Source organism: Capra hircus, chromosome 2, assembly GCF_001704415.2.
Source record: "Capra hircus breed San Clemente chromosome 2, ASM170441v1, whole genome shotgun sequence".
In the NCBI taxonomy this organism is placed as follows: Eukaryota; Metazoa; Chordata; class Mammalia; order Artiodactyla; family Bovidae; genus Capra; species Capra hircus.
Window position 1 is genome coordinate 111,677,149 of NC_030809.1, and position 54,132 is coordinate 111,731,280.

At 36.4% G+C, this 54,132-nt stretch overlaps 1 protein-coding gene across 1 annotated transcript; it reads left to right on the plus strand.

Annotated features, from left to right (window-relative positions):
- HAT1 (histone acetyltransferase 1) lies at nt 12,282-51,900 on the plus strand. Its single transcript, XM_005675964.2, has 11 exons — nt 12,282-12,357; nt 14,586-14,690; nt 21,705-21,780; nt 25,354-25,474; nt 34,029-34,208; nt 34,474-34,595; nt 35,096-35,200; nt 35,521-35,627; nt 42,414-42,565; nt 45,171-45,287; nt 51,454-51,900. The coding sequence occupies exons 1-11, from the start codon at nt 12,351-12,353 to the stop codon at nt 51,619-51,621; spliced, it is 1,260 nt and encodes a 419-aa protein (XP_005676021.1). The 5' UTR covers nt 12,282-12,350; the 3' UTR covers nt 51,622-51,900.

Consider the following 54,132-nt stretch of genomic DNA (forward strand, 5'->3'; position numbering starts at 1 on the left):
TTTTGAATATGCTATCTAGGTTGGTCATAACTTTTCTTCCAAGGAGTAAGCGCCTTTTAATTTCATGGCTGCAGTCACCATCTGCAATGATTTTGGAGCCCCCCAAAATAAAGTCTGACACTGTTTCCACTGTTGCCATTTGGCACTCCTGATTGCCAAATTCAGGCTTAAATTGAAGAAAGTAGGGAAAACCACTAGGCTACTCAGGTATGACCTAAATCAAATCCCTTATGATTATACAGTAGAAGTGAGAAATAGATTTAAGGGACTAGATCTGATAAATAGAGTGCCTAATGAACTATGGACGGAGGTTCCTGACATTGTACAGGAGACAGAGATCAAGACCAACCCCAGGGGAAAGAAATGCAAAAAAGCAAAATGGCTGTCTGAGGAGACCTTACAAATAGCTGTGAAAAGAAGAAAAGCAAAAAGCAAAGGAGAAAAGGAAAGATATAAACATCTGAATGCAGAGTTCCAAAGAATACCAAGAAGAAATAAGAAAGCCTTCCTCAGCGATCAGTGCAAAGAAATAGAGGAAAACAACAGAATGGGAAAGACTAGAGATCTCTTCAAGAAAATTAGAGATACCAAGGGAACATTTCATGCAAAGATGGTTTCGATAAAGGACAGAAATGGTCTGGACCTAACAGAAGCAGAAGATATTAAGAAGAGGTGGCAGGAATACACAGAAGAACTGTACAAAAAAGATCTTCACGACCAAGATAATCACGATGGTGTGATCACTCACCTAGAGCCAGACATCCTGGAATGTGAAGTCAAGGGGGCCTTAGGAAGCATCACTACAAACAAAGCTAGTGGAGGTGATGGAATTCCAGTTGAGCTATTTCAAATCCTGAAAGATGATGCTGTGAAAGTGCTGCACTAAATATGCCAGCAAATTTGGAAAACTCAGCAGTGGCCACAGGACTGGAAAAGATCAGTTTTCATTCCAATCCCAAAGAAAGGCAATGCAAAAGAATGCTCAAACTACCATACAATTGCACTCATCTCACACGCTAGTAAAGTAATGCTCGAAATTCTCCAAGCCAGGCTTCAGCAATACATGAACTGTGAACTTCCAGATGTTCAAGCTGGTTTTAGAAAAGGCAGAGGAACCAGAGGTCAAATTGCCAACATCTGCTGGATCATGGAAAAAGCAAGAGAGTTCCAGAAAAACATATATTTCTGCTTTATTGACTATGCCAAAGCCTTTGACTGTGTGGATCACAATAAATTGTGGAAAATTCTGAAAGAGATGGGAATACCAGACCACCTGACCTGCCTCTTGAGAAATCTGTATGCAGGTCAGGAAGCAACAGTTAGAACTGGATATGGAACAACAGCCTGGTTCCAAATAGGAAAAGGAGTATGTCAGGCTGTATATTGTCACCCTGCTTATTTAACTTCTATGCAGAGTACATCATGAGAAACGCTGGGCTGGAAGAAGCACAAGCTGGAATCAAGATTGCCAGGAGAAATATCCATCACCTCAGATATGCAGATGACACCACCCTTATGGCAGAAAGTGAAGGGGAGCTAAAAAGCCTCTTGATGAAAGTGACAGTGGAGAGTGAAAAATTTGGCTTAAAGCTCAACATTCAGAAAACGAAGATCATGGCATCTGGTCCCATCACTTCATGGGAAATAGATGGGGAAACAGTGGATACCATGCATAGTAAAGCCTTTTAACCCCTTCTTAACCCAAGCCTGCTATTGCTGCTAAGTCACTTCAGTTGTGGCCGACTCTGTGCGACCCCATAGGCAGCCTACCAGGCTCCCTCATCCCTGGGATTCTCCAGGCAAGACACTGGAGTAGGTTGCCATTTCTTTCTCCAATGCATGAAAGTGAAAAGTGAAAGTGAAGTTGCTCAGTTGTGCCTGACTATTTGTGACCACATGGACTGTAGCCCACCAGGCTCCTACGTCCATGGGATTTTCCAGGCAAGAGTTCTGGAGTGGGTTGCCATTGCCTTCTCCAAACCAAGCCTAGTAAGAGATAAAAAGTTTATGGCTATCTTTTTTTAAATTTCAACCCTTATGACCCCAAGGAGAAATATATATGAACAAGATAGCATAAAAATAAAATAAAGCTCACTGAAGAATGACCTTTCAAATTACAGCTATTATTCTGTTACAGTGACAATTTAGGTAAGTATTTATCTACCTTTAATAAATGGATAACATGTTATCCATGTTTTGAGTTTTTAATATTTATTTTTATTTATTTCGCTATTCCGGGTCTTAGTTGTGGCATGCAGGTTCTAGTCCCCTGAGCAGGATCAAACCCGGGGCCTCTGCATTAGGAGCATGGATTCTTAGCCACTGAACTACCAGAGACGTTCCTAACTGTGCAGCTCTCATCTGTGCTTAGATAAGGGCTCATATACAATTAAGTCTCCTAATAATAAATAAAATTGTCATTTAGCATTTAAACATATTATCTAATTTATTTTATTTAACAGAAAGCAAAGCAAAACCTAAGGTAATTAAATCATACTAATATTATTTAAATGAATTGGATGTTTGTCATCTCCCTGATGCAGTTCTTCTGTGCATTTTACTCAAAAGAACAACATGTAGTTCAAGGTCTGAAAATAAAATAACTTGAAAGGCTGCTTGACAAGGGAAGAAAAGCAAGAATTACCAAATGAAAGAAACAGACAATTTAGCTTAACAGGGCTTCTATACATCCAAGGGCAATGTAGATGTGCAGTCACACTTTTTTGAAAAAGAAAATTTTTGTCCTGCTTTTTCCTGTGATCTTGGTCTAACAAAACTTGTATAACATAAGATGTTATAATTATTTGTTAATATTTTTAAATATTTCAGGAATCCCTTGACCTTATTCCTATGACTTTTTTAAAAGGGAAGTTTTCACTTCTCCAAGTATTCATTCTTAATTGAGAATATTACATATTTTTAGTTAATATTCAGACTTTTAGATAAGATTTCATAAATGGAGAATATAAGGTAGTATTGCAGTAAATAGATAATTTTGCTTATATATGAATAGACCTTAAGGACCAGACAGAGAAGGGGAAGGAGACAAACATGAGAGCGGGCCTAAGAAGAAAGAATATAGGCAAATTTAAATGTTAATGTATTCAATACAACAGTTAATTTGAATAAAAATCTTTAGTAAATGTTACTTAAAAAAAATTGTTCTCACTTCAGGAAGAACTTGAAGATGAAGGCAAAACAGTTTCAGGTCTGGAGGAGATATCAAAAAGAAGTAAATAGGTTAAAGAGTGGAGTAGGTGATCATTCACAATTATTCCCTAGGAGGACAGATCAGAAAGTGAGGCAATCCTTCTGTGATAAGCAGGCTCACTTTGCTGAGTGAACACAGCAGACCCCAGAGAGGACAGCCCTCAGCGGGGAAAAGTGCAGAGAAGTGAGGGAAGGGAATAAAAGCCTCAGTTGGGGTGAAGTGTGGGGCTGCTGCCAGTTATAGCATGACCACATCCCTGTCTGTTGTGGGAAATCCAGGGAGAAAAGAAAGAACAGACTGTTATATCCACCATACCACTTATTCAACATACACTTCTCTTGGACTGTGTAAGTAGATTCCAAATAGGGCCTGGGTTTGGGGAGATGGCAGTTTACATTTAGTGCCTAAACATTTGGGTGCTGAACTGATTGAGAGAAAGAAAGAGGTATAGAAAAGGAGGGTAAGCTCCCAATTAGGAAGCTGGCTAGATAGGCTTAGAGCTGTGTAAGAAAGCCAGAACTTAATCTGAGTTAAAATTTTCTGGGGAAAGCCAAAGATACTGACGATTTGGGTTTGTCTATAAGAATACCTATGTCCCATGGAATCTTGTCTTTTCAGCCATTGTACTGGGGATTAATTTACTCTGGCAAAAGACCATCTCCTGAGGATTGTATTGATCACTCCCTACTCCCTGATGACATCCAGAGAACAATTTAATAGAAGAAAAACACCTGTGTTTTATACATGTTGGTAGTAATGGGTTAACATGGATAAAGTAGGGACTTCCCCGGTGGTCCAGTGGCTAAGACTCTGCACTCCCAGTGTAAAGGTTCTGGGTTCCATCTCTGGTCAGGGAATTAGATCCCAACCACCGCAGCTAAAGAGTTCTCATGACCCACCAAAAGATCATGCATGCTGAATCGAAGATCGAAAATCCAACACGCTGCAGCTAAGACCCAGCACTGTCAAATAAATAAATAAAAATACATATTAAAAGAAAAACCCAAACATGGATAAGTTAATTTTTAGTCTCTTTGATTCTAATCATATGCTCATGGATGTTTTAAAACAAGGAAGGAGCAGTTTCCAATACCAGAAACCATGGAATGCTTGAACAAAAGTGGAAGTTTAGATGTTTGGGGGATTAATTGTGTTCTTGATGGTGTTACTGCAAAGTCACTTAACAAATATTTATTAGATATCAATCACATGCTAGACCCAGTAACTTTCTTTGCAAATTAAAGCATTTCATGAAGGAAATAGCCCTTTGTATAGAAAGAAAGGAAAGAAAAAAATGGGAAAACATAGGACCAAACTGAGACAGGTCACAGTATCAGCTTTGCTAGTTATTTGCTAAAGAACCTCAAGCAAAGGGTGTTTTAAGTCAGGGATCTTCAGGGATGCACAGGTGAACAACTGAGATAGAAAATATTAAAAAATGAGCATTCATATTCTCTTTTGTCTAAAAAATTAAAAATAATAGCAATATTTAACACAGGAATTAAAAGGAGATATGAGCAAAAGTTTTTATGCACATGCATACCAAATTAAAAAAAAACCATGACAATGACTAGATTATCTGATTTCTAAAATCATTTTGTTCTAAAAATCCTGATTCTATATTATTTAAAGCACCTTAATTGCTCTTAAACTATATTTAAAAATAATACCATATCTATAATATAAACTGCCTCATATACAACAAAACTTTATAAAGATATGTGAGAGAAAGCCATTTATTGTTTAAATGTATCCTAACCCTACCAACATTGGAGAAGGAAATGGCAGCCCACTCCAGTGTTCTTGCCTGGAGAATCCCAGGGACGGGGGAGCCTGGTGGGCTGCCGTCTATGGGGTCGCACAGAGTCAGACACGACTGAAGCGACTTAGCAGCAGCAGCAACCCTACCAACACACCCTTTTTATCTGATGACACAGGTTCTCTTTGTATTATATGGTGCCAGTTAGCATGACAGTTTCTTCCTCTTTGCTCATTAAATTCTGGATTCCCTGTAGCAACATTTTCAGAAAGAATTAATGTGACTAATTTGCACCGTGATTGGTAGCTCTAGCTTGTTAACAACTATATGTTGATATATTCCCTCAAAATTCTGATTGAAGAAACATTACTATAAAGCTGTCTTATTTTATCATCCTTTTAAAGAACAGTTTTAGGAACTAAACACTTAACAGTATTATATAGCTGGTATGAAAACTCTTCACTTTGTATATCCAGATCATAGGAAGTTAACAGTCTTGTTTTGCATAGTGATATGAGTAAACAGGTTACAAAAGAGGTGGCTGAAAACCAGTCCACTAGAATGACATGTTCACAACAATGTGAATATACTTAGTGCCAATGAACTGTATGCTTACCAATGATGAAGATTGTCAATTTTATGTTGTGTATTTTTTACCACAATAAAAAAAGACAGAATGATTGAAACAATGTATCAGTTTAGAATGAATATTACTAGTCATAATTTTCACCACTTTTTATTCTTAATTATATAATATTCCCTGGTGGCTCACATGGTGAATCCGCCTGCAGTGTGGGAGACCTGGGTTCAATCCCTGGGTTGGGAAGATCCCCTGGAGAGGGCATGGCAACCACTCCAGTATTCTTGCCTGAAGAATCCCCATGGATAGAGGAGCCTGGCAGGCTACAGTCCATGGGGATGCAAAGAGTCAGACACGACTGAGCAACTAAGCACAGCACGTTTAATAACAAAGTGGCTTTGGTAGTTTTCTTCACCCTCCTCCTATACTGAAACTCTTCCACCTTAAGGTACAACACAAACAACAGCAAAAAAGTTTAAAGCAGAGAAGTAATGGTCATTTTTGCATTGGCTAAACCTGAAAAAAAATTAATATTTGAAGCAATAATTATGAAATGTGAACTATCATAAGCATTATTATATTACTCACCCTAAGTAGATGTATATAATTAAAGCATTTTTTGTTTCAAAAAGTAAACGGGGCATCCCTGACTGGTCACTTTGTAAACAAGAATAAGCAATTATAGTCCTCTTTTCTTTGTGACTATTCTTTGCTTATAAATAATGACAGAATGCAAAACCAGAAATATTAATTTTCAACTAATGTTCTTTGTGCCAATTAAGCTGCTTCTCTTTATTCTGTGTATCATAATTTACCAGACATAAAGAAGAGTGTAGAGTTAGCCACCATGTCTAAAAACTTCCAAAAGATTGATGTTTTTAATTATAAAAGAAACCAACAACAAAAAAAAGAAAAAAAAAAGAAACCAACATATCCTCATTAAAAGAAGAAAACTTTTTTTTAAAATCCCTGATTAATCCTCATCTCCAAATTCCGTCTCTTACAAGTAGCCACAGTTAAACTAGTTGTTTATGCTTCCAGATGTTTTCTTTGTTTATATCAGAATACACTTCTTTATACAAGTAAAATTGGGCTTCCCTGGTGGCTCAGATGGTAAAGAATCTGCTTGCAATGCAGGAGACCTGGGTTTGATCTCTGGGTTGGGAAGTGCCCCTAGAGAAGGAAATGACAACCCACTCCAGTATTCTTGCCTGGAGAATTCCATAGACAGAGGAGCCTGGCCTATATTTCCTGGGGTCGCAAAGAGTCGGACATGACTGAGCAACTAACATTATGCACTATACAAGTAAAATAGCATTATAATGTTATATAACTTACTTTTAACTGTGGAATATTCTGAAAGAGATGGGAATACCAGACCACCTAACCTGCCTCTTGAGAAATCTGTATGCAGGTCAGGAAGCAACAGTTAGAACTGGACATGGAACAACAGACTGGTTCCAAATAGGAAAAGGAGTACATCAAGGCTGTATATTGTCACCCTGCTTATTTAACTTCTGTGCAGAGCACATCATGAGAAACGCTGGACTGGAAGAAACACAAGCTGGAATCAAGATTGCCGGGAGAAATATCAATAACCTCAGATATGCAGATGATACCACCCTTATGGCAGAAAGTAAAGAGGAACTAAAAAGCGTCTTGTTGAAAGTAAAAGAGGAGAGTGAAAAAGTTGGCTTAAATCTCAACATTCAGAAAACGAAGATCATGGCATCCGGTCCCATCACTCCATGGGAAATAGATGGGGAAACAGTGGAAACAGTGTCAGACTTTATTTTTTTTTGGCTCCAAAATCACTGCAGATGGTGAATGCAGCCATGAAATGAAAAGACACTTACTCCTTGGAAGAAAAGTTATGACCAACCTGGATAGCATATTCAAAAGCAGAGACATTACTTTGTCAACAAAGGTCTGTCTAGTCAAGGCTATGGTTTTTCCTGTGGTCATGTATGGATGCGAGAGTTGGACTGTGAAGAAGGCTGAGCGTCAAAGAATTGATGCTTTTGAACTGTGGTGTTGGAGAAGACTCTTGAGAGTCGCTTGGACTGCAAGGAGATCCAACCAGTCCATTGTGAAGGAGATTAACCCTGGGATTTCTTTGGAAGGAATGATGCTAAAGCTGAAACTCCAGTACTTTGGCCACTTCATGCGAAGAGTTGACTCATTGGAAAAGACTTTGATGCTGGGAGGGATAGGAGGCAGGAGGAGAAGGGGACGACTGAGGATGAGATGGCTGGATGGCATCACTGACTCGATGGACGCGAGTCTGGGTGAACTCTGGGAGTTGGTGATGGACAGGGAGGCCTGGTGTGCTGCAGTTCATGAGGTCGCAAAGAGTCGGATATGACTGAGCAGCTGAACTGAACTGAACTGATAGTAGGCATTTCCTCAAGTCAGTACATATTAGCTAGCTCCTTTTGATGAATGTTTCAGCCATAAAGAAGGCTGAACCAGAAGAATTGATGCTTTTGAACTGTGGTGTTGGAGAAGACTCTTGAGAGTTCCTTGGACAGCAAGGAGATCAAATCATTCGATCCTAAAGAAAATCAATCCTGAATATTCATTGGAAGGACTGATGCTAAAGCTGAAGTTCCAATACTTTGGCCACCTGATGCAAAGAGCCGACTCATTAGAAAAGACCCTGATGCTGGGAAAGATTGAAAGCAGGAGGAGAAGGGGATGACAGAAGACGAGATGGTTGGATGGCATCACTGACTCAATGGACATGAGTTTCAGCAAGCTCCGGGAGATGGTAAAGGACAGGGAGGCCTGGCATGCTGCAGTCCATGGGGCTGCAAAGAGTTGGACACGACTGAGTGAATGAACAACAGTAGTGTATTTCCCCAAGTCAGTACATTTTAGCTAGCTCCTTTTGATGAATGTTAGACTATTTCCAATGTGCCAGTAAAATTAATGCTGCCTTGAACATCTTTGATTATTTATCTTTGCATTCTTGTGCAAATAGCTTTGTAGGAGAAATACTTTTAAGTGGAACTGCTACTTCAAAGATAGACAAATTGAAATATGTTATATTTGTTAAAATTGCTAAATTGCCTCTCAAAAAGTACTAGTTGACACACCTATAGGTAGTATATGAGAACTGAAAAATGGAATATGTAAACTGTTGGTACTGTCCCTTTTAAGCTATTCCTCCAACATTACTTATCACTTTTTATTTTCTTTCATCTCATATGAAAGTAATCTATCTGGGTAGGGGATTCTGGATAATTGTTCTGGGAACTGACACTCACACCCCACATCCCCACCATTTCCACTATGTGTTAAACAAATGAATTAACTGGTTATTGTTATTTGTTTGTAGACAGGCATATATTTTGAAATAAAGACACGTCAAGTACCTGCATTTTTCTTTTGGATCCCAAATTTCCTCCATCCACTTTCTGATAACCATCTTTTCAATATCATGTTTTGTTTTATTTTATTTTATTTTTTTTTAAATCCCTTGTGGAGGTTTAAGGATAGGATGACAAAATTTACTAGCCCATATGCACTTGAACATGTACAAAACATATGGTTGCTAGTTCATTCCTAGCAATGTAATATGACTATTTGCTATGAAGAAAAATGCCTTTTCCAAATTTCCTATTCTAGAATGAATGGTATACTAATACCACCTCATATTAATATCAAATTTTTATAATTTATAAACCTCTTTCCTAAATATCGTTCCATTTGCTTTTCACAACAACCCAATGCGATGAATGGGAAGGTATTATTATCTCCACTTAATAGAGGAAACAAGGTCTACCAAGGAGTAGAACTGAACTTTTCATACCACAATGCAGCCTCCTCCATATACCTCAGAACAGCACATTCCTTTTGCAGAAATTTTACTCTGTGGCAGTAAAATCCCCTAAATCCCCTTTAGAATAAAGTAAAATATAAATTTAAAAAGAAGGGTAACACCCTAAAAATATTTTTTCCTTTTTGGTAATTTTACTATTACTTTTCTGAAAGAAGTCATTCATTTGGCTTTTAGCTAAACTAGTGAAACACGTATTCTGTGACTTTTTTTCCATTTTATTTTTATTTATTTATTTTTGGCTGCCCTGTCCAGGCATGCAGGATCCTAGTTCCCAGACCAGGGATCCAACCCATGCCCCTTGCACTGGGAGCACAGATTCTTAACCATTAGACCACCAGAGAAGCCCCATGACATTTTAATAAATATGCATGAACAGTTCTAAAACAAGGGCAATTTAAAACTGTAACCTCAATTCTGCAAGCAAATCATAATACTAAATGTTTGTCACAAAATACATAGGTGTCATTTTTTTTCATATTCAGCTTATTTCTTACTCATCATATGTATGCTGTGCCGTGTTTAGTCACTCAGTCATATCTGATTCTTTGCGACCCCATGGACTGTAGCCTGCCAGGCTCCTCTGTCCATGACTTTCTCCAGGCAAGATACCAGAGTGGGCTGCCATGCCCTCTAGAGGATGTTCCTGACCCAGGGATCAAACTTGCATCTTGTGTGTTTCTGGCATTGGCAGGTGGGTTCTTTACCACTAGTGCCACTTGGGAAGCCCACAACTAACTATGAAGTCAGATGAAGTCATAAACTCTGTTTCAGCTTTGCTGCATTAAGACAACTCCCTTTTAATTTCTTGTTTTAAGAATCATAATTGCCAGTCAGCTATTGACCAATCTACAGGTAAGGTAGTTTTGGAAAGAAATGATGAATCTTGCCATTTTGAAAAAATGATTATATAAAAAAGATTGTTTTCTATTTTTGATCAATAATGTCATTAGTGACAATGATTTCAGTTTCCTTAATATTATGATCATAATTTCTTGTGTTTCATTAAGGCTTAAAGGAAAGCGATCTGAGCATTCTCAGTATGTTTTCTGATCTTTATCTTCACGAGGGCCATATCCATGTAGTGAAATACCTAGCTGAGAATCTGGAAACCTGGGCTTTTGTATAAGCTGTATACTGAGTGTGAATTTGGGTAATTCTCTTTTCTGGGTTTAGTTTCCTCGTCTTTAAAAGAAGGAACTGTGTTAGTTCTAGATTGTCATCCCAATGGTCCATTTTAGCTCTAGTATCATCATCATAAAACCTATTAACCAACATTTGTTGAGACAAGGCATTCTAGTATATAGACATGTGGGAATAATTGTGGATACCTAAACAGGGGCTTCCCAGGTGGCTCAGTGGTAAAGAATCCGCCTGCCAACGCAGAAGACTCTGGTTGGATTCCTGGGTCGGGAAGATCCCTGGAGAAGGAAATAGCAACCTACTGTGGCATTTTTGCCTGGGAAATCCCATGGACAGAGGAGCCTGGTGGACTGCAGTCCATGGGGTAGCAAAGTCTGACAGGACTGAAGAACTGAGGACGCAGACACGCAAACAGTGGTTTATACTCTGGGACCGTTTCAGCAGCTACTAAACACTAACAAGCCCTATGGCCCAAATCGGGGAGCATCCTGTGCTTGTGGTTTCGGCCACTAGGACTTGAGACATGTAGGAGCAGAACAAGTCACCTGAGGTATTATTGAGTAGCAATTTCGGTATACTAAACTCTGTGAAGAAGGCTGAGCGCTGAAGAATTGATGCTTTTGAACTGTGGAGAAGACTTGGAGAAGACTCTTGAGAGTCCCTTGGACTGCAAGGAGATCCAACCAGTCCATTCTGAAGGAGATCAGCCCTAGGACTTTTTTGAAAGGAACGATGCTAAAGCTGAAACTCCAGTACTTTGGCCACCTCATGCGAAGAGTTGACTCACTGGAAAAGACTGATGCTGGGAGGGATTGTGGGCAGGAGAAGGGGACGACAGAGGACGAGATGGCTGGATGGCATCACTGATTCGATGGAGGTGAGTCTGAGTGAACTCCGGGAGATGGTGATGGACAGGGAGGCCTGGCGTGCTGCAATTCATGGGGTCGCAAAGAGTCAGACACGACTGAGCGACTGAACTGAACTGACTGAACCTTCTTGTGTGGGCTTCCCTTGTAGCTCACTCAGTAAAGAGTCTGACTGCAACGCGGGAGGCTTGGGTTCCATCCCTGCGTTGGGAAGATCCCCTAGAGAAGGAAATGGCAACCCACTCCGGTATTCTTGCCTGAAGAATCCCATGGACAGAAGAACCTGGCACGCTGAAGTCTATGGGGTCGCAAGAGTCGGACATGACTGAGCGACTAAGTGCAGTGCAGACTCTTGCGCAATAAACTTAAAGTGAAAACAGAGTACCGAAGTCTCACACCGTATACATATTGTTAAAAAACATGAAAGAAAAACGATGTTAAACAAGTATTTACCGCAAAAATATAAACAAGTGAAAATTTCTCCGGAAATCACAACTCAGTCCCTTTATTTTACCGACAGGGCTCGGGTGTTTGAATCTACAGTCCAGGTCAAGTGGAAAGTTTCTCTTCCACTCCCAAACATCGCTAAGGGGGTACAGAAAACTGTCATAAGGTATGTATACATTCAAATCAAGCCGATAGAAACTCCTCAAGCCAGCGAGCGTCTTAACAGAGAATATCCCTTCGCGGCCTCCTCCAGCAATTCAAGCCTGCAAAGGGACTGACTGCGCTCGCTGTGCCTAGGCAACCGTCCGAGCCCGCCCCCCCAGTCTTGGCCCCGCCTCTCAAGACGCTTCCACCACGCCGCGCCTCGAACCTCCTTCTCTCATTGGCCAGCTACAGGCTAGGGGTGGGCGGGGGAAATGCGTCAGAAAGTGGGCTCACTTCCGGCCTGGGAGCGCGCGCGGTTGATTCGTCCTCCCTCAGCCGCGGGTGCTCGCAGCTCGGAAATGGCGGGTAAGTTCCCGGGAAAAGTTTACCAAGGGGAGAGGGTGGGCAGGTTTGGGAATGAACACCGAGACGGAGGTGACAGTACCCGCCTGGAACTTTCGAGCTCTTGCCTGGGGTTTAGAAGGCCTGTTTCAACCTCGGAGCGCGGAACTGTCAGCCCAGCTCTTTTTCCGCCGAGATTCGTGCCCCCGCCCCCAACTGCTCGGGGTTCTGCACCTTCAGCGGGCAACTCGGCCCCTGAGAGGGACCAAGACACCAGGAAAAAGCGTGGTGGTTTGGTCTTGTAAGGTGCCAGGTGCCTGGACGCTTGTTTCTCTTCTCGTTCCTTTTGCCCACTGCTGCCCCAGCCTCTAGTCTGAGCCTGTTCCCGCCAGCTGATTTTAATGCTCAGACCCTCCTCTTCCAGGTCTTCCTCCACCCTATACTTCAACTTCTGAGCCAGCGCAGTGCTGCCTTACCCTGCGCCAAGGCTCTCATTTGAGTCTTGTTTGACTTCATAGTAGTCTCCTTAATCTCTCACACTTAAGTAGTCCTAGGATTTATATAGATTTCCTTTGAGAAAGAGGATTAAGCATTCTTCCTTCATCTAAACTTCTCTTTTAGGGGATGTCTATATAATTCTGTATTTATTCCATTCTGCTTTCTTTATTGAATCTCTTAAATTTAGCGTTTAATAACTAATTATTGCCATTATTTTGTACGTGTATTACGATTGTTTTGGTGTGGTATATGCTTTTTTTCTTTGTTTTTCCCTGTTACATATCTTTTGAAGTGACGGACAGTTTCTTTTTATCTTTTCCCAGTGCCTTCCTAGTAGTCTCAGTAGACGTTTATGGATGTGCTGGATAGACAGGGTATAGCATGAGCTCTACAGATGTTTAACGAAGACCTCTTCTACCAGATAGAGACTGTAGGATTTTAGGGTCCATTGGTACTGTCTTAAGAGGGGGCACCCGTGTATTGCACAGGGTGAACTGTTTTAAGAATTACATCTAAATTCGAATCTCAGTCCCACCATTTAGTAATCAAGTGACCTTTAAGCAACCAAACGTCTTGCTAAGCCTGAGCTTTTGAATATGAAAGGGGGCTGATAAAGTATCTACTTGTCTTGCAGAATTGTGAGGATTAAACTAATGTATGATTTGTTGCTTAGATTATACATAAATGCCTTGAGGTGGGTTCTGTTCCCTCATTTTCATAGATGAAGTCTGAGGTAGGTTCTATTATACTCTTATCGATTTGTTCAGAGAAGCCAAGTAATGTGCTCTAGGTCATAGATGCGGTAAGCAAATGATGAAGCCTGGATTTGAATCCAACAGTTCTGACTCCAAACCTTTAATCTGTACTGCCTCAAGTGTTGCCCATTTTCTGTGTACTTGTGTCGTAACCACTTACTGAAGTTTATGGCATGTCATTGTACCCTGTTTTTCATTTCTACTCATGACTTTTTTACCTGAGTTTTCCCTAATTTTTATGATTAGTCAGGAGATTTATTGCCATCTTTGCTTGAAAGTTTCTCTTGATAATGGTTTCTTCCATTGTTAATTATCATATACATTGATGGATAGCCACCTTGTAGTAAAACCACTTGATTATTCCAATAGCCTATGTCTCTGCACATGGTTAAAAAATTTCTTTCCTAATCATGTCCTTGTTCCTTCTCTTTTATACTAAAAATAGCAATGTTTACTGGTTTCTTGTGTATCCTTCCTGAGATAATCTTTCTATGCATTATTAGTTGTTGGTTTTGAAATAGTTGATCTGAAAGTACTTTGGGTAGAATTTTTCCAGTATTATGAATAAAATGCTATCTTGTAATTATTGAAGGACATTCTTAGCTTGATTCTTAATCCTTTTTATATTTCTTTTTAAAAGGCTGCTGCTGCTGCTACTTAGGTATAAATCCTAGCAGATAATTTATATTAATATTAAATATTTAGAAATGTCAGTAGTCTGTTATGTTAATTATCAAGTTTACTCATTTCTGTAAAGCCAGTCTGGTTCACAAGCCTCTATCTCAAAAGTGATATTTATTCTGTTTAATAATGAGACAGTCATATACTCAGTACATTTATGTAGGAGTATTTGGAACTCTGGTCTGTTAGCATAGTTAAAGACTTACCTTTAGCATAGTTAAAGACTTACCTTTATTCCACTTCTAGTAAGAACCCCTCTTTTTTTTTAAGGTTTGATTAATCACTTCCAACTAGTCTTTTTAAAATGCTGTTTCTTAGGATTTGGTGCTATGGAGAAGTTTTTGGTTGAATACAAGAGTGCAGTTGAGAAGAAACTGGCCGAGTACAAATGTAACACCAACACAGCAATTGAACTGAAATTAGGTATGTATGCCTTTTCTAAGTAGTGTTAGGTATATGAAGGGGAATTTTGTGTAAGAGCAGTTGTTCATGGCGCTTGTATGGCTTATTTTATTGTTTATTGCAGTTTATGTTTAGTTTTCTATACTAATTGAGCACGTCCAGATTTTATGAAGTCTTGATTTGTATCATGGAGTGGGTAGATGTTTGAGAGATGGCAGAGTTTACAGGTCAAAAGTTCAGTGTGGCAAAATAATGACGAGTAGAAATGGTCTTAACCTCCTAAAAACATTTACCTTTACCTTTTTGCTTATAAAAATAATAGAAAATAAGTGTTGGTGAGAATGTGGAAAGAGACTCATATTCCTGGTGGGTGCATAAAATGATGCAATTACTTTGGGAAACAGTTTTGCAGTTACTTTGGAAAACAGTTTGGCAGGATCTTAAAGAGTAAACATATATTTGCTATATGACTGAACAGTTCAACTCCTAGATGTCTGCCCAAGAGAATTTAAAATGTTTGTCCATCCAAAAACTTGTATGTGAATGTTCACAGGAGTATTATTCGCAATAGCCAAAGGATATGATGTGGATACCAATCAGCTGGTAAATGGTTAAACCAAGTGTGGTATATCCATGTAATGGGATACTATTTGACAGTAAAAAGGAGTGAAGGGCCGATACATGCTACAGCATAGGGGAACCTCAAAAACATTCTAAAGTGACGGAAACCAGATATACTGCATGATTCCATTTGTGTGAGTGTTCAGAAAAAGCAGATGCACAGAAACAGAAAGGTTAGTGGTTACCTGGGTCTCAGGGTGGCAACAGAGAATGACTGCAGATTAGATTTCTTTTGTGTAATGGCAGGATTTTAAAATTAGATTGTGGTAGTGGTACACAAGTCTAAATTTACTAAAAATCTTAAAATTATACTCTTAAAACAGTTGAGTTTATGGAATGTAAATTTATAACTCAATAAGGCCGTTTAAAAAACATGTGCTAATGAGTTCTGGTTCCATCACTTTCCATTCCTTAGATTTTTCATCTTTAAAAGGGAATTAATATTATTTGTAGTGAATTAAATATGAGATTAAATACAAGTAAAGTGCTTGAAAAACTTGATGTAGACAGTCACAGTAAATGTTAGCTATAATTATTTAAAACAGTATAAATGTGACGAATACAGAGAAGGTGATAAAGAAGATACTTGTGTCCTGACACCTCACTAAAAAGATAATACTGATCAAAGTTTTTTTTCCTGTACATATATTTTTTTTTAAAACCAGGATCCTGTTGTAAGGCTGTTTTGTTATTTAGCTTAACCATAACTTGAATATCATTGTTGGTAACTATATATAGGTCTACCTCATTCTTTTAAATTATGTAATTCAGGATGACTGTATCATAATTTAGCTTATTTATGATATTTTTTTAAACTTACTCTATTGTGAGGTTTGTGTCTCCTTTTTTGCTATTAAAAGTGATTCTCCAGTAAATACTCTTGTGTATATATGTACCCACTTGTGTTGAGTGATCTGTAGAATGTGTGGCTAGAAGTTGAAATGCTGGATCAGAGTTTTTCAGTTTCAACACTGTTAACATTTTGGGTTAGGTAATTGTTAGGAAATGGCAGCCCATCCCAGGTGGCGCTAGTGGTAAAGAACCCAATTGCCAGTGCGGGAGACATTAGAGACACGGGTTCTATCCCTGGGTCTGGGAAGATCCCCTGGAGGAGGAAGTGGCAGCCCACTCCAGTATTCTTGCCTGGAGAATCCCATGGACAGAGGAGCCTTGTGGGCTGTAGTCCAAAGAGTTGGACATGACTGAAGCGACTTAACAGCAGCCAGTATTTTTGCCTGGGAAATCCCATGGATGAGGTTACAGTCCATGAGATCACAAAAGAGTCCGAACAACTTAGCAACTAAAGAACAAAAGGATTCTTTGTTATTTTGTACTTTGTAGTATGTTTAGCAGCGCTCTTGGTCTGATAACTAGATGCCAGTAACATTCTCCTCCAGTTGTGACAACCAAAAATGTCTTCTGACATTGCCATACCTCCTAAGGATGGTGTGTAAAATTGTCTCTGTTTAAGAACTGTGCTAGATCAAAGGGTTACGAACATATTCTACTTTAGTAGCTGTTTTTAAATTGCCTTCCAGAAAAACTATGTGTGGTTATACTGCTGCAGTCTCACATTTGAGATAGTCCTTTTACCTCTACCCTGATCAGTGTTGCATATTACCATTTTTTAAAAAAAGCAAAAACACCTTGCCTCTGTGATGTGTGAAAGGTAGCTTCTTATTTCTGTTTGCAATTGTTGTGAGAAACACATAACTTAAAATTTACTATTTTAAAAGTGTACAGTTCTGTAGTATTTAGTATACTCTTGTTGTGCAACTAGTCTCCAGAACTTTCTCATTTTGTAAAATTGAAACTATTTATTAAAGAAAGAACTCCTAATTTTCCCCCCCTCACTGGCCCCTTGCTAATACCTTTCTACTGTTTTAAAATTTGACCGCTTTAGATACCTCATATAAATGCAGGCATACAGTATTTGTTGTCTTGTGACTGGCTCATCTCTTTAGAATAATATCCTCAAGATTCATCCATGTTGTAGCACTTGGCAGAAATTCCTTCCTTTTAAGACAGGATACTATTACATTATATATATTTTAAACATTATAATATTGTTATATGTAATATTATATGTATTACATGTAATTATAAAATTATTATAGTATTTATAATGTTTACATTATATATATTACATTATCTATCTATCTATAAACATATATATACATACCATATTTTATTTATCCATTCGTCCATTGATAGATACTTAAGTTGCTTCCTTCTCTTGGCTATTTGAATAATGCTGTTATGAATAGGGATGTGCAACTATCTCTTTGAGATCAGTTTCAGGTTCTTTTGGATATGTATCCAGAAGTGGAATTGCTGGACCATATAGTAATTATGTTTTTAATTCTTTGGGGAACCTCCATAATTTCCATAGTGGTTATTACAACTCCATTTTACATACCCACCAACAGTGCCCAAAAGTTGCAGTTTCTTCACATCCTTGCCAACACTTACTGTTTAGTGAGGTTTTTCTTTTTCACTGTGTTTTTTACTATTTTTTTAATTTGAGAATTAAAATTGATTTTTAATTCTAAGGGAAGTATATCCTTTAAACGAACCAGCCCTCCTTTTGTTATATTTTGCGAATACTTTGACACCTGTTTTGACTTTTGTTATGTAGAAGTTAAAACTTTTTATCTAGGGAAATTTCTTTTTCTTTTGTGAGTTTTCATTGTGTCTTATAAAAAGGGCCTTCCTTCTCTAAGATGATGAAAATATTCATTGTTTATTTTAATAATTTTTAAATTTTTTCTTTTTTAATTGAACCTTAGAATCTTTGTCTTGATAAAGCATAGAGTAGGAATCCAGCTTTATACTTTGCCAGATGGTTTAGACAGTTATCTGCCTGCCAGTTTGTTGTCTCTTAAACAATTAAAATTTCTTTTTTTAATCACTCTAAAGTATCATCTGTATTCTTGGGTGTACTTTGAGGCCTTTTGTTCCCCTTGAGCCATTAGTGTACTATTACAATAAATATGATTAGTGTATGGTGTGACTAGATCCCACTCATTACTCTTCAAGTTTCTGTAATGTTTTTTCTTCTAATGAACATTTTACTAAGTTCCAAAGAGATGTTTTGTTAATTTTTAAAAATTGAAATCCTATTAAAATTTAAGTTTTATATGGGGAAAAGTAACATCCTTACATTATTGAGTCTTCCTTACTAATAGCAAGCATATCTTTCTATTTATTAAGGCCTTTTTTTGTCTAACTGTAGAGTTTTAAATTTTATATATAGATGATAAACATTTCTTATTGTTTATTCCTAGGGATTTCATCTATTTTACTGCTATTATGAAGTGGCATCTTCTCTTCCATTGTATTTTCTGTCTTTATTGTGTGTAGGAGAATGATGGAAAGTAATTTATATATATATATATATTATCACATCAAGATCCCGTTACATGTACTCTACACATATTTGACATAACTAAAGTTGACTGGGTTATTTGGGCAATCTAATTCCTACTATCAGTAGCAATAATTTGCTTCCCTCAAACCAGCCTTTCTTTCTATCTCCCTCTTTTCCCTTTCCCTTTCTTTGGAGAAACGTTTATCAGAACATTTATAGACATTGTTCTAGACACATGGGATAACTTTAACTCTTGACTGCATACCAATAATTCCACTAAGGTTTATCCCAAGATTCTTCTCCATTAATAAGCTATTTTCACTTCGTGTGTGAGAGATTGACAGGCCTACTTTCCCCACAGAGATCAGTGTTCTGGGGGTAGATTACTATAGAAAAAAGTCCATCTTTTTTTATTACACCAAACTCTATGCCTGTTAAGCGGAAATTCCACATTCGCCTTCCCCTCCAGCTCCTGGTAACCTCTAATCTACTTTCTGTCTGTATGAATTACCCATTTTAGATACTTTGCTAAAGTGGAATATTTATCTTTTTCTGTCTGGCTTATTTCACTTAGCATATTTTCAGCTTATTTACTCAGCAAATGTTTCATGTTGTACCATGTATCAGAACTCCACTCCTGTTAATGGCTGAATAATATTCCACTGTATGCCACACTTTGTTTTATTTAGTCATCTGTTGATGAACACTTAGGTTGTTTCCACCTTTTGGCAATTGTGAATAATGCTGCTGTGAGCATCAAGATAGAATTATGTGTTGTCCTTGTTTTCAGTTCTTTTGACTATATAGCTGCTGCTGCTGCTGCTGCTGCTGCTGCTAAGTCGCTTCAGTCGTGTCCGACTCTGTGCGACCCCAGAGACGGCAGCCCACCAGGCTCCCCCGTCCCTGGGATTCTCCAGGCAAGAACACTGGTGTGGGTTGCCGTTTCCTTCTCCAATGCATGAAAGTGAAAAGTGAAAGAGAAGTCGCTCAGTCCTGTCCGACTCTTGGCGACCCCATGAACTGCAGCCTACCAGGCTCTTCCATCCATGGGATTTTCCAGGCAGGAGTACTGGAGTGGGGTGCCATTGCCTTCTCCGACTATATAGCTAGGAACAGAATTGCTGGGTCACATAATAAATCTTTGTTTAGCTTTTTAAGTAACTGCCAAATTATTTTCCACAGTGGATATACCATTTTACATTCCCACCAGCAATGTATAAAAGTTCCACTTTTACTATATTCTTGTCAGCACTTAATTATTTCTATATACAGCCAATCCTAGTAGGTGTGAAATGATATTGTAGTTTTTATTTGCATTTCCCTAGTGACTGATATTGAGCATCTTTTCATGTGCTTATTGTCACTGTGTATCTTTTTTATAGAACTGTCTGTTCAAATCTTTTGCCTAATTTTTAATTGAAGTGTTTGTCTTTAATATATTTGTTGTTTTCTTTTTTTAATGAATTTTAAAACATAATCTTACTGGATTCTTCTACTGTTTTTGGAGAGTGGTTTCAGCTGATTTTCTTAGTTTTTCACTGGCATGCAGTCATATCTGAACATCTTAGTAAATTCACTTCCTTTTTTATAAATATGCCTCTTATTGTGTTCTCTTTCCAATTTGCATTTTCCAGCACTTTCAGAACACTGTTAAAAAATGATAGTGGTCATTCCTTTCACTTAAATTAATGAAGATGGTTATAGTAATTCTCCAATAAACCTGGCTTGTTACACTGAAAAGTGTTTTTCAATTTTCAAAATTTTTTTATTCAGATATACATATTAGAGTATATTGAGGGCCATTTCAGTTTACATGGAAATAATTTTGATAATGTTGTCTTACATACAATGTAATGCATAAGTATTAAATTATTTTTTGATTTTTAGATGTTGAATCATCCTTTTATTTCAGTACCGCAGTATATTTTGTTTCTGTGAAGACTATATTATCTTTAAATATTCTTGCATTATTGTTTGTAGGTGAGCTTGGTCTGTTTTTCTCCTCTTTGCTTTCTTTTTAGGGGAGGTGAAAGTCAATTTTTGTAGTCTTGTGTGCCTTCCCACTTTACCATTCCCACTCTGAATAGTTTTTAAAGCATTATATAGATACAGTTCGTTGAAAGAATTCACCTTAATGACTATGCAGAGATTGTTCTTTTATGCCATTTAATGCTTTCTGTGCCTGAATACAATTTAGATTGCATTTTCGGGTTTTGTGCTTTATGATACGTTTTAAAATTTTATTTATTTAGGTTGCTCTGGCTCTTCATTGCTGCATGTGGGCTTTCTCTAGTTGGCGCAGGTGAGGGCTACTCCCTAGCTGCAGTGCGGGGGCTTCTCTTTGAGGTGGCTTCTTTTGTTGCAGAGCACAGACAGACTCTAGGGCAGGTGTCAGTATTTGCAGCACGAGGGTTCAGTAGTTGTGGCACACCTGCTTAGTTGCCCCTTGGCATGTGGAATCTTCATGGACCAGGGATTGCACCCATGTCCCCTGCATTGGCAGGCAGATTCTTAACCACTGGGCCACCAGGGAAGTTCTGCAGTGTCACTTTTAGTAGTGAAAAGCAAAAGGGGAAAACTGGTGACAACATAAACATCATCATCATCTTGCAGTCATGAAGAGTGATGTGATGATATGAGGTCATCAAACTCAGATTATTCTTGTTCTCAGAATGTTTCCTATAGCACCTTGTTTCCTTTGTACTAGCTTTTCTCATCTCAGTGTGCCTCTTTTTGGTTTTGTTGTCTTTTACTCTTTGTGTTGTGTACGAACATAACAGAAAAATAAAAACTGAATTAGATGCCTCTGTCATACCTAGGTTTCTAATTAGACTCAGTAGGGTTTTGATGCTGAAGCACTTTAAGTAACATTCTGATTTTTATTGTTGCATGAGAATCCAGTGTAAATCATATAATGGAAAAGTGACATTTTTAAGTAAAAAAAAATATGTTGGCTATATCCTGGTTATAATGAGATTCTCAAAGTGGAAATATCTGTCACCTTTAATGTCTTTAATATCTATATTTTTTATTCTTTTAAACAGTTCGTTTTCCTGAAGATCTTGAGAATGACATTAGAACTTTCTTTCCTGAGTATACCCATCAACTCTTTGGGGATGAGTAAGTAACTTAGTAAGATATATGTCAAATTAGTAGGGAAAAGACATTTTTTTGAAAATTTAAAAATCAATTTATTTTCTTTCCTATTATTTTTCATGTTTCTTTTAAAATATATTAGAATGGCATGTTTTATATTGAGACACCAATCTACTGTATAATACCTATCATTTAGTGTTATACTGTCAGTACAGTATGATATTTAATTTGCATAATCTTAGCAATGGTATCATCATATGTAACATTAACTGGTGGGGTTGGATAGTTGCCTAGGGACATATGAATGACTGAAGTTCAGATTCAGTCAGTCAGACTGTAGAGCCCATATTCATAACTACTTATTTTGCATGATTTTGCTATACTGCTTCTACAAAACACTCCCCCAACACTGGAAAGGTCAAGTTTTTTTCTATGAGAAATAAATAAGCAGTTAGGAGAAATTTATTTTCAGAAGCAAGTTTGAAGATGTTCTGGATGTTCAGCACAGTTTCTTAAATTTCTAATGCCTTCATTACGTTACTAAAACAGTCCTTTTGATTTTGAAGAAAATAATCAACTTTGCATTAAGTTTCAAGAATAATATTCTGTATATCCTTTACATACATCAGTTATTAACATTTAGCTATATTAGCTTTAATCATTCTCATACACATATATTGATAGATTATTGTTGAACCATTTGAGAGTTGGTTGCAGATATATCTTCTCTTACTCCTAAACTCCTTAGTATGTATATTCTAAAAACAGGGACAGTATTGTGGTAAAATTATCCAAACTCAGGAAATCTAACAGTGATATATTTTCTAAAATATCCACATTTCAAACTTTGCCAATTGATTCCCAGTAATTCTTTTGTGTATATTCAATAAATTCAGTAATTCCTCATCCTTGATCCAGTCTAGAATCATGTATTGCTTTTAGTTGTTATCTTTCTTTAGTCCCTTTCAACTGGAACAGTTCTACAGACTTTTATTTTCCATGTCATTATTTTTGTAGAGAATAGGGCTGGTTTTGTAAACCTTCATTTTGGACTAGTTTGATCGTTTCTTTATGATTAAATTCAGATAATGCATATATTTGTAGTACCGCAGCAGAAGTTGTATCTGTCCTCAATGTGTCGTATCAGAACATCCTTGATGTCAGTTTGTCCCATTGTTGGTTAACTTGGGTCGTTAAGTTTGGAGGTATCTGCAAGGTTTCTCCACTGTAGGGTTTTTTCTTTGTTATTTATATGTAACCTGTGAGGAGATACTTTTGAGAGTGAAAATACCCTGTTTCCCATCAGACTTTCATTCAGTAGTTTTATTTATTTATTTATTTATTTTTAAATTTTTTTTTTTAAGTCTTTATTGAATTTGTTAGTTTTGCCTTTGTTTCACATTTTGGTTTCTTGGCTTCCAGGCATATGGGATCTTAGCTCCCTGACCAGGGATCGAACCCATACTCTCTGTATTCGAGGGCAGAGTCTTTAACCACTGGACCGTCAGGGAAGTCCCATTCAGTAGTTTTAAATCTGTTAATGATTGTTAGTATTTTACTATGATTCTAAAACGGGGGATTTTCTAACGCTGCCACATTTTCAACGGTTATTAGTTTGCATTCTGCTGTAAAAGAGAGTGTCTCTTCTTCCCCTTACATATTTTTGTTTATATCAGAATAGACTCAGGATTTAACTTAATGAGTTATTGTCTGTTACTGTTTTTAATGTAGATGCTCAGATAATCCCAGATTCAACAAGTGGCTCTTCTTTGAAACTGGCTTTTGAGTCCTTTTGATATATCATCATCGTTTTGAGGACACTTTACTTTGTGATACAGTCAAGTGTTGCACATTCACCCTGTACTTTACTAGTTCTGCAGAATGAATTGGCCATATCCTCTAGGAACCATGGATTTTTTTCTTAGTAGGAAATGGTTTTTAGATATAGTTGACATTTAAAATATTCTTCTATATTGCTGTTTTCCCTGTGCATTATTTCAGCACTTTTGACATATTTATTTAATGTATTTTTAAATTGAGAAATGTCTCTTCATGGAACAAGTTTTTAAGAATTTCTTGTGAATATATCAGATCAGGTATTTTATATGCTTTTAAGTATTAATAACTGAATTTTATAATTGATTCATGCCAAAATTTGAGCCTCTCATATTTTAAACAGGTTTTATTACAGCATAAAAATAGGAATGCTTTCTTTTGGATCTCTATCTCTAAGGAGTGCTTTGTCTTGCTCTCTTCCTCTTACTGCTACTTGAAGTCTCTTCCTAAGGTAATATCTTAGTGAGTAGGGTCTAATTTCACAAGTATGGCTTCTTTGTGGCATTTTGCACACTCATTTTGCACATCATTAAAAGTGGTGTGCTTGCACACCCCTCTAAGGTAGACAGAAGAGAGTCACATAATCATGATAACTCTATTTTGGGAACCATTACATTGATCTTAATCCTAGGATGATTGCCACTCTTTTCTAGTACACATAATTTTCAGAGTCCTGGAATGGACACTTCTTACATTTTGTTTCGGTAACCTAGACAGAAATCTGAAAATGACACTGCTTCTTTCTAGCATTCTTTCAGAATTCATCTTTAAAAACAACAAAACCCTTTATCATACAATAATCTTTTTAAAGTGTACAATTCTGTGGGTTTTAGCATATTGAAAGTTGCATAATCATCACCACAACCAATTTTGGAACCTTTTCATCATTTCCACCAAAATTCCCATTGTGACCAGTTAGCAGTGGCTCCCTCTTTCCCATACCTTCCCTAGCCCTGGATAGTCACTAATCTACTTTCTGTCTTCATAGATTTACCTATTCTGGACTCTTTTGGGGGGCTACACCATGTTCTTGGTGGAATATTTGTTTCCGACACAGGGATTGAACCTGGGGCAAGGCAGTAAAGGTACCGAGTCTTAACCACTGGACCACCAGGGAACTCGCTTGGCTACTTTAGAATTCTCTTTTTAGAAGATTTTTTTTTTTCTTTAAAGGAAATAGGCATAGATGGATATCAGGGAGCAAGGTTGGGAAAATAGCAGCAGCTCCCCATGTGCTTTCTGAGTTCGTAAGTGGGGTGTGGTCAGGTGCTACCACTTAGCACTTTCAGCAGCTCTGCATGTTTGTGTTGGGCATGCAAATGATAAGTTGGGAGAACTATAAGTTGGGCTCTATAGCTCCATCTTAACTGCTTGCCTAACCAGGAATCAGTTTAACATTACTTGTCTCTGATATGAAATACCTCATAATAGTAGCAAGAGTAAAAGCAGCAACAGTAGCTGTAGTACACTTGTATATTGTACCAGTGAATGTTATGAGCAATTTATATGTATTGACTTGTTTATATAACCCATATAACATCCCTAAGGTAGGTGTTATTATTCTGTTACTTTATAAACTAGGACAGACAGCTGAGGCACAGTTTCATTACAGTATGGTTTTTTTGTTGTTGTTTTTAGTAAGTATAGTTTAAAATGTTGAAACTGCCCAGTAAGTTAAACCTGTTTCTGTGTAGAGTTAATACTTTGTAATGACTTTTTTCATTTTTGGGTCTTAGATTACTGCTTTTTTTCCCCTTTCAGTGAAACTGCTTTTGGTTACAAGGGTCTGAAGATCTTGTTATATTATATTGCTGGGAGCCTGTCAACAATGTTCCGTGTTGAATATGCATCTAAAGTTGATGAGAACTTTGACTGTGTAGAGGTAAGAACAGAAATAAATTTATTTTAAACTGTTTCCTAATTGAGTATAAAACAGATTATAAAATGTTAAAGATTTGAGGGAGGAGAGAATCTGTTATATTACAGCTTTAAAACCACATATTTAACATTTAATTATGGGGATGATTATCTGCCTGTCATTCCAGTTAAACCTGTGATCGTGATCCTTAGCCTTTTCTGTAAAAATCTTCACTTTTTTGATCAGAGTTTTATTTCATTTACCGACTTTAGGTCTGTTTTAAGCATATATTCATGCGAAAAGGAAAACTTACTTGTAAGAAATGAACTTGATTATTGAGTTGAGTTTTATGAACAAAGTATTGAAGTTGTGGCCTGCTTTCTTGCCACTTAAAGTGTAAGAAGAAAGAGAGAAATTGAGAGAAGAGCTGTCAAGTAAAAAGGATTAGGACTTGATTGGGAAATTCTCAGCCTGTTCTGAAGACACTAAATTTAGAAAATTCATTGGTGGGGAAGTGTGCTCTGGGGAGAAAGCCAATAGTAATCTTGGCTAAATAATCTTGTTTTGCTGAATGGACAAGTGTGACTCATTGATCTCCTCAGTAATCTCAACAAAGCCAGAAATAGGGATTGAATTCTATGATATAAATTCAGGGAGCACCTGTGGAGGACCATCTTGTCTATTGGCATGAACTTTCATGGCATACATACGTGACCCAGAAAGTGTTCCAGAGTGTCATATCAGCAGAAATACAGCCAGTTTGGACTGGCAGAATACGGGAAGGCTAATGGACTTCTAAAATCCAACAGGCAAGAAACAGGTTGATAACTCTATTCATCTGCAAACATGTGCTGCCTTTCAAGAAAAAGGATGAATGATTTTGAAGGAGGAGCTTCAGGCTCAGAGGGTAGTGTCATAGACCACAGTATTCCTAAGTCTGATGAAATTTGAGCCTTCCCGGGTGGCTAAGCAGTAAAGAGTCTGCCTGCGAATGCAGGAGATGTGGGTTTGATCCCTGGGTTGGGAAGATACCCTGGAGAAGGGAATGGCAACCCACTCCAGTATTCTTGCCTGGAGATTTCCATGGATAGAAGAGCCTGGCAGGCTACAGTCCGTAGGGTCGCAAAGAATCGGACATGACTTAGAGACTGTACAACAACAATGGAATTTGACCTATTGGATTCTGAAATCATTTGGTGACTTATTTCTTCCTACCATTTTCTCCCTTTTGGAATGACAAAGTCCATAACTTTTATCCTATGCTTGTCTTGCCTTTGTTCTTTGGAAGTGATAACTTGTTTTCTAGTTTCACAGGTGGAAAGGAATTTTGCCCCATGATACGTCATACCCATAGTCTCACCTGTACCTTATTTGAATAACATAGATGATGAGATTTTAGACTTGAGTTGATCTTGGTGGATGTTGGGGAGTGGGTGTCTTTGGCATGTTTGGATGGACATGAATCTTTAAGGGACCTTCAAAAAATTGTATATTTTAGAGTTTTTCTGTTCCTAGACATTCCTATTTAAACGTTTTCAAAATTTTAACTAAGTTTAAATTCCTGACGTAAGTCTTTTCCCAGCCTCATGCTCCACTCTTATTGTTAAAACCTTCTCTCATTACAGAGATTGGTTGATTTGCCCCCTTTTTATTATGTTTGTTTGCTTTTTTCATTTCATTGTAAGGGACTTGTCCAAAGTCACACAACTAGTAAACAATTTGTATTGCACACAGGAGAGAATCACTTATCGTAGCATGCATAATATATGGTAATATCCTCCTCAAAGATGTTAGAACTATTTATGACCTGTTCTAAATGGTCCTGGGCTTTTGTGCTTTTTAGGTTTTATTTCTGTTTTTCACAGTGTATATTTTATTTATTTGCCTGCTCCCATACTTTTATGCTATTAGCTCTCAGTTTATTGCTAATATGAGAGACTTCCCTCTTGCAAACAGTCCCCTTATGGGTAAAAATTCCGTATTAGTAAGCTTAAAGGAATGGAAACGTGAATGATATATAGCATAAAAGAAATCTGAAATAGTCTCCTATGTCCATTAGTCAACTTCAGTGTCAGAAATATTTTGAGCACTAACTTTTTTTAGTTCTCATTTGCCACCCCTATTTGAGATGACTCAGTTTGTTAGATAAATATATATAACTTTCACTTAATATTTGTTTTTTTCAGTGGTTTGTGTCCCTTAGATATTTTTGAAAATTTGCAGCTATAAAAATGCCTTATTGACTAATACTGTAGTTGTGGTGATTTGATATTTGAAAAGATTTAATCTTAGATAAACTAGCATTTAACACAGAATTTACTAAAATGGAGCTTTTTATAATCAAATATTTGTTAGATTTTCAAGCCCAGCTACTCTTAAAAATTGTATTTTTCCTTTGTGTTGTACAAAATTCAGTGTTGTTTGAGGGGTTTGCTGGTTTTTTGTGTTTCTTTTCTTTTTAAGTTCTGGCTGGTAGTGCTGAATTGATTTCTTCTGAAGGAACTATTAGTTATTGATAAATCTTTCAAATACTATGTGCAGTGAAAATAGCTGTATATTTGCATTGACTTCTAATTGTTCCATTCTTGAAAACGAGGTTTCTCCTCGTTTTAGAAGTAGTGTGTTAGGAGTAAGGAATCAGTCTTTTATAATGTCTTTTTGTAGGATTATTTATTTGCTTCATTGTCAGAGATCATTTATTTAAATTGCATGTTCAAGCAGAGACCTCTTTTTCCCCTTGTAAAAAAAAGAATGGGTAGCAGATGTGGGGGGAACAGGCTTGGCTCTTTCCCATTCACAGTGAGAATGTTCATTTCACAGGGGTATAATGGCAAACAAGGCAAAGTCACTGTTCTTAAGACACTTATGTTCTTGCCAAGAGGAGCAGTCAACAAATAGATATTAAATAAACAAATTAATATGTATGAAGAAACGTTTTGCTGGTTTCTGAATGAAGAGTAGCCAGTCATGTGGTTATCTGAAGGGATCAACCTATACAGAGGCCCTGAAATGAGAAAATTCTTGGCATTTTTGTTGTCCAGAAAGATCACTGTTGTTAAATTGTGGTGATGAGAGAAGAAGGGTAGGAGATAGTTGAAGAGGGTTGGCAAAACTCGGTCGATGGAATAAGAGTAGCTGGAATAAGAGTAGCTGAAGCCCTTGGAAATTTTAAGTAGGTGGGGGTTATGTGATAGTGTTTATGTTGTTGAAAGATGATTCTGCCTGCTATGCAGAGAACCCACTGTAGAGGGCAAGAGTGAGAGGAGAGAGACCAGAACATTGCAGCGTTGTGGGCAACACTGCATATACCTGCTTGAGGGTATTTCTTTGGTTGTTGTTCAGTCGCTATGTCTGACTCTTTGTGACCCCCATGGAATGCAGCACACCAGGCTCCTCTGTCCTTCACTGTCTCCAGGAGTTTGCTCAGACTCATGTCCATTGAGTCGGTGATGCTATCTAACCATCTCATCCTCTGCTGCCCTCTTCCTCTTTTGCCTTCAGTCTTTCCCAGCATCAGCGTTCTTTCCAGTGAGTCTCATCCTCAGAGAGTCAGCAGCATCTGTTGCTGAGTTAAATATGATTGTTGAGGGAAAGAGGAAGGAGGAGGATGCCATTGCTTCAGTGGTGGTGGCACTATTCCCTGAGATAGGGATGACTGGAGAAGTAGATTTAAGTGGAAAAAACCCAAGATTTTTGTTTTAGATGTATAAGGTTTGAGACTATAATATGTCATAATTGAGTTTATGCACACGGTGCTTTGTAGTATTATTTTTGCATGTGAAAAATATACCCTTTTAGATGGTCAGAAACCAGAGCACATCTGCTTAGAAGTTATTTGTGTATTAAAATTTTGCCATTATATTAATCTTTCATCATCCATTCTTTCTGTTTTGCAAACTCTCTAGTGGCACCTAAATTTTTTTTAGTCACAAGGTGTCTGTAGAACATCTCCGTAGCTATCATCTTTAAAGATAATGTAATTATTTTGAATTTTGCAATCTAATAAACTTGATTATTCAGACACTGATGGTTTGTTCATCTTATGGTTTTGCTTTTATCAGTACCTCCAGCCCTCTCTTAAGGTAATTTCATTGCTTTTTAGTAGAAGAATGTGTAACAAAGATTGTTCAGTCTTGCTGATTGCTGACATTTTAGGGAAGGGTTTTGTTGAAGAAAGTTGAAATACATGGATAAAGTTTGTATTATCTGTGAGTTTCAGTCATCTATTTTATCCTTGTCTCTCATTAATTTGGATACAATTTGAGAGTAAATGAGAGCAAATTTCTTTAATTTGTCTGGATTCCTGAGGGCTTTTTTAATAGAAAAGTCCTGTGTATGTATAAAAATTTAATCTTGAGAAAGTGAAAAAAATACTTTGGTAGACTAATAATATTTCCTAGTGAATTCCACTGCATTCCTTTTTTGATAATGGTGACAGTATTCTTAATGAGAAGTTCTTTTTGTGAAATATCATAAAAACCTTTAAAATTATGTGTTTAGATCTTTATCTTAGAACATCGTTGTGAGTTTGGTGGTGGTGGTTTAGTTGCTAAGTCATGTCTGACTCTTGCAACTCCATGGACTTTAGCCTGCCAGGCTCCTCTGTCCATGGGATTCTCCAGGCAAGAATGCTGGAGTGGGTTGCCATTTCCTTATCCAGAGGATCTTCCCTACCTAGGAATCGAACCCAGGTGTCCTGCATTGCAGGCAGATTGTTTACCAACTGAGCTATTGTAAGTTTAGTTAGGTTGCAAAGCACTAATGCAGTAAAATTAACATAATGTGACCTTTGTTTTTCAAAAAGTGGAAATGCTCACAGTTTTTCTCTACTTAATTTCTCCAACAATACTGAAATTTCTGCAGCTTGCATATTGTCAGCGAATGTAAGATTGAGCAAGTTTATGTAGATGTGGAGTTTTTTGGCTTGTTTTTGCAGCATATCTTGGGTATTCTTAGAATTACAGTTAATGTTAACTCTCTGTGACTTTAGCCAAGCCTTAACATGCCTTCAAAATTGGTATTTCAAAAATTATGCACCACAGACAAATTTAGACAAATGCTGCTATTTAGGTTAAAAGGCTAAAGAGGTAATTTGTTTTTTAAATCTGTATTAAGTACATGTGTACGAATTCTGTCCGACTACCATTTAAGTCTCAGGCACATTGCTTTATGCAGTGATGAGGAAATGTAAAAATCGCTTCATGGAAACATCAGATATGTAACAGTGTATAGAACACTGGAAGTTGAAATGACCATAGTCAGAGAGTATACTCCAAAACATTTCGTCTTAAGTCACCTAAGAGAAGACCTAAATAGAAGGGTTACCTTTATGCTTTCCTTATTAAAAAGACATTGGCAGTTGTTAGGAAAACATTTGTAAGGCATGTCCTTATTAATTAAACATATCATGCTGTACTCTAGATTCTTGATCAGCTTAATTTCTTATCCTTTCTATAACTGTGGGCTTCCCGGGTGGCGCTAGTGATGGAAAACCTGCAGGCCAGTGCAGGAGATATGAGAGATGTGGGTTCAATCCCTTGGTCAGGAAGACCCCCTGGAGGAGGGCATGGCAACTCATTCCAGTGCTCTTGCCTGGAGAGGCCCATGACAGAGAAGCCTGGTGGGCTACAGTCCATGGGGTCGCACAGAGTCGTACACAATTGAGTGACTTAGCACACGTAACTGTATTTCTATATAGTTTTGATTAAAGGTTAGGATAGTCTTGCTGCTGCTGCTGCTAAGTCGCTTCAGTCATGTCCGACTCTGTGTGACCCCATAGATGGCAGCCCGCCAGGCTCCGCCGTCCCTGGGATTCTCCAGGCAAGAACACTGGAGTGGGTTGCCATTTCCTTCTCCAATGCATGAAAGTGAAAAGTGAAAGTGAAGTTGCTCAGTCATGTCCAACTCCTGGCGACCGCGTTGACTCCAGCCTACCAAGCTCCTCCGACAATAGGATTTTCCAGGCAAGAGTTCTGGAGTGGGTTGCCATTGCCTTCTCCAGAATACTTTTGAATATAGGGAATTTTTCAGTGATCTTCAGAAATAGAATCTAAACCTTTAACCACAAGCGTTGGAACTTGTGTAAGTTTCAGTTAATGTTTAATTCTACATTCAATTTAAAAAGATTATATGGGGATTTTCTCCAGTGACAACTATTACCTGGCCAGTAATCCAGTATGATAGATGAATATTTAACTGAACTAAAATAAATTTATTCTTTTAGAAAAGAGTGTAGATGATATGATAGTTACAGGATTTTTTTTCCTCCCTTAAAGTAGAATCCATTTAATAGAGAAATGCAGACATTTCTCCTTTAATGATACAAAGTTCTGAATTCCAAGTTTGAAGAGCTGTTGGTTTTATGTTTCGTATTTTATATAATAGATATACATTTTCTCTAGTGTAATACATGTAAACAGATTACTTATTTTTAAACATGGCCCTTTTTTCCTCTGTAAAAGTTCTTAAAATAATGTATAAACTTGCCCAGAGCAAAATATTTATTTGAAGATACTACAATAAATAGGTATCCTTCGAAGGCTGAAAGTTAAACATTAACTATCTTTCAACTTTGTTGAGCTCAAATCTTTGGGCTGCTCTATAGTCCACCAGAACTGCTACTTGAAACTTAGAGTTTCAAAGAAATCTTTGAAGTACATTTAGTGCCAGATATGTGAAGTTATTTGATCATGCTTTGCAGTGCCTTATTGAGAAGACATGACACTGGGGGAAATTTTTAAAAGTTAAAGTTATATATACTATATGTGTCTTGAAGTGTTTTCTTTTAAACTGATAGATTATAAACCTCTTTATTTAAAACTAGTGTTTCTTGACTTTTTAAAATTTGAATTAATACTACCTTTACCCATTGCTACTTTGGATTTTAATAGCCACACAACAGACATATTAGACCTATCCCTTATTATTACACTTTCTTGTTACAATTATTGAAATTGTACAAATTCTATAAAATATGCTTAAGATCATCTCTTCATATTAGTTAGCAGTTTCAAGAGAAAATATTTATCAAATAGTACTTTAGAAATAAGCAAAAGTAGTTCTGTCCAATGTAGTGCATTTAACCTTGAGCATGAATGGATTGTACACACTGGTGTACATGTTAGAAATAAGCTGTTGGGTAAAATGTTGAAGAGCTATATTTTTAAATAATAGCTCTTTTTTATAGCTATAAACAAGTTATATATAAATGTTGGTGTACCAGAGCATTGAAAATGAAACTTGTTTGTAATAAACTCCATCCCTGGTTCTCTATCCTGAAATGTAACTGAATGATAATAAAGTGCTATTCATCTGCAGGTGCATTGCTTCTACTTAGTTAAAAGATGGTTGAAAGGACAGGAATTAGTAGCATGTTGTATTAGCCTTTTGTAGTGTATTTTGTCCTAAGCATCTTAATTTCCCTGTTTTGAATGCTAAGTAGCAAGGGTCTTGGTTTAGAACTAATACCCATCATGCATGTAAACGGTATGAAAGAGCTGCTTAGTAAGTTAACACAAAGTGTTCTTGTGTCAGTCCTTGTGGAAATAGATACAATACAAACATTACAGCTGAACTCACGGCAAACTCCATTAAGTAAAAACCTGGCCTCATTGTTCAGGAAAAAGTTTGAATAGAATGCAAGCTCATTTTGTTGAATGTAATGTCAGGCTTTTAGGGACTGTATTGAGGGATAAGGTTTTGTTAAGTTGAGACCAATTCATTAAGTTTTATTGCCTGGTGAGAAGCAGTAATACTTTATTGTAAGACTTCATCAAATATTCATGGTTAAAGAGAAGTAGTAAATGTATTCAATCAAGTGGTCTTTTGGGGTTTTGAAAAGGATTATGAAGTCTGCTCAGCTGATAGTTTAACATTCATCGAGGTTGTTTAACAAGGGTAATTTTAATCTCTGAGTTTAATTTTGTTGTCCAGGCTTGTCTCTTTTTACTGTCACAAATCCAACTCTGTAAAAATTGTGTCACCTTATAGGATGAGTGGATAATATATCCAGTCATATAATTTATGTATTTCCTAAGCGGGCATATTTTAAATATTATCTTAATTTTGAGTTTTGGTGTCAGGGAGTTAATGACCTGCTTGCTCATGGTGAGGTTGCCGTTTGTTTGGTCTGACTCTAGCCTCACCTCACTACTGCTGGTGATCCTTTCATGTCTTGAATAATATACTCTTCTTGACACATGTAACTTAATAAGCAGCCATGTAAAATAATAAGCAGTTTTTTGTTTTGGCCAGTTCAAATTGTCTTGAAGGGGTGTAGTCAGCCTTCTCTACATGATGTTAGAGATTTCTATAGGGTTGCATTCATTCTTGCAGTTGATTTCAGACTCCCCACCTCCTCTTTTTTATTTCTGTGTTATACTTGTGTTCATCTCACATTTCTGTGGCAGTATCTTGTACACATGAAACTCATCCTTTCCCAATTTGCTATGTGTTCACTTCTTTAGTTTAACAGTGAATTAAAGTTTTTTGAATTTTGTCCCTTTCAAAAAAACTAAGCATATTCAACTAGGTCAGAGTTATTAATTTCTGTGTGTGTCCTTTAATCTCCATTCCTTAGGCAGATGATGTTGAGGGCAAAATTAGACAAATCATTCCACCTGGATTTTGCACAAACACGAATGATTTTCTTTCGTTGCTGGAAAAAGAAGCTGATTTCAAGCCGTTTGGAACCTTACTTCACACATACTCTGTTCTCAGTCCAACAGGAGGAGAAAACTTTACCTTTCAGATTTATAAGGTAAAGATAGATCTAAATGTTCCCTTACTTAATTTGCCTGAAACCCGTGTTCTGTTTTGATGTGTTCTTTTCAGTGATTTATTCTAACTTCAGGAAACAAGTCTTTGTCAGCAATAAAAACAAAGATCTGTTTTGTATGTGTGTCTGTGTACACATCTTAATCTGAGACTTCTAAACATTTTCCCACAGAATAGTTTTGTGTTCTGCAGACTTTCACTTACCTCTGTGATGAGTTTCACCTGACTTTTCCTGGCTTTTTCCCTAGGCTGACATGACATGTAGAGGCTTTCGAGAATATCATGAAAGGCTTCAGACCTTTTTGATGTGGTTTATTGAAACTGCTAGCTTTATTGACGTGGATGATGAAAGATGGCACTACTTTCTAGTGTAAGTACAGTTCTAAAGCAACAGTAGACCTTATTACCTCCACAAAGCCAGCATTTTAATTGTGGCAGCCCAATTATTGGGATAGTATAATGATATTTTTCCCAGGAAAGAAAAACTATTGTTTATGAGGCTTGAGTTTTCCTTCATTATGCTTTGGGAGACCTTGAGAATAGAGCCGAATTAAATGCTGTTGTCCGTTAGGGCTCTGAATGTAGGCTTAAACAGTAAAATGAGCTTTGCCTGTGTTTTCTTTTACTTGCCACCTATTCATCTTGATAATAGGCAAGTGCACTGAAGTGATGTAAAGAGGTCTGATTTATCCAAGTTGCTGCACACCAATTAAGTGAATTGTATATTCAGAACATAGCAGGTGTACCCATTGGGCCCTCACAGAGTAGCTTGCTGACACTGAAAATTCAGTCAGAGAATGGAAAAGAAAATGGACACTGCATGGGAGCGCGACTGTAATTGACCTGCTTGGCTTTCTGTTTTATCTGCAGATTTGAGAAGTATAATAAGGATGGAGCTACACTCTTTGCGACCGTAGGCTACATGACAGTCTATAATTACTATGTGTACCCAGACAAAACCCGGCCACGTGTAAGGTAATTGGCAGTATAACACGTGCCTTGTCTTTTATTTCAGAAGAAGGAACTGCTGAAGTTTCTAATACTGTAATAGTGTTGATTTGTTTTAAAAAAAATCACCATTATTCATTGGCTGTGTACTGATTTATTTCATTGTTCCTTTTGAAACAGTTTGGAAGATTAAATGTTTACAATTTTGAGTGTCTCAGTGATTTTTGGAATTCTTAAAGATGGATTTGAAAAACTACACAAACTTGAAAATGTTTGTATCACTGTAGTGATTTGCAGTCTGTAAACTGGTCAGGTTGTAATATTTTAATATAATTTCTTTACTATAGTCAAATGCTGATATTGACTCCATTTCAAGGTCAAGGCCATGGTGCTCAACTTCTTGAAACAGTTCATAGATACTACATTGCATCTCCTTCTGTTCTTGATATTACAGGTATGTAAATTTTGTTACTGAAAAAGCTTTTCCAAATCTCTCCTTTACTAATTTTGGTTTTGTCAGAATTAACTTTTGTTTTAAATACCAGCAGTCTCCTGAGGTCTTTTTGGAACTGTTTAAAGATGACTTAAGTTTCATTTTAAATCATAAGCCCTTTGTGAAATTGGATTGCATCTCTGAGTATGAAGTGCTTAATTAGTTGAACAAATTGAGGATAATGAACTGAATATAAAATGGGAAATCTTGGTCAGGAATATATATATATTGCAAGTATGGTATGACTATTTGTTCAGTCTGTTTCTCAAGCATTTTATAAAGTTGATTTGTCTTGTCATCTAACTTTATTGCTACTGTTAAATGATTTGGGAACTTGGGAGATGAAGTAATTACTAAAGTTAGTTTATATCAAAAGTTATAAATTGACACTTTCACTAGCTTAGTGACTTGTAAAATTATAGGAACTTTACACAATCAATAACACTTCTTTTTAGCTAAGCTGAAAGTTGTTTAGCTTCTGTTTACTTGTAGAGCTTGGACTTGGTACTACATGAAGGGACTTTTTGGTGATTTTAGTCTGGAGATTAGGGTTTCCATAAGTAGTCTTTGTCTTCTCTAGTGGGTAATGTGCCAGCAGGGGTTGTTTCTGTGAAGCCTCTTAACCACTTTCTTCTGTCTACTCCAGCCTATAAAGTCCTTGATACTTAGCGCCAATTAGCAGATAAAGAATTTTATTTCTTAAATCTCAGTGAAGAGTCATCAATAATGGTAGCCTTTATTCATTGCAAACTGAAGTCTCTAAAGAGAAAATGCTGCACATGTTAAAGGACTCCTGAATTTGAAAACTGGGTATTGGCCTTTATTTTCAGTGTTAACATTTCTTAGCAAATTACTAAAAATCACTGATACATTTGTTCTCATTAAGATACTTCTCCTAGATTTCCATTCTCGGTCTTTTTTAAAAAAAGAGTTCTCTCTTTGGTTGTTTTAGTTGTGTATAGATCCATTATTTTGCATATTTTTAAAACTTGTTGGATCTTTTGCAGGCTCTGGATTTCCCTTTGCAACCCAGAATATTCCTTATACTGAGATGGCCTTTTGCTTAATTGACATATAGCCAGATATAGTAAAAATTCAAACCTAACCATTGATGGCCTATGTTACAGGATAAGTTTTTGTGGTATAATTGCCACCCATTTTCTTTTTTTAGCACTTTTCTTTAGCACATTATGCCTCATGACTTGCAGGATCTTATTTCCCAGACCAGGGATCTAACTTTGGCCCTGGCAGTGAGACTGTCAAGTTCTAACAACTGAACTGCAAGAGAATTCCCTTTTTTTAGCACTTAAAGTAAAATACTGGAAAACAGATCTTTATATCATGTGCCATTTTTCCTTTTGAGGATGTCAGTATCATAAGATACACAGCGTTTTAACACATCTTGGTTGTATGACCTTACATATAGAATCAATGATTTATTCCTGAATTGCAAAGAGAGTTGCGTTTGACAGTCGAAATTGATCCTAGGCTATATATCAGTGTTATTAACCTATCAGTGTATGTTAAGAGTTAATTAAATCTGTTCTTTAACTATTCCATGTAGTACTGGAATATGTTACATGGCTTTTTAGAATTTTATCTGTAAATGTTTTGTAATATGAAGAGTTAAAAGAGTGTTTTTCTAAATGATAGAAGAGTATTAATGTTGGTAGATGATATATTTAACTTGGGGGAAAAACTCAAGCTTTGAGCCCATGTATAACTATCAATTTATATCCAAGCAGATTTCGTCTTTTAAATGCATCGCTTATGTAGCATAGAAACAGAGCAGTTGAAGGATGTCACAAATTAATGGGTGTTGTCATTTTAGGTTCATTTTCAGGCTGACACCTTTAGTTAAAGTGCTTAAAGTTGGAGTGGTGACTTGGCCACTTATACTAATATGAAACTACAAACAAAATATTGTTAGTCTATAATGGCTTATTTAAACCTGAGTGGAAATTTTTTTTACACAAGTTTTTAATTTATATGAAAATTAGAGATAAGAATGTGGTGTGAATTTTTTTAGATTTTTCTCAACTGTAATTCTCTTACCTTTGATGTGTTTTCCCCTAAAATTCTGAGGGGATGTTAGTTACTTAAGATACTTAAGCTTTCACCCATACTAAATTTTATTTTATACTGGTATTAGCAACACAGTTCTTTTTTTCTAAACCAGTTCAGAGACAGGTAGACGTGGATAAGCATGTGCGTCGCTATTAACACTTCAAAAACATTTTTTTCAAGAGATGCTTGCTTAAGAGTTTGTCACTTAGTAGAGATTTCATTAAAGCAGCTTTGTTGAGGTCTGATTTCCATACCATTAAATTCATCCATTTTAAGTGTATATATAGTTCAGTATTTTTAGTATACTTGCCTAGTTTTGTGGCCTGTTTTACAATATTTCTGTCACCATAAAAAGATTCCCTCATGTCTGTCCCCAGTCAGTCCCCATCCCCAGTCTCTTGTATTGAGATCTGTGATCCGTTTTGAGGTAAAGTTTGTGCATTATGTGCGGAAAGTTTCTGAATTAATCTTCTTTATATGTGATCATACAGTTTTTCCAGCAGTTTGCTAAAAAGACTATCCTTTCCTCTATTGAATTGCCTTGGTACCTTTGTTCAAAATAGGTTGACCGTAAACGTAAAAGATTTTGTTTCTGGACTCTTGAATTATCTGTGTCTGTAGTGCTGCTGGAACCATACTGTCTTGACATTTTTATTGTAGTTTTCTTACTGAGGTTTTTTTTTTTGTTTTGCCTTAACAGCAATGTCAAGTTTAGCCTGTTAAATGCATAAGTTGAATTTGTGGAGCCTGTTTTGCCAGGGGGCTGTAAACTAAACCGACAGTTCTTCAAACGATTGATGAGTAGAGTTAGAAATGGGTATTGGCCTTGGCCAGGTGGGTGGGAATGGAGCAGAGAAGTGGGGCCTCAGGGACCCAGAGGCACACACTCCCAGAAGACCGTCCTGCTCTCCGTGAGCATCTAGACAACACAGACTAGGGCTGGTTGCTGCAAACTCACCATCAGTGAGCGTGGGTTTGCTGATCTCTTTGGGACTGAAATGCCGCCTCGCCCAGCCTTGGTGGCCTTGCTTTTGCTCTCTGGGGGCGTCATGGCTCCAGTGGTAGCAGAGCCTCGACCTTTATGTTGAGTTTTGAAATCGGGAAATGAAAGTCCATTGTGTTCTTTTTCAGAATTGTTTTGGTGTGTTTTCATTAAAATTTTTGTTTTGTTTTCTACCTCATTGATTTCCACTTTAACTTTTATTATTTTCTTCTTATTGCTTTGAGATTAATTTACTCTTTCTAGTTAAGATTGAAACTTAGGTTATTGATTTGATGTCCTTTTTTTCTAATATAGCTACCTAAATAATACTTAAATATTATTATATAAATACAAGTACTGGTTTTACTGATCATATAAATTTTCATAAATTGTGCTTTCATTTCATTCAGTTCACGTTGAAGTTTGATTATGATGTGTTTAGATACGTAACATTATGTTTTTCCTAATTGAAGCTTGTTGAGTTTCCTGGATGTATAGATAAAAATTTTTTCATCAAATTTGGAAAGTTTTTGGCCAGTATTTCCTCAGCTGTTCTCTCTCTTCCCTTTCTTTGAGACACACATTACAGTTACATTGGTATACTTGAATGGTTTTAATTTAGGTTTGTGTCGATCCATTTTACACTTTATAAAGCTGCAGAGTACAAGTGAGGAAAACAAGGAGGTTATTGTAGTAGTTGAAAAAAAAAACACTGGTGGCAGCACATAGGAAAGGAATCAGAATGTCCTTCATGTTTCTGGGTGACTTGTATAACTGCATGATGTGACTAGATTAATAAGGAAGAGGCTGAAGAATTAGACAAAGTAACTAATTACAGTGTTATGTTTATTTGGTGATTTTCTGTAGGTCTGCATTTGTTATTTGGTTTACTGTTGATTTCATTTTCTGTATATTCCTAATCTCAATTTCATACCAAACCGATGCCATGACAGAATTTCACTTTACCACCTTAAAGCCATAGTCATATAATGTTACTTAATAATTACATGTATATGAAGTGCTGCATAGAAGTATAAACACAGTATTTAGTACATATAGATTGAATGAATGAATGACTCAATCATAAAACATTACCGTTAGCTCAGACTGGTTTTTTTTAATAAAAATTTTATTGTGATATCATTAACATGTCATACAGTTCTCTTATTTAAAGTGTTCAGTTTTTCAAAAACATGTTTACAGTACAGCCATCACCTTAACCTAATTTTGGAGTATTTCATTCTCCCAAAAAGAAACCCAGTCCTCATTAGCAGTCACTTCTTTCCTCTTTATTTCCCTACCCTTTCAACCCCCCACCAGTGCTACATAGCCATTAATCTATTTTTTGTCTCTGTAGATTTGCCTCTTTTAGACATTGGAATCGTACAATAGAATGATTGACTTCTTTCACTTGGCATAATGTTTTCAAGGTTCATCCTTGAGCATCCATTAGTACTTTATTGCCAAATACTATTCCATTGTATGAATATATTATATTTTATTAATCCATTCGGCAGTTGATGGATATTTGGGTGGTTTCTACTTTTTGGCTCTTCTAAATAATGGTATTATAAATATTCGTGTACAGTTTTTTGTGTGGACTTGTGTTTTCATATCTCTTCGGTACATACCTAAGAGTGGAAATGGTGGAAAATCTGGTAACTGTGTTTCCCCTTTTAAAGAAACACCAGAATGTTTTCCAAAATGGCTGTGCCATTTTATATTTCCACCAGCAAGTAGATGAGGATTTCAGTTTACCCACATCTTTGCTGATTCTTGTTATTGTCTTTTTTATTCTCGTCATCCTAGTGGACAAGAAATGATATTTCATTGTGGTTTTGATTTGCATTTCCCTTTGGCTAATAATGTTAAACATCCTTTCATGTGCTTACTGTATGTATTTATATCATCTTGAGAAATTCCTATTTAGATTTTTTGCCCATTTTCTAATTGGGTGGTGGGTATTTGACCTTTTCTTATTGAATTACAAAGTTTTTATATAGAAAGTCTGGTTACAGTTACATATATATATGACTTGGGAATATTTTATCCCATCTCTAAGTTATCTTGTAATTTTCTTAAAATCACTTGAAGCACAAAAGTTATAAATTTTTATATAGCCCTGTTTATCTACTTTTTCCTTAGTTGCTTGTGCTTCTGGTTCTGTTATCTAAGAAACCATTGCTTAACCAAAGGTCTTGAAGGTTTACTCCTCTATTTTCATTTAGGTCTATGATCTGTTTTGAGTTAATTTTTGTGTACTGTGTGAGGAAAGGGGGGCCAACCAACTTCATTCTTTTTGCTTATGGAGATCCAGTTGTCCAAATACCATTTGTTAAAAGACTATTCTTTCCCTCATTGAATTGTCAAGGCACCCTTCTCAGAAATGAATGGACCAAAAATGTATGGGTTTATTTTAAACTCTCAACTCAGTCCCATTGACCTACATGTCCATCTTTATACTGGTATCACAGTCTTGATTACTGTAGCTTTGGAGTAAATTTTGAAATTAGGAAATGTGAGTCCTCTAACTTTTGTTCTTTTTTCAAGGTTGTTTTGGCTATTCTGATTTTCTTGCATATCAATTTTAGGATGAGTTTGTTAATTTCTGCAATAAAAAAAGCCAGCTGGGATTTTGATAGGATTGCATTGAACAGTTGGTAGAGAATTGATACTGTAACAAAACTGTTTTATGACCCATGAGCTAGCTCAGACTTCAACATTCTTTGTTTATACCATCTACTAATTAGAAAATGAGGGCTCAGAGAAATGAGATAATTTGCCTAAAGTCCTTCATCTATGAATGACAGAACTGGGACTCACACTCATTCTCTGACTATGCAGTGTTTTTTCTGCCTGTATGTTTTGGTATCTTCCCTATCCACTACTCAGTCTAATGTAGATAACATAGACAAACGTAAAGGAAGACCTATGCTACTCAGATGCAATCAAGAAAGAATCAAAATCATATTCTCTAAATGAAAAAGAGTGTTTTGTAAAAGGAAGAACTTTTTTTTTTAATTAGGTTAAAGAAGCATAGAAGACTTTGAAGTTTCTTAGATTAAAATAAGGGAGTTATAAACTTAGCTTTGGAACCCTTAGCTATCAGAAAATGGCTTTTGGAATTGATTATCCAAACTTGAATCTCTTGTGTATACAGCTGCTTTAACTGAAAATGAAACTAAGGTACATATGACCACAACATGTCAAAAATTTATATTTAATGGGAGAATGGCATTGAAACATATATGAAACAAATCGCCAGTCCAGGTTTGATGCATGATACAGGGTGCTTGGGGCTGGTGCACTGGGATGACCCAGAGGGATGGGATGGGGAGGGAGGTGGGAGGGGGGTTCAGGATGGGGAACACATGTACACCTGTGGCAGATTCATGTCAGTGTATGGCAACATCAATACAATATTGTAAAATAAAATAAATTAATAAATTATATTTGAAAAGGAGTAGTTTCTAATTTCACAAATAATATATATGTATTATTTGCAAACAGATTATAACTTTATTTGACAAAGATGGTAGTGCTATTATTTGATTTATAATCTTTCATATTATAACTTTTGTATTATATAATTCATTGAAGAATTTTTGCCTTTCCAAGGTTAGTGTGTATACTGAGGTTGCAGATGATGAATAAATTATGCTGGGTAAGGGAAATGTTATTCTGCTTTCTTTCTTTAGCGGAAGATCCATCCAAAAGCTATGTGAAATTGAGAGACTTTGTGCTTGTGAAGTTTTGTCAAGATTTGCCCTGTTTTTCCCGGGAAAAGTTAATGCAAGGATTCAGTGAAGATATGGCAATAGAGGCTCAACAGAAGTTCAAAATAAATAAGGTATTTTTATTCTGTAGAAGGAAAGCATTTAAATTTTGAAAAAAATCATTAAAGTACATAATTTAAACGTTGCAAATACATTTAGAATACATGTGTAGGAAGTAGCAGTGGTTAAGAATACAGGCCCTGGGACCTGCCTGGTGGTTCAGTGGTTAAGACCGCATTTCCACTGCAGCAGGCATGGGTTTGATCTCTGGTCAGGGAACTGAGATCCCACATGCCAAAAAAGAAAAAGAAAAAAAAAATACAGGCCCTGAGGCCAGATTGGCCAGGATCAAATCTGGCTTTACCACTTGCTCTTAGGGCAATTTAGTTTACTTCCTTGTGCCTCAATTTTCTCATTAATAGAATGGAAAGATAATTGACTTCATGGCTGCATTAAGTATAACAAGAAAATGTTTATTTAAACTGGTAAAGTAGTTAGTGCCCCTGGAGACTATATTGATGGGAGGAGGATTAGAATAAAACATATAATTTTCACTTTTTATACTTCTAGATGTATTTGTTTGGATTTTAAAGTAATAAATATCTTAAGTACAGACAAATAATGTAGGAATTCAGAGGAAATTATTATATTTATGTTAGCAAGAAATAAAATATTTCATAGTGGGAATACATTTGATCTAAGCCTTGAACAATGGGTAGGTTTTGGAATACAAAAGTATGAGGGATGAAGAGTATTCCAGTAATGAGGACTAGTACTTGGTGCCGTTGACCTCCCCTCCCCTGGCTTCTAAGGCACTGCAGTTCCTAGCTTTTCAGTGAACCACCGTGCTTATCTTTCACCGGCTTCTACATTTTTCTATGCTCCCTAAATACAATTCTTCCCGAGTTTTTTTATCCAATCCTCATTTTTTCTCATTCTACTTAATTCTGCCTGAGAGAGCTCATCTGTTAACATCTGTAATCCAGATTTTCCTCCTGAGGTCCAAAACTATGCCAAACGTTCACTGGTCACTGACCTTCAGCAAACAATTTGAATTGAAACTTTCCATCTTCTCCTGCATAAAAACACTTTAATGGGTTCATGGTTTTAAGATTTAGAAATAATTTATATCTCAGACTGTATTAAACCTTTAATTAACTAGAATTTATTTAATAGCTCAGCTTTCAAGAGAAAGAGAATATGAACACATTATTACTGAGATTAAAGCTCCTCAGTATGGCATACAGACACCAGCATCATCTGGCCCGTGCCTGCCTTGCTCGCCTCAGCTTCCTCCCGCTTTCCCACATGCTTTGGCTCTGCTGAACCTCTTGCCGTTTCCCAACTGTGCTACAGCTTTACTCCTTTTGCTGCTGCTGCTAAGTCGCTTCAGTCGTGTCCGACTCTGTGCGACCCCATAGACGGCAGCCCACCAGGCTCCGCCGTCCTTGGGATTCTCCAGGCAGGAACACTGGAGTGGGTTGCCATTCCCTTCTCCAATGCATGAAAGTGAAAAGTGAAAGTGAAGTTGCTCAGTCGTGTCCGATTCTTAGCGACCTCATGGACTGCAGCCTACCAGGCTCCTCCGTCCATGGGATTCTCCAGGCAAGAGTTACTCCTTTTATGTACCTGTATATCAACTATTCCCTTTGCCCTGATACCCCCTTCTCCAGTTTCTTCATCTTTGCCTGGCCAGGTAGTACATTTTTCAGGCTCAGTTCAGGTGTTTTTTCCAGAAATTTCAGTATTATCTTAACCTATGTATACCTGACCTCTTCCTCACTCCCAATAAATAAGTGAAATGACAGAAATAGGAAAATTATAGGCCTACCACAGCTTCCTGATTTTTCGCATATTTTTCTTGACTGTTTTTGTCTGCTCATTAACTGGCACTGTACTGCAGGCTTCTGACCTCCCCTCCCCACACACACACCCCTGTCTTCACTGTGTGTGTTTTCCTTGGACTGTCTTAACCATTAACCAGTCTTAAGGTTTAAACTCTATATTGATATTGCTTAAATCCTTGTCCTTGGTCTAGAATTTTCTTCAGATTTATATGTTCTCTTGGCTCCTAAATCTCTCCTACTCTGTGAAAATCTCACTGTCATTCCATACCCTCCTCCACAGTCTTCCTCCTCTTTATTTCTAGAATTCTTGTCCCCTTAGTATTATTGTTTGTGCTGTCTCAGTTAATACCATCATCATCTTTTGCCTCATTTAATAACTGAGCTTTCTGATTGGTCTCCTTACCCTTCTTTCGCTACCATTTTCATTTGTGTCCCAGCAGTGTCAAACTACTTCTGCACGTGTGTACGTGAGACATGCACACACATATAGTGCCCTGCCCTGTTTTAAGAGCAGCATGCTCCCTTTCCTCTAAGATTCACTCAGGTTTTATTCCCCCAGGAATCCTCTTCTAACATTGTTCCCCCATTCTCAGGCTGTGCTGCTGAAGTGTCCTGTGCACATTTCTATCATGAAATTAACCATACCTCATTCATTTGTGTTACACAGTAGACTACTTGCCTTCTTGAGGGCAGAGACTATCTTTTATTGCTTTTTGTCTGGCACCAAGCACAATTTCTGGCCTCTGGCAGGTATTCAATATATGATGTGTTCTTTTGGGAGAGTGTTACTATTTGGAATTTGAAATGTTCATGTTCTTCTTTGGTTTATTAGCAACATGCTAGACGGGTTTATGAAATTCTTCGACTACTGGTAACTGACATGAGTGATGCTGAACAATACAGAAGCTATAGACTGGATATTAAAAGAAGACTAATTAGCCCATATAAGGTAGGACTTTGAAGAGTCTTAAACATTATATTCTTGTCACTGTTGAAAATGAAGACTATCTAGCAAATACCAATGTGTGGGAGAGTCCAAATCATTCTGCTAAATTAACTTTACAGAAGTGAAAATATTCTTCCAGTTAGTTATAAGAATTCTCCCTGTCATAATTTTCCAGTGTAAACTATAGATGTTCCCATTCACTTAAAAACTAATCCCAAGGATAGTTTACTCGTGGTTATTTTTTTATTTGTATGCATCTTTTAAAAAACTGAATGCCCAGAATCTTCCCTAACAGATTATCTTGTTTTTTTTTCCATTGTTTTATTTGTCCCTATATTCTGCTTACATTTGCTTCTTTCTTCCTAAATATGGCCTTGGTTGCTTTTTGTAACCCCTGTACTTGACCATAGCTGACATCGCAACTTAGTGTTGTTTACCTGTTTTGTCATTGTTCTTGCTCCTTTACCCCCTGCTTTTTTTTCATTTCCTTTATTTTCCTTTAACTCAAAAATATTCCCCTCCTAGATCAGGTCTGGCCTCCTCATCTTTTGGCCATTATTAAGGTAGATATTGTCCATGCACTTGTGTGGAGGAAGATTTGTGATTCTTGTAGTTGGGCAGTAATCTGATTGGAGAGAATATTCATTTATTTAACAACTAATTACTGAGTGCTGCATTTGTATGTACTATACCTAGAGGCTTATACAGCACCATAGTTGGGAACATGAATGACAAATTTGGATCTGTCTTAAGGTTTAAGGAGAAAGTCAGTTAATAATGAGTAAATATATCAAGTGCATAGTTATGATTTTTATGATTTTTCTAAGTTAATCCATTTTATTTATCATATATTCTGCTTTATAGAGCCAGTCTTTTGAGTGTTAATGGTATATAGGGTTGCACTACTTGTTGAATCTCAGCTTTTTTCCTTTATCACATCTTGTTTGCAATGTAACTATTTCCTAATTTATTATAATTCTAAATATAGCACATTCTGAATATAAAAATAATTATTTGCCTGATATATAAATCCTTGTGTCTGGAATTCATATATTTTTTTTCATAGTGCCATTTCATTAAGCAATTAATGGAATACTTAATTTCATTGATTTTCCAACTTAGGAACTACCATCTGCATATAACAGGTTGTAATAAATTATAACAACTATTCCCCAAAATTTGTCAGAAATAACATTTTATTCTTTATCAGTCTTTATGCTTGTCAACTCAGAAAACTTCAGAAAATTGGTAGAAATGGTACTTTCCAAAGATTTTCATCTTTAATATTAACTTGTTAGCTGGAAAATTTCTTTATGATGAAATGGGGCATATAGAACAATATAATTAGATGTTAGCAATGACAACATTTAAGAGTATTAAAACTTTTAGTAATTTATTAAATTATGTATCTCAGATACTTGTGATATTTTATATAGGCAGATGCAGCAAATAAAAGATGATTTCTAAGTATAAATAGCAGTCATGAAGTTACACCAAATAATGGGAATATCTGTAGTTCATAAAAGCAAGTATTGTCTACGCTTAAGAATAATGATTTTTTTAATATTATTAAAGTATCCTCACCTGTCTAGCAAGTTCACCTTTTCTAAAAGATGACCAAAAACTGGTTATTAAACTATTTAAATTCTTAACAGCCAAAATTGGTATCACCATCCTTGCACTCATACAAAATATTAAATTCTTTAGATACGTGCTCAAACCCTATTTATAGTATCCCATTTTTAACGAGTTTAGTTATCCAGTATTCTGTCTCATTGAGAAAACCAAGAAATCTTGATCTGGGTTGATAGCTGCAGGGTGATAGAAAACCTACCACATACTTGGTAAAAGCCTAGAAATAGTTGAATGCCCTATATGCAAGGGGAGAGTTAGAAGATTCCTTTGTTGAATGTATGCAGATGGTCTTCTCCAGTTTGTCATTCCAAGCTGATACTTGTATACTGTGCTGTGCTATCACAGCATTCTCAAATGCAAAATTATATTTAAGAATAAAGTAAAATTGCTTAATACTGAGTGTGATTTTGAATTTTTAAAAAATCTTTATATGCCAAATGGGGAAAGTTTGGAATCTAGAATTTATGTTATATTTTAACACATTTTATGATAAGAAAGTGTAACTTAGATTGTCTTAAGTTATTACGGAGGAATGGAACTGTTTATTGATAGCAGTCCACCAATTCTGTGCTGCCTTTTTTTAAGGGCTTAAATTTCCATATCAGTTTAGTCCCACTAAGAAATTTTTTTGGGTAGATATTAGAAGTAGTTGTACCTTACTTTAAAAGTTCTTTACTGATAATTTATTTGTATCAGTGCCAAGAAGGGATAAAAATAATTTGTATTAACTAGAATCATTTTAAAAGCACAAAAAGAAATTCTTTAGTACAGAAGTAATTTTCAGGTGTTCAAGAAAAGATAAATTTGAACAATTTGACTAAAGAAAAAAGAAAAGTTGGTGCAGCTGCTTGGTTTTAGCATTTAAATTCTTATATTGTTTCATAGGCATATTTTAATTCAAATTCTTGCAAAAGAACCTTATTTCTGTAGTTCACAAAAGAGACTGGTTGAGCAGATGGAAATTAAGGCACTCTTAGAGGTGGTGGAATTTTTGAGATATTTGTAAACCTCCTTGGAACCTCTGAAAACTAGGCAAGAAGAGATTGTTTTTTGGACCTTAAATAAACTGACACTAATATAATCTTTAATTTTTCTGCATTAATTAAAATTATCCACAGCCTTAATCTATGAAGGAATTAGCTTTTTAAGTTTTTTTTAAGCACGGTTTAAAAGATGAATTTATAATATTTCCTACATATACAAAGCAGTATACATACACAGTTTTAGGAATATTAAAATCAGTAAAACAAATAGCTCAAATAACTTATTTTAAAAAATGAACCATAGTTTACATGCTCATGAGGAACTTCTATAATAGTTTCATAGTTTTCCATAAAGCTAGTACATGTATTTTTTATTCCTAGGTACTTAGAGCTCTTAAACTTAATTCAGAGATGTATTGCCATGTCAATAAATCTGAGAAAAACTGACAGTGAAACTGAAGGTGGCAGTGAAGGGGGAGATAAACTGGGGAAGTAAACACTCTTAAGAGATCTGTTGTTTTTGTTCAGTCACTAAGTTGTGCCTAACTCTTTGTGACCCCATGGACTGTTCACCAGGGTACCCTATTGTTCGCTATCTCCTGGAGTTTGCTCAGATTCATGTCCATTGAGTCAGTGATGCTGTCTAACCATCTCATCCTCTGCTGCCTCCCTCTCCTTTTGCTTTCAGTCTTTCCCAGCATCAGGGTCTTTCCCAGTGAGTCAGCTCTTCACATCAGGTGGCCAAAGTATTGGAGCTTCAGCTTTGGCATCAGTCTTCGCAATGAATTTTCAGGGTTGATTTCCTTTAGGATTGGTTGGTTTGATCTTGCAGTCCAAGGGACTCTCAAGAGTCTTCTCTAGCACCGCAGTTTAAAAGCATCAGTTCTTCAGTGCTCAGCCTTCTTTATTGTCCAGTTCTTACATTGTACATTTGTCAGCAAAGTGATGTCTTTGCTTTTTAGTAAAGTGTCTAGTTTTGTCATAGTTTTCCTTCCAAGGAGCAAGCATCTTTTACTTTCAGGGCTGCAGTCACTGTCTTCAGTGATTTTGGAGCCCAAAAAAATAAAATCTGTCACTGTTTCCACTTTTTCCTCTTCTGTTTGCCATGATGGGATCAGATACCATGATCTTAGTTTTCTTAATGTTGAGTTTTAAAATAAGTTAATAATTTAAAACAGTATGTCAGTGGCACATGATTCATTCTGTAGGTTATTTGTAGCAGAATTGATAGTTAAGAATATTTAAGAATTGAAATGATGGTTCTGTGGTATACGAGAATTTAATATGATTGGAGGCATATTCAAGCAATGGGGTTAGATTATTTTATAAATGTTATAACTGGTTAGCAGTTTAGAAGAATAATTGTTTTTCTTATAACATTCCATGATGATTTTTTGATGCGTTACCTTTTAGTTCCTGAGCCATTTCCTTAACTTGGGTGCCGCCAAGAGGCAGTTGTGCCTCTTGGCAAAAAAAAAGTAACTTTCACAGCAGAAACAAAGCATTTATTATCCACATGATTGAAGAGTAAGGAATATACTGTCCTTCCAGGCCTTGGGAGTAATAAATCTGAATTTTCATTATTTCTCTAGAACTACTATTCACAATGTGATTAGAAGATCAGCAACACTGGGAATTCTCTGATGATCCAGTGATTAAGATTGTGCTTCCACTGCAGGGGCCATGGGTTCAATCCCTGGTTGTCAAACTAAGAATCCCCCAAGCAGTGCAGCCACACACACACACACACACTCACACACTAAGTCAGCAACATTAACATCATCCAGGAGCACTTTTTAGAACCTCAGACTCTCACCCCACCCCAGACCTACTGAATGAGAACCTGCATTTTAATTTTAACAAGGTTCCCAGTTGATCTTTGTGCACATTTAAGTTTGAGAAGCATTGCATGTCTTATATTCCAAAACTATTAGGGTTTCCTTTGAGAGACATTTATTAGTTTTTAGGATGGAGTTAAGATACTGTTTTCAGGGTTTTTTTTTTTTAATTGTATTTGGTAGGCAGTTATGGAATTCAGAATACGGACTTCTAATTAGATCATTAGGGGTTGGATCCTGGCTTCTCGGCTTACTGCCTGCCTCTATGACAAGTTATTTTTAACACCTGCACCTTTTTTTTTCTTTATCAATTGAAGAAAGTTATAGTACCTGTCTCATAGTTTTTAGGATTACATGAGTTAATATATGTGATTTCTGATCTCTATATAAAGTTAGCTCTTTATTAAATGCTTAGGTGAAAGAGGATATAATCTAGAACAGTTTATCCAAAATGTATGAAAGTGAAAGTCGCTCTGTTGTGTCCACCTCTTTGCTACCGTGGACTGTAGCCTGCAGGCTCCTCTGTCCATGGAATTCTCCAGGTCAGAATACTGGAGTGGGTAGCTGTTTCTTCTCTAGGGGATCTTCCCAACCCAGGGATCGGACCCAGGTTTCCTGCATTGCAGGCAGATTCTTTATTGTCTGAGCCACCAGGGAAGGCCAAGAATACTGGAGTGGGGAGCCTATCCCTTCTCTAGCAGATCTTTATGACCCAGGAATCGAAACAGAGTCTCCTGCATTTCAGGTGGATTCTTTACCAGCTGAGCTACCAGGGAAGTCGAAAATGTATGAAAGTTTCATATATTACAGTGTTTTATATAATGCAATATTGCCACCCACCTAGGAATCTTGGAAGTCATTCTGCATTCTTTCCCCACATCATCCAATGTTTTCTTCCCTAAATCTGTTCTGTACCTTCCATCTCTGCTTAGTCTCTTACTAAGCAGACTTGGTCTAGGCTTAAATCATCTCTTGAATTCTTAAACTAACTGCTAACTTGGTCCCCTCCAGTCCCATCCTCAGCATACTAATCGTATTGTTCCGATAGTGACCTGTCTAAAAGTTGTTACCAGATTCTTAGGGTGGTGCAAATCTCAGTTTCCTGACAAATGGTAGTTTTCCTTCTCAGTGAAATGGAGAGGGTTTAATAAGATAATGTATGTCTAGACAGTAGAGACTCAATAAATGGTAGTTAATACTGTTTTTTAAAGTGTGACCGTTTTTGGCTTATCTTCCTGAAACTCTCCGAACAGTTTATGGTAAAATTAATATGTGGTCCATAAATACATTGCTGGGTAAGGGAACTCAGAAATAATAGTGGCAGAAGAAGCCAGCTTGGAATTAAGATTAATGTAATTAATGATTAAATCGATGAAATAATAGCACTTAATTTCAGTTGTCTGTCTTCAGTTACAGTACCTTATTTATTAAAGAAATATTTGAGTATCTGTACTGGCCAGTTCTTTATTATGTTTTAGAGAGGGGGCTGTCACTCACATACCTATATTTACCATTAATTGATACAAATTCCATGTCTTTTGGAACCCTCTTTTTAGAGGGCTTGTGATTCATGTTAACATTATGTTTAGGCTTCCTTAAAAATGGTATGGGATAGATTTGGGCATTTTCCTACTATTATTATTTTTAACATTGGAGACATATTTTTTTATATCAGCTTTCTTAGTCTAACCAATAATTGTGTTTGTGGCTTAGAAAAAACAGAGAGATCTTGCTAAAATGAGAAAATGTCTCAGACCGGAAGAACTGACAAACCAGATGAACCAGATAGAAATAAGCATGCAACATGAACAGCTGGAAGAAAGCTTTCAGGAACTCGTGGAAGACTATCGACGTGTCATTGAACGCCTCGCTCAAGAGTAGAGGTTATACTTTTCTGTACAGAAAGTTTGCAGATTTCTGTACATGTGTTGTGAAAATCAGATGATGACTTTAATTTTAAGAAATCTTGTAACATTTTGCTTACATTAAAAGTTATCTATCTTTAGTTGAATATTTTCTTTTGGAGAGATTGTATATTTTAAAATACTGTTTAGAGTTTATGAGCATATATTACATTAAAAAAGATATAGCTTCTGAAATACCACTGCAGTTACTTCCCTTCTTAAATAGTGTAATAAATGCTTAGTTGTGATATGTTAATGTGTGCTGATATGATTCTTGAATACTTATGATTAACTTCTTCCATCTTGTTAAAAACCTTTAGGTTTTAAGCTTTTATTATTCCTCCCACACTTTGCTTCTAAGCTTTTAACACATTTCTTTAATGTCTTCCTAGTAATCTTGGTCTTGCTATGTGATATTTCTAAGTAGAAAATGTTCTTAAAGTAGAACTGTTTTAAATAAACTATTAACTACTTGTTAGGAGTAGCATGGGTAAGAGAGAGAAGGGAAACTAAATACAGCCTGAAACCTAGATGTTTGGCACCAAATATTAATTGAAGATAATTCAGAAGTTGCCATAAACATTTTATTTATTTTTTAAAATATAAATTTATTTATTTTAATTGGAGGTTTATAAACGCTTTATAAATAGTAAGATACAAATCAGTTAACAAAAGTCTAGTTTACACACTATTGTTGAAATATGTAAAATGAGGTTGTGATTTAATATAAGGTTATCAAGATGTTGAAGTCTAAGAAGGGGGAAAAAAAAAGATAAATTGCTTAATATAGTCCTTATTTTATCGAAGTAGAACTAAATAAGTTGCTTGATAGTCATTAGAAGTAAAGCCTTGATTTTTTTTTAAAACATGTGCCAGTAAGCCAGTAACATCAAAAATGGCATGTAAGTTGAACTTTACTTTTTTTTTTTAGTTGAACTTTACTTTTAAAATCTGATTTGTTCAATGCTCAAGGCAAAATCCCATCTTGGACAAGCACTAACTTGTCCTTCATCAGCTTTTTTTCATCAGTAAATTCTGTCAAACATAGAAGCAAAGTGAGTAGTACCCTCTGGACATAAAGTAGTTGTGGCCACCAGCATACCAATGGCACTAAAGCCAGACCTTCACAATAAGAGTTCTGCGAACATTTCAGACAGTCTCATCTCAGTTTATATATATAAAACTTGATTTCTGAACACATACCTAAGTCGTACAGATAGAATGAACCAATGCAAAGTCCTTCTGAAGCTATATGGAAAAAATGTGTTTTCCATCTGAATTTATTATAAGATTTAAAATTTTTTAATTTGGAAATTAACAATTGATGCCTAAAAATGAGCTCTGAGGAGAAAAAATCAGTACAATCTAAATAAATTATCTTTCAACATCCTTCTTTATGTAGAAACCAGAAAAAGCCAATGTGATACCAATTTCTATAGTTTTTTTAAAAAATACAATGTTCTATGGTTAAAGGTCTAGTTTATTAGCATTAATCTTTCAGACTTGAAAGGCTGTACTTTCATTTTGAGTTAGAAGAGTAAGTCTGATAGTAAGATCTGTACTTAGAACAGGATAGTTAAACACCAGGATAGATACATAGGACCATGTGTGAAACCCAGCGCAGCTACATTTTGGGCTTAGCGGTCACTTCTCACCCTGGGGTAGCAGCCTGTATCTCCTTTACCATCCACATACACACAGATGTACAGTATTTTATTTGCTGCCTTTACCTTCTTCCCTTCCTCCCCTCCACTACTACTTTTTTCCATGTCTTCTCCAAGTTGCATTTTCTCTACATGTAATACCATGTTTCCTTTCATGGAAACATGAGAACAGTGAAAAACACAGATGTAAAATGAGGTTGTATTAGACTTGGCTCCAGGCTTCCGCCCTGTTCTAATATCTGTGCTTATCCTTTTTACATCTTTTCTCATCACTCTTGAGCTTTTCTACTCAGATATGGATATAGATGTGATATACATCTAAAATAATTTTTTTTTAATCACAAAGTTCAGTTCATACCTGAGTTAATGTTTAAGAGGAGAAAAACCCACTATATGCCCCTGTCTCCAAATTGCAGGGGCCTCAGCTTGCTGTACTAGAGTCTTGTCTACTCTGAAGATTTATCTCACCCACCAATATCTTGTCCACTAGAGTTTCCTCACAGCAAAGCCTTCAATGCTGTATCAAAGAAAGAAAGACTCACAGACCTCAGAGGTCAAATGATTGAAATCCTCAAGTTCATTCTTTATTAGAATTTACAGGCCAGTTTAAAAATGTTAAATGCTGATTAAGATACCCATATTTCTTCCAAGTGAAATTATTTTATATTTGAATATTATCTCTGTATACATTGAACAGAGTAGCATTTTCTCTTTAGCATTTCTAGTGTTCAAAATGGTTCTCAAAGATGTACAATATTTCAAGTTGATGTTCCCATATTAAACCATTTGCCTAGATTTTTTCTTTTATTATTACATTCAAATGA

Coding starts and splice junctions, on each gene's coding strand:
- HAT1 (XM_005675964.2), top strand. Junction 14,691..21,704: donor AGCAATTGAACTGAAATTAG/GTATGTATGCCT, acceptor TCTTTTAAACAG/TTCGTTTTCCTGAAGATCTT. Junction 21,781..25,353: donor CATCAACTCTTTGGGGATGA/GTAAGTAACTTA, acceptor TTCCCCTTTCAG/TGAAACTGCTTTTGGTTACA.